Source organism: Natrix helvetica (assembly GCF_964273705.1).
Source record: "Natrix helvetica genome assembly, chromosome: 1".
NCBI classification, from domain to species: Eukaryota; Metazoa; Chordata; class Lepidosauria; order Squamata; family Natricidae; genus Natrix; species Natrix helvetica.
The window spans coordinates 192,691,044-192,763,132 of record NC_138548.1 but is presented as its reverse complement, the minus strand read 5'-3'; the positions used below and the strand labels follow the sequence as shown (position 1 = coordinate 192,763,132).

Below are 72,089 nucleotides of genomic sequence, written 5' to 3'. Positions count from 1 at the left end.
GCCACTCCCCAATCTAGCGCAAAGCCGCAGGAGCCGGGGGGAAGAGGGCAAAGGCACTCACATTGCTTGACGCCTTTGAGATACCGCTAGACTGGTGAGTGGCGCTGTGCCCAGCTGGAGCGAGGGGTTTCCAGGCAGATGCTCTCACGAGCAGCCGCCCAGCAATGCCCCTTTCCAGACGGACAGAGCGTCACTCACCGACCCAGTAATATCCCAAAGGCGCTAAGCCGCGTGGCGCTCTGCCCGGCAGGAAAGAGAGGTTGCGCGAGCACTTGTTTTGCCTCCAGCTCGCGTGTCTCCCAGCCTCACCATGCCCAGTTCTCCCTGTAAAGCTGGGCCAGGGTGCCACCACTGCCGCAACCCCGTTGCCACCGCAACCCCACTGCCACCACCGCCATGCTCCGAGCATAACCAGCTTCCAAACTCTGGAGATCCACTGCCGAGTCTTCCAGGCAGCCGTCTTTGCATGAAGACTGATGCAAAGAATGGGTCGGTGAGTGGCGCACTGCCCGGCTGGAAAGAGGTGTTGCCGGGCAGCTGCTCATGAGCATGGTCACATGGCGGCTTTGTTGGTGACAGCGTGGCTGTTTTGGTGACAGCGCAACACAGCCATTTGCCCCTGAGGCTGTGCCCGGCTCTTCGGGCACCCGCTCGCAAGAGAGCAGCCACCTGGCAACCCCAAACCAATAAGCCCCCCCCCCCCCCGATAATAAGGCCCAAGCAAAATTTGGGGGGGTGTCAAAAGAAAATAAGACCCTGTCTTATTTTCGGGGAAACACGGTAAGTGTTGGCAGATCTGTTTTTTTATTATTATTATCTTTTCCAGTATCTTCCTGGGTATTGATGTTAGGCTAATTGGTCTGTAGTTTCCTGTGTCTGTTTTTTCCCCTTTTTTGAAGATGGGAACCACATTAGCTCTTTTCCAGTCCTCTGGTAGTTCCCTGGTATTCCAGGAGTTTTGAAAGATGCGGTGCAGTGGTTCTGAGATAATATCTGGCAGCTCCTTTAGAAATCTGGGATGTAATCCAGCAGGTCCTGGTGATTTGTATTCATCAAGATCTGACAGGTGTTCTCTTACTGGGTTTTTTCTTATTTTAATTTTTATTTCCAATCTCTTTCTGGTAGGTTGGGCTGTAGTTTCTTTTTGCATGAAGACTGATGCAAAGAATGAGTTAAGCAGCTCTGCTTTTTTTCTGTTGCCTGTTACTTCCTTGCCGTCTTTTCTCTTTAGTAGACTGACTGTTTCCTTGATTTTTTTCTTGTTATTTGTGTGTTGGAAGAAAGTTTTTTTTATTATCTTTGACTTTTGTTGCAAGTCTTAGTTCATTCTGAGCATTTGCTTTTCTGACTTTGTCTTTGCAGATTCTGGCTATCTGCTGATATCCTGCCTTAGTGTGTGTCCCTCTTCCATTTTTTGTACTTGTCCTTTTTGTCTTTCAATTTGTCAGAGAGATCTTTGTGCAGCCATGCTGGTATTATTATGTTCTATTGCTTGTGTTTGCGTTATGTTGAATTATAGTATGACACAGTCACTCTCACCCAAGGTTCCTGCAGTTTCAACTTCCTCTATCACTTCTTCTCTGTTTGTAAGTATTAAGTCCAGTATGGCTAGAGGGATCTCTAGTTCCCTCCTCTACCTTTTGGACAACAAAGTTGTCAGCTAGGTTGGTTAGGAACCTATTTGCACTTGGTGCAGAATTAGTTTTCCAATTGATATCGGGGTAATTGAAGTCCCCCATTACTATTGTAGTGTGTTTCCTACATATGTTTGTTAGTTGGTTGTCAAAAAGGACATCTATTTTTTCTGCTTGATTGGGTGGCCTATAGTATACATCTATGGCCATGTCACTCTTTTTTTCTTTTATGTTGACCCATATGCATTCTAGGAGGTTTTCATCTTTGGTTTCCGAATTATCCTTTTCCTTTAGCTCTAATGTGAGTTTGTCCATTTCTGCACAATCAAATATCTTTTGGATTACTAATCCCTCTGGCGGGATACTATCTTTCTTCCAATATTGCGCAAAAGCAATCCTTGCTGCCGTTATTATGTCTAACATCGAGTACTTTAACTTTCTATTGTATTTAGCCTTAATTATTCCCAGGAGAAACATTTCCAGTTTGAATTCTATTTGACATTTATTTAAATCCTGCAGCCAATTCTGTCTATTCAGCCAATATCTTTTTGCTTCAGGGCATGAACAACATGAGTGAAAGAAGATACCTTGTCCCTGTTTGCATTTCCAGCATTTTGGGTTTAAATTTGAATACATCTTGGCAGTCTCGCTGGCGCCAAATGCCAATGTAAAACATCTTATATTGATTTTCTTGATAAGCTACAGATTTCGTGATTGTATAATTTTTGTTCCAAATTTTTTCCCAATCTTCTATGTCCCAAATTTTTGGCCCAGGCAATCATGGGTTCTTTTATAACCTCCTCTGTCCTATCAAATTTTAGCAGGTAATTATATAATTTGGTTATTAATTTTCCCTCTGGATTTACCAATAGTTTATCTAATTGTTGTGGTTGAATATCAAATCCATATTCTTCTGCATCCTTTTTGTATCTAGATTGTAACTGTAAATATGGCCACCAGTCAATACATATTCCTTGTTCTTTTAGCTCCTGATTGTGTCTGTAAAAATAAAAATGTATTTCTCCTATCCCACAGTAAAACGTGCCACCCCTTTTGTAAATTGTGCCTTTCCAATGTTAAAATTCTTCTATTTTTTAAGTTTACCCAGGCTCTAATCCATACTAATATCACTGCCTTGTAGTAGAGGTCCCATGCCGGGAGTCCAAAGCCACCTCTACTTCTATTATCCTGAAATGAAGCTAGTTTTAAGCCTTTCTACCTGACCAAACAAATTTTTTAGTTATTTTGTTTAAATCCATAAAAAACCTCTTATCCAATTTTATAGGGATTGTTTGAAATAGATGAAGTAGTTTGGGTAAGATATTCATTTTAATAGTCGCTATTCTTCCTAATAAAGATAATTGTAGTGTCCGCCACCTTTCCAAATCCTTCTTTATTTGATGAAATAATTGCATATAATTGTCATCTTTTATTGAGGAGCACTTTGTCATTAACCAGATTCCTAAATATTTAATCTTCTTAGTAATTTGTATTCCTCTTTCATCCGCTAATTCTTTTTTCTGATTCATTGTTAAATTTTTAACTAACATTTTAGTCTTTTCTTTATTAATTTTAAGGCCTGATACTTCTCCATATTTTTCTATTTTTTGTAATAAGATGGGGCCAGTTTCCAATGGCTCCTCGATAAAAAAAATACCAAGTCATCAGCAAGGGCCTGAACTTTATACTCATCCTTTTTGATCCTCGTTCCTTTTATTTCTTGGTTCGCTCTAATTCTAATTAATAGTATTTCTAGTGTCAGGATAAAGAGTAGAGGTGACAATGGACATACCTGGTGTACTCCTTTCGTTATTTGGAATGTTTTTGTAGAGTGTTTTTAATATTATGTTTGCCTTTTGAGTAGTGTAGCTTCTATTTTGAGTAGCTTCTATCTTGAGTAGCTTCTATCATATTTCCAAATTTGTCTCTGAAGTTCATGTTTCTAATTTGTTGGATCATAAATTGCCAATTTAAATTACCAAAGGCCTTTTGGGCATCCAGAAAAACAAGTGCCACTTGTTTTTCTGAATGGGCTTTGTAGTATTCCAATATATTCACTACTATTCTTGTGTTGTCTCTTATTTGCCTCATAGGTAGAAATCCATTCTGATCAGGGTGTATATTTTCGTTTAATAATTTTTTCAACCTCTCTTTTATAATATTCATAAATATTTTGTAGTTGGCATTTAGGAGCGAGATTGGCCTATAGTTCCAAATGTGATTCTTGTCTTGTTTGGTATCAAGGTGATGGAAGCCTCCCTCCACGATTCTGGTAATTTTGCTTCGTTCAATGCTTCATTACATATTTCCAATAGTAACAGTTTCCACATCTGTGAAAACTTTGTTACTGATGATGAAACATCTTTGATCCATTAATCTTTGTTCAGTTAAGTCCCTTTCTGGGTGTTTTTCCTTCCATAATTGCATCATTTTTTTTTGAAATCCCCTAGCTGTTGGTTCTGCCTGTAGTAATATTTGATGATTTCTCGGTTTTCTTCGGTTGTCCAAGTTTTGCGCTTTTGTTCCAGTCACTTTATAGTTGCACACCCTGGTTCCCTAGCAGTAACAACTGAGACCTGTAGCCCCTTTTTTGACAGATGTCCAGGATGATATGGCCCTTACTGACCCGGGAAACAACTGATCTCTTGTGGAATTTTGTTGATTTCTTCTTATCATTAGTGATGGTAGGTGCCTGGGTTGGTTCATGGTAGCTAAGCCACTGCTGATCCAAAGTCGGTAATCCCATAACCGTAGGAACCGCACCGGATAACTGTCCAGGCCCAGCCACGGCAGCCTAACTGCCTGTTTGGTGGCAGAAAGTTGTTGTTGTTATCATCATCATCATAACTGAAGTCAGCCAGATTTTCAGACTGGATTTGGCTTTTTTGTTTTGATAGGCATATCAAGTCCTTGCCAAGGACCGTGGATAGGCAGATCTGCATGTTTGATAGTGTTACAGATAGCATTGCAGAATGAAAGCTGTTCCCAGTAAAGCCAACTTTTGCAATTGATTGATGGCAAACTTGCCACTAACAATGGTGTTTAAATGGTGCTCCAGTTGTTTTGGGATTGGACCCAAGGCACTCATTACTGCTTGCCTTTGCCACAGTCATTCTATTTTTATTTGTAGGTCTTTATATTTTGTTATCTTCTATAGTTCTTTCTCTTTTCTTCTGCTGTCTCCAGGCACTGCCACATCAACTATCCAGATGTTTTGTCTTTCTTAGAGCAAGTTAACATCTTCATTTTCTATGGCTTTCTCTATTTTATGATCACAAGAGTTCTTGCTTTCACACAAATGATATTTCTTGCGGATCTTCCAATCCACCATACTTTGTCATGACATTGTTTGTACTCAGTTTTGTGATCTTGCAGCAGCTTACCAGTAGGTACCATCTATGCAAAGAAGAAGAAACAGTGGACAATCAGTCCATTGTTTCTTCAGCTTTTTTGCATAGATGACGCTCATTGCTGACTTCTCCATTCTGGCTTTTTATGCATTTGTCCTTAAGGCTTCATGTTTCAGACAGAATTGATCACTTTCTTCAACTTTCTTGGTCTTAGCCATTACCAGGTCTTGTTATTATCAGCTTTCCCTGCTATTTTTTTAATAGAATCGAAATAGAAGAAATAATAGAGTAGAGTAGAGTAGAGTAAAGCAGAGCTGGAAGGGACCTTGGAGGTCTTCTACTCCAGCCCCCTGCTCAAGCAGGAGAACTATACCATTTCAGACAAGTGACTGCCTAGTCCAGGAGGCCCTCATTGGCAGGGCCAAGAGAAAGAAGGGGGCAGTGTGGGGAAGTGTTCCCCTCCCCCAGCCGAGTGCTAAGCACCCAAATGTCTAACCCCTGCAGCGACCAGGAGAAGACAATGGTAGGGGTCACAACCAGCTGACACAGGAGGCTGACTGGCAGACAGCTGAAAAAGAGGATCTCATGATGACCCATGTTTTACACCTTCTTCAGGAGGCTTGGGAACAAAACCGCTTCCATGTAAGTCTTGCTGAAAGGGATAGTGGATTAACCGAGCAGGCGGAGTTGGGAGCAGACAACCTGGCTAATCCTGAAACAGTCCTGAGAATGGCTACCAGAGCTGGGCAAGACGGAGTAGCCGCAGCAGCAGCAGCAGCAGTTCGAGCTCCTTCAAGAAGGGAGGTAACCCCACAAAGGCGTCGAATTCCAAAGATTCCTCCTCTTGGAGTGAAGTATGGAGGAGATCCCAAAGAACTGGGGTTTTTTTAGTGCAAGTTTGGGATTACATGCAAGAGTATGGTGAGGATTTCCCATCGGAAGTGGCCAAAGTGAAAAGTGTTACTATGGCTTTGGAAGGCAAAGCGGCTGCCTAGATGGTAGCTTTGCATAATGATGATTCCCCCCTGCTGAGGGATTACAATGTGTTTAAGACGGTCCTGAGGAAACGCTTTGATGACCCCCTCCCAAATTGAAAGGCAAGAAGCAGGATGAAACCCTTAACCCGGGGGGGAGGTCTGTGGCTGAGTACATTCAGGAGTTTCGCAAGCTATCTATGCATATGTGGGGGTGGTCTGAGGATGCACCAAGAGCAGGAAAGGAGGGGCATTGGGGGCCTGACTGCTATGCTAGACTTGGCCCAAAACCGACCTGGCTGCAGGTAAGAAACCTGCTGGCAGCTAGGGAGATGCCGTGAAACAGCCCTGGAAGGCATGGAAGTTGCTGATGTCCTTCCTCTAGATCAGAAGAAGGAACCCTCCTTTTCTTCAGGAGAAAGTGAAACTGACTCAGGTGACGACCACTTGGTAATTCCCTGATCGAGCCCCATGACCATCCCAGTAGAATTAAAAGTATCCTTGACTGGAGCCCAGGGGAAGATGCTGGTCCATTTAGACTCTGGATGCACCTGATATATAATCAGCCAGGAGGTGGTGGAGAAAATGGGTTTAAGACTGAGAACTATGAAAGAACTCATTGCCTTTTGCCAGCTGGATGGGTCAGTTGCTGGGGGGAGGGACAGCCCATTTTGTAACTGAACCAGTGGAGATGTGGATGGGGGACACCAAGAATCCCTGAGCTTCATTGTGGCACCAGGGATAGAACGGTCCCTCATACTGGGATTAACTTGGCTGCGGAAATGGAACCCTCACATGAACTGGCGGAAAGGGTGGCTATGCATTCATTCAGCAAAGCCAATGGAAGGGGAGGGAAAGATTTCCCACCCAACCAGTGGGAAATGAACTTAGCAGTTGTCACGTGTGAGAAAATTGAGGGAGAGGAAAGAACTCTGAAAGAATATTGGGACCTCAAAGAGGTGTTCAGTGAAAGAGTTTCTGACAAGCTCCCCCTGCACCACAGATTGCAGCATAGAGATCCTCCCAGGGGAGAAACTCTGTAAGCCATAGATTTACTCGATGACCCCACGCAAACTGGAGGAATTACACAACTTCGTTGATAAAAACTTAAAGAGGGGGTTCATCCAACCAGCTAGGCCACCCGTGGCCACACGGTTTTATTCTGAGAGAAAAAAGATGGCCCTCTGCACTTAACTGAACTATAAACATTTGAACACCATTTGGGTGGAAAACATATACCCTTTGTCCCTCATGAAGGACATGTTGGTGCACCTAGCAAAGGGGAAATTTTTCACAAAATTAGATTTAAGGGAGGCCCATTACTGGGTCCAAATAAAAGAAGGAGACGAGTGGAAGAGTGCCTTCAACTGCCCTCTGGGGTGTTTCCAGTTCAGACTGCTCCCCTTTGGACTATAGGGGGCGCCAGCCATTTTTATGCAGCTGATTAATGAGGTGCTACATGAACAAGGGGGTGTTAGTTTACCTGCATGACATCCTCATGTACATGTACATACTCTTAGTCCTGAAAAAACTCTGAGCCGCTGAACTTTATGCCAAGTTGTCTAAGTGAGAATTTCACCAGGAGAAAATTGACTATTTGGGGTACCCCATCTCTCGTGAAGGTATCGAGATGGATCCAGAGAAAATCTGGACTGTGACAGAATGGGTGGCCCCTCACACTCGCAAACAGCTACAAAGTTTTTTGGGATTTCCTAACTTTTACCGCCAATTTATCCCCTCATTCACTAGCATTGCACTGCCAATACGAATCTCCTAAAATCTAAGGGAGACGCAAAACCAAGACCTAGTAACCTTTGAAATGGACTATGGAATGTCAAGCGGCCTTCGAGAAGTTGAAACAGCTGTTTGCAGCTGAACCTGTTTTAAAATACTCTGACATGGATGCACCTTTTGTGGTCCAAGCAGATGCAAGTGATATGGCGGTGGGGGCAGTGCTGCTCCAAGCAAACGCAGATGGAAAGTTGCAACCTTGCGCCTACTCCTCCCATAAACTAACAGAAATAGAAAGACGATGGGCAATTTGGGAAAAGGAAGCTTTTGCAGTCCGATGGGGCTTGCTAACTTGGCGGCATTTTCTTCAAGGAGCTAAGCACCCATTTGAGGTATGGACTGATCATAAAAACCTTGAAGTATTGAAAACTCAGCGGAAATTATCACCTAAACAAGTTCACTGGGCACATTCTAACTGGTTTCACTTTACACTAAAATACACACCTGGGGGAAAGAACTTTATGGCTGATGCCTTATCCAGGCTTCCCCAGTACAACAGCACCAAATCGGTGGTGATTCATCCAGTCATTCAATCTAAACAACCAGCTGCCCCTGTGGTTACAAGGAGCCAGGGGAAAGTGGACTTGGAAGTGCCATTTGATTTGACGAAAAGACTGAGGGAAAGCCTTGCATCTGATTAATGGTTCAAGCTGCACTCCCATGAGTGCACCATGCAGGATGGCCTTGCATAGGTTGAGCCAAACTATATGTCCCTGCTAGTCTAAAAAGTGTTGTCCTTCAACAGGCCCATGACTCAAAATTGGCAGGGCGTTTTGCGTTCATAAAGACATTACATTTGATTAAAAGACAATCCTGGTGGCCTTCGTTGAAAAAAGTCATCGAATCTTATATTGCTAGTTGTCCCGTATGTACAGCTGCAAAGAGACCACCAGGAAAACCTCAAGGACTGCTTCAAAGTGTCGCCCGACCTGGTGCCCCGTGGAAGGAGATATTGATGGATTTTATTGTTGAGTTACCAGAAAGCCAAGGAAATACTGCGATCTGGGTGATCATCTATTTGTTATCCAAGCAAGTGCATTTTATGCCCTGTTCCAAGATTCCTTCAGCAAAAACACTGGCTAAACTATTTATTTTGCACATCTATAGGTTACATGGGATTTCTGAACGCATTATTTCACATAGGGGGGTCCAATTCAGAGTTCCTGAAGCTAATAGGCTTCGCCCAGGGTCTAAGCTCCGCCCACCACCCACAGACTAATGGAGCCTGTGAGAGGGCTAACTTGGTTCTAAAGCAGTATCTTAGGTGCTATGTCAATTATCAACAGGATAATTGGGCTGACCTCTTGCCCCATGCAAAGGTGGCTTATAACAATTCGGTACTGGAATGACCCCTTTTAAGGTAGTGTTCGGCCAGGAGTTTGTTCCCATTCCTGAACTGCCTCAGGAGAAACCAAAAATCTTATCTTTATCCGAGTTGAATGATCAGCTTCAAAGTCTCTGGCCTATGACTCACAAAGCATTAGACGCAGCTCACCAAGCACACAAAAGATAAGCTGATAAAAAAAGGTCAAAGCCGAAAGAATAGCAGGTTGGGGATAGGGTATTCTTGTCCACTAAGTTTCTTCAGACTACCCAGAAATCAAAGAAACTTGGTCCTAAATATGTGGGACCTTTCCCTATTCTTAAAATTGTAAATCCTGAGTCAGTACAATTGGACTTGTCAAAAACCCTTAGGCAAATCCATCCCATGTTCCATGTGAACTTATAGAAACCAGAACATACATCTTTAGTGTGCTCACCTCAATCCCCACCCCCTGTTCCCCTCCTTATCAAAGGAGAACAACATTTTGAGGTTAAGGAAATATATATGCTGGTCTTGTTGTATTCGGGTCTTTTCCCGTGTAAGATTGAAATTGTCTTGGCAACGTTTCGGCAAGGTCTCACTCGCCATCCTCAGGCTGGTGTTTTTGGCTTAAAGCGTGGTCGGAGATGTCGTCTTTCTATAAATCTTGGTGGGGGTATGTGGAGTGCTGGCGTTGCTTCAATAAGTGGATTGATTGGCTGTGTGGCTGTATCATGATTGGTAGATTGGTGCTGATTGGTGCTGGCTGTCTTATACATCAAATACAGCATTTTTTGCCTCCCAAAGCAATGTGATTATCAAGGTCATCTTTTGTCTCCGCACCTCGACACCTGACCGGAAGCAGAGGAGTGTAGATGCCAGCATGGAAGATGAAGATTGGGCCATGTGATGGATTATGGGTGTGGGGATAAGATCATGAACTTCCAACTGGGTGGAATCCCAGGAAGCTCTTCAGATTTGGGGTTTCATAGCACAATGCCAACATGTCTGTCTTATTAAATTGGAGTTTTAAAGATAAATCTGCCTTGGACTTTGATTTAATTCTGCATGATATTTGGAACGCTGACATTATCCCAAATCTCCCTTTAAAATAAAAGAGCCAGCAATCCCCCTTGTATGGTGGGGGGGGCTGGAAAGGGGTGCTGAATTCCCAATGCTGACCGGGACAGCGTAAAATATCAGTGAACAATTATGAGTACGTTTTTGGAGATAAGAAGCTGAGATGAGACACTTCTCTGCAAATCTTCAAAGGCAAAGGAATTTCTGCTTCAAGATTTATTGCATCTGGCAAGAGGCACAGCCTGAGGGGGATGGAACGGAGGGGGCTGGAAAGACTTTTTCTACACCCGACTAGAGGATGGCCAGAAGATGAAATGAATGGAGATCCCAGCCACCCTCACACAATCATCTCTGATGGGCTTCCTGGACCATTTCGGACAACAAAACATGAGTGTATGCTCCCCCTCCTTCCACCAGCCAAGGCTTGGGCTTCCCCACTCCTTGGGGGGCACAGGACGCCCCGGAGAGGCATCCTGCCGGAGGAGCGGCTTGGTGGGGGATCCCTGCATCGGCGGCGGCTGGTGGGGGCCCCCCCGCTTCGCTCTAGGCATCCAGGACCAGTATCGGAGGGCACGCAGTGTCTTCGCAACAGGCTGACCGGAGAATGAAAAAATAGAAGGAAGCAGCGGCGGTGTGGTGAGGCGCTTCCCCCCTTCATTCCCTTTCTTGACTTGAAGGATTTTTCAGCTTTTTAAAACTTTTACTTTCAGATTGCTTTGGAGGCGCGGCTGGAGGGAGGGGGATTTCCCCCCCCCCTTGGACAAGCGGCTTGGAACAATTCTGCTCTCAGCCCCAGGGGAAGGAGGAGGGGGGAGAGCCAACCAATGATGCCACACCCTTGCTAAAGTGATTTTTTATTGAACTTAGCTCCATAATTACTGATGATCCGAGGACTTGGGGAACTTTGAAAACTTTGTTATGCCTCTGAGCCCAAAGCTGGCAGGGCAAGATGGCACACTTCCGTTGTCTTTATGAACTGTGAAACCTGACTCCACCTCTAAAAATTCAGGCTTCCGGTCTTTGTCTCCATGCTACCCAGAAGAATCTCTTGTGGATTGTTACTCTTTGAACTCTCTGGGGGGAAAAATTTTACTCTACTGCCAGACTGACTAGAGAAATTCTCTCCTGCTTGGATCCTCTGCCTCCTGGACTCATTTGGCTGCTCTGCTGCTCCAGCTGTCCATTCTCTACACTGACTGAACTCTTTATTCCATAAACTATGTCTCCTAAAAGACCACCTCCTGGAAAACCTGGTGTCAGGCCTGTCATTATATTCTTTTTTGGATCTTTGGCCTGCCACACTTTCTTATAATTTTCTATGCTGTTTCAATAGTGTAGTAGTTGGGAGGGGGGAATAGAAAGGAGTAGGATTGTAGAATGGATTGTTGACATTCTTTTGTAGAAGCCAAGGTCATCTTTTGTCTCAGCACCTCGACACCTGGCTGGAAGAAGATGGGTGTACATGCCAGCGTGGAAGATGATGATTGGAACATGTGATGGATTTGTGGGTGTGGGGAGAGATCATGAACTTTAACTGGGTGAACCCAGAGCATGTACTTCCAGAGTTGGAATTTCCATAGCCGTGCTAAATTGCCTGCGGAATAAATTGGACCTTAAAGGATGTTTTGCCTTGGACAATGATTTATTTCTGCATGGTATTTAGAACCCTAACATTATTCCAACTCTGCACTTTAAAATAATTCACTAGCTCCCTCCCCCTATCCAAGGGAGAAGGGCTGGTGATGGAAGATCTGGTGATGGGGTCTCGGCATTCCCAATGCTGACTGGGACAGCGTAAATATCAGCGAAGAATTAATGAGAAGCTTTTGGTGATAAGAAGCTGAGTGCGGAACTTCAAAGGCAATGGAATGCTGCTTCCAGTTTAATTGCATCAAGAGGAATGCAGGAGGAGACACGACAAGACGAAGGAAGGTCGCAGAATACTTCTTCAGGAAAATTGTGAGTTCATGCTCCCCCTCCTCCCCCCCAGCTTGGAAACAAGGCTTGGGAAAAAAAAAACCTAGAACAGAGGTTTGGGCTCCTTCCAGACGGCAATAAATGAAATGGCTTGTCACCCTGCAATTAGCTGGGAGAAAGATTCCCTTTCAAAATGGGAATTTCAAAGGAGGCAGGAAGAAGGAATTTTTCCAGCATCTGTCACTTGCAAGCCACCACAAATGGGGCTGCAACCAGTAAATGAAGCAAATTTGGCAATAAATTGGGCTTTCCTCCCAGGACTTGGATGGAAGAGATGCTACTTACCAACTCCTTTGCCATCAGCATGGGGAAATGCTCCAAGCCAGCAGGGGGCACCTACTTGGCCCATAACTCATCCAAGCCAGCAAAGGGCACCTACTTGGGCCATAACTCCTCCAAGCCAGCAGGAGGGTCCTTGGCACGTAAAACCCCCTAGCCAGCCATCATTGGTTGAGCTGCAACCTGTGAAGCAGGCAACCCCAGGATGGGTCTTAACCCCAGGTCATGGATGGGAGGGATGCCAGCGGGCACCTGCCCTCCCTCAGCAGATGGCACCATGGCAGAAAGCTGGGCAGTGGCCAACCGAGGGATTGACCTCCCCACCGGTTCCAGTCTCCCCTGCAGGGCCAAAAAGGGTTCTTACCAGACCTTCCTACAGAGAAGAAATCTCCATGGAAGAAGGTATTATCAAAGGGAGGCCTGCGGGATGGATGGCGGGAAAATGTGCGCCTGCAAGGCCCCAAGTGGTTCTTACCCCACCTTCCTACAGAGTAGCAATCACCAACATGGAAGAAGGGATTACCAAAGCCAGGCCTGCAAGATGGGAAGCGGGACAAGGTGCATCTGCAATGCCCCCAAAAGTTCTTACTCCACCTTTCTACAGAGAAGCAATCTCCACCATGGAAGAAGGGTTTTCCAAGGGGGCAGCTGCAAGTTGGAGAGCAAGGCAGTGTGATGAACCGGTTCCTAAGTTTAGAGATGTAACTAGGTTCCATTCCTCGTGGGGGCCAATTAAATGCCACCATTGTTGTCAACTTGGCCACAGAGCATCAGAGTGCTTGGCTCCAGCCCCAATGCCACAAACATGCGCACCAACCACCACGGCGGTAAAGAGAGGGTCCCAGATGCCACAGAAGAGTCCCAGATGCCACAGAAGAGTCATCTGGGCCAACAACCTCTGGAAGAGGATCCCCAACTTAAGGTGAGGAAGTGTCCTACCAAGGGGGAGGCCTCGGAAGAGGAAAAGGGCAGACAATCTCCGGAGGAGGATCCCCAACTTAAGGTGACAAAGAGTCCAACTAAGGGGGAGGCCTCAGAGGGGGAAAAGTCTAAACGACCTCTGGAAGAGGATCCCCAACTTATGGTGACGAAGAGTCCTACCAAGGGGGAGGCCTCGGAGGAGGGAATTGCCGAAGAACAAATGTGTGTACCAATTGCCACGGTGGTTAAGAGAGGGCCCCAGATGCCCGCACAGAAAAGTCATCTGGGCCAACAGCCTCTGGAAGAGGATCCCCAACTTAAAGTGACGAAGTGTCCTACCAAGGGGGAGGCCTTGGAAGAGGAAAAGGGCAAACAATCTCCGGAAGAGGATCCCCAACTGAAGGTGACAAAGAGTCCAACTAAGGGGGAGGCCTCGGAGGGGGAAATGCCCAACCGACCTCTGGAAGAGGACCCCCAACTTCAGGTGATGAAGAGTCATACCAAGGGGGAGGCCTCGGAGGAGGAACAGGGCCAGCCGTGGATGATTGAATCCAAGAGCCCAGAACCTACAGCACCTGCAGCAGAGAGCCCGAAACGGCCATGGGAAGAGGTCGCAATGGACTTCATCATGGAACTCCCAGACAGCCATGGGCATAAAGTAATTTGGACTGTTATTGATTTGTTTTCTAAGCAGGCACACTTCATTGCTTGCTCAGGATTGCCATCCGCAAACGAATTAGTGAAAATGTTTGTGAAACACATTTATCGCCTGCACGGAGTACCCAAGAGGATCATTTCAGACCGCGGAGTCCAGTTCACAACCAAGTTCTGGAGAGAGGTCCTGAGATCCATTGGGTCCACACAAGAACTGAGCTCAGAGGTTCATCCCAGCATGAACGGCGCAGCAGAGGGAGCCAATGCGGTGGTGGAACAATACATCAGGTGTTTTGTGGACTATCAGCACGACAACTGGTCAGACTTGCTACCCTTCGCCGAAGTGGTGTACAACGATGCGGTCCACAGCAGCAGAGGATTAGCGGGTTTCCAGATTACCAGTGGCATGGAAGTTGTTGCCATGCCTGAGTTGCCTAGAGAACCTCCTTCTTTCATGTCTTTGAGTGAATGGATGGACATGCTAAAGAAAGGATGGGAGAATACGAAGAAGGCTCTAGCAGTTGCGGCAGAAGCCTACCAGAAGCAAGATGATCAACATCGCTCGCTCCAAAACCCCTACCGTGTGGGGGACAATGTTTTTGTATCTACCAAATACATAAGATTAGAAATGCTTAGCAAGGAATTGGGTCCAAAATTTCTAGGTCCATTCCCAATAGTGAAGATAGTTAACTCAGTTACAGTTCAACTCAGTCTACCCAGAAGTCTAGGGGAAATTGACCCAGAATTTCATTGTAGCTTGTTGAAACCAGTAATTGGGTCTAACAGAAGAGCATCCACCCAAGCTCAATCTCCTCCTTTAGTGATGGAAGGGGAAACACAATCTGAGGTGGAAAAAACTGTAGATTTCAGGCTGAATAGGGGTTGCTTACAGTACTTAGTGCATTGGAAGGGTTACCCTTGGTCTGAAGCTAATTGGGTAAACAGTGGGAACCTGAAAGTGGAGAGGTTAGTAAAGCAATTCAATGGGAAGTTTCCCGAGAAGTCAAGGGGTTCCCCTGGGTGGAGAAGAGGTGGTTAATTTTGTTATGTTAACTTTTATGTTATTCTCTTTGCAGGAAACGTTTTTCTTTTGAGGAGAGGCTGCCTGTCAGGCCTGTCATTATATTCTTTTTTGGATCTTTGGCCTGCCACACTTTCTTATAATTTTCTATGCTGTTTCAATAGTGTAGTAGTTGGGAGGGGGGAATAGAAAGGAGTAGGATTGTAGAATGGATTGTTGACATTCTTTTGTAGAAGCCAAGATCATCTTTTGTCTCAGCACCTCGACACCTGGCCGGAAGAAGATGGGTGTACATGCCAGCGTGGAAGATGATGATTGGAACATGTGATGGATTTGTGGGTGTGGGGAGAGATCATGAACTTTAACTGGGTGAACCCAGAGCATGTACTTCCAGAGTTGGAATTTCCATAGCCGTGCTAAATTGCCTGCGGAATAAATTGGACCTTAAAGGATGTTTTGCCTTGGACAATGATTTATTTCTGCATGGTATTTAGAACCCTAACACCTGGCTTTGGTACCTCTGCCCCGAAATCAGCATCATCCAGTCCTGCTACACAATCAAAGATTACAGACCTGATGCAACCCAAAAGTACAGAGATGGATCTGCAACAAATGCTTGGGCAACTCATACAGGGCCAAGAGGAAATTAAGAAACAATTAAAGGAAATGAAAGAAGAAATTAAAGAGAACCAAGTCCAAATCTATAAGAACTCACAGAGACTGGACCTTGTGGAGGGTGGGGTGGCGGAGGTGAGGGGGGGGTAGAAGCAGTGCAGAAGGGAAACGAAGAACTTGATACCCAGCAAATGAAAACAGAATTTGAGAGAATGTCCTTTTATCTTAGATTCCAAAATGTGATAGAAGCAGATGAGGAAAACATAAGGGACATCATGACAAACATTTTGGCTGAATATATACACAAAGAAAAACAACAGATGGAATGGGAGATAGACCTGGTTTATAGAGTGAACTCAGCCTATGCCAGAACACACAATGTACCCAGGGAGGTACATATTAAATTTCTTAGAAAAAGCACAAGAGACGAAATTCTGGGTGTACAAAGGGGGCAGGCACTGACATACCACGATAGGGAAATAACCATCTTGAAGCAGATCCCCAAGAAAATTAGGGAAAAAAGGAAAAATTATTCGCAATTGGTGAATAAATTATACCAGAAGGGGGTGTGGTTTAGATGGTTGATGCCTGAAGGTATGTTGATATTCTGGGAGGAGACAAGAATTAGAATTAACACCCCCATAGAGGCACAGGCCTTTATGGAAAAAAATAAAATACACCTAGAAAAAACAGAAGATCCTACAACGGATATGCAAGACACGGGAGGGGCCGGAGCTCTGCCAGCGGGGGGAGAAGGGGCAATACCAAGAAAGCTCAGATCACAAAAATGAATAAGAAAATCTCATTGATATAAACTGACCGAAAGTAGTAATGAAATTAATATGTGGATTATATACTACAATGTACAAACTGATTGAAAGTACCAATAGAATTAACATGCTGATTATATATGACTATGCATTAATGTTTTATATTCAAATGTATACTATGAGTTTGGAGGGAGGGGGCGCCTACCACACTTTGCAACTGCCAAAATTTGTATACCTTTCCATTACCTTTTCCCTTATAAATGTTAAAAAAACCAATAAAACTTCTTTATAAAAAAAAAAACATGGGAAAATGTTCCATTCCTCGTGGGGGCCAATAAAATGCCACCATTGCTGTCAACTTGGCTACAGAGCATCAGAGTGCTTGGCTCCAGCCCCAATGCCACAAACGTGTGCACAAACCGCCACGGCGGTAAAGAGAAGGTCACAGATGCCACCACAGAAGAGTCATCTGGGCCAACTACCTCTGGAAGAGGATCCCCAACTTAAGGTGACGAAGAGTCCTACCAAGGGGGAGGCCTCAGAGGAGGAAAAGAAATGGAACACCCCAAGGCAGAGACAGGTATTAACAATTTAGTGCTTAAGGAGATAGAACAATGGGCGTAACTTGAAGCAAAAGTAAGACATTTAGCAGGTAATAAAAAGGTAAAGCCTGTCTGAATGGGAAGACCTAGGTAATTGGACTTAATTAATTTGATGTAATGTCTGTTAAAATTCTTAGGTGTGCATCTATACTAATAACGTAGAATTGAATGGCATTGAATTGATTGTGATAAGTTTGACCAGCTGGCAAAATAAGTAAGCTTCTCAGCTTGGGCTTGAAGCTGCGGGGAAGGGGAGGGTAGTTAGGATTTAAACTGCTCTCTGAGTTTTCCCATGCTTGGAGAATGTTCCCCAAGGAAAGAAAATTGAAGATTTAAAGGGACAGGACCTCTCCCAGGCCTGAAAGTGTGGTTCCATGGTATTTGTGCATGTATGTGTGCGTGTGATCATTTCCAGACCTAGGGGGAAGTTGAGATCCTTTAATAATAGAAAATAGAGCTCATTGACTTATGTACAGCTCCCTGAAATAATTGTAATAATTGCTTTGCATGAAGAAAGAATGAAATGGGATTTTTGTATGTGAAATTAATTTACACAAGCAGTCTGATTGCAGTGAAAATGTGAGTATGTTGATGGTAAATTTGGTATGAATGTACTTTGATTCCCTTTCATATAAAGAAACAATAAGTTGCAAGGTTGTTTAATGGTATGGTGTGTATGCATGTGTGTTATCATTTCCAAACTTGAAGGGAAGGTGAGATCCTCTAATAAAAAGAAAATGAAGCTTGGTGGCTTGTGAAAAAAGCTTCCTGAAATACTTATTATGATTGGTTGGCATGAGCAAGCATGAAGGTCTGATTGCAGTATGAATGTGAGTGTGTGTCCCCAATGCTCCAGGGAGTGATAAGTGAAGGGATCCAGAGACCTGTGATTGCCTACGTGAATTTCCCCCCCTTCTTCCTTCTGGGTCATTCTTTGGACGGAAGCAGGAAAGGCGGGGAGAACGAGTATCTGCTCATTTTTACCATGAGTGTGTGTATGAAATGCCCCCATTGATACCTGTGAATGCCTCTGTGCATTCCCCCCTTCTTTCCCTCCTTCCTTTTGGGTCATTAAAAGAGGCTGAAGTTTTTCTGCTCACTCATGCCCTCGTCCTTTCTGCTCACTCATGCCCTCGTCCTTTCTCGCCTGGACTACTGCAATGCTCTCTACATGGGGCTGCCCTTGAAGAGCACCCGGAGGCTTCAGCTGGTCCAGAATGCGGCCACGTGGGTTGTCATGGGGGTACCTAGGTGCTCCCATGTCACACCCCTTTTAGGCGGCCTGCACTGGTTGCCGGTTGTTTTCCGGGTGCGATTCAAGGTATTAATTATGACCTTTAAAGCGCTCCATGGCTTAGGCCCAGGGTACCTGCGAGACCACCTACTGCCACCAGTAGCCTCCCACCGTTCAGTACGAGCCCTCAGAGTTGGCCTCCTCAGGGTGCCGTCGGCCAAGCAGTGTCGGCTGGTGACCCCCAGGGGGAAAGCCTTCTCTGTGGGAGCGCCTTCCCTCTGGAATGAGCTGCCCCTGGAGCTCCGCATAATCCCTGACCTCCGGTCCTTCCGACGCACCCTAAAAAGTTGGCTTTTCCAGCAAGCCGGCCTGGCCTGTTAATGTTAATGTTAATTTTAATTTATTTTAAATGTACTGTTTCTTTTTTTAAAAAAAATCGGTTTGGTCTTTTTGGAATTGGGTTTAATCTTTTTTTTAACTTTTGTGATGTGTGTTTTTAATGTTGTATGCCGCCCTGAGTCCTTTGGAGAAGGGCGGCATATAAATCCAAATAAACCTAAACCCAAACCTAAACTTTAACCACTTTTTTCTCTCTCCTGAGAAATTTGGAATAAATGGGTGACCTGCTCCTGTACCTTTATCTTTCACTGTTGTGATCTTTTCATCTGCATATAAAAGTTATGCAGTTACAGTTCCTGGTCTGCTCTGAATACAATTTTGATTTTTTTTTTTCTGGAAATTTTTGAGATTTAAAATGCTTAATTAAATCTATAAAAATGAATTTGAGATATTTTGCTTAGATTTGTAAATGTTTTAACATACTTAATGAGAATTTGCTTCCATCTGAATGGAATCTGATATTTTGGAGTGTTGACTCAAAGTACTTCTTTTTTTTAATTGCGATTTTTTAAAAAGCTGTTCCTCCCTCCCTCTTTTATGCCTGAGTGCATTTTTAAATGCTTATGAGTCAAGGTGCTCTACCCTATATTTTGCTTGTTTGTTTGCAACACAAGTTGTCATCCCTTTTGGAAATTTACTCATCTTACTGCAAAAGTGTTTCAATCATAGAGGCAGTGGGAATGTCATGTTCCATGAAATTTACATCCTCTGCCTTCTGAAATAATGTTTGGATTTCCACACTTGGAGAGAATGGGGGAAATTCCACAACATGAGACTAAAGATATGTCTGTAAAGAACTGTATACTTGGCCTCTCCTCTTCTTCTTCACCTCAGAAACAAAGAACTGCTAGCTCAAACCATAACTCTCGAATTTGCTGCTGGTGATTTCCCCCTTGATAAAACCTGACATGAGGAAAAAACTTAGCCAAGCCTGGGACAGACTACCAAGACTGATTGACCACTCTTACCAGCAAGCCAAACCTAATGCCATCCAGCAGACATGAAAAAGGACCTTGAGATGAAGTAAAGACCAAAAGACTCTTCAATTTCCAGAAGACAGCTGTAAACACTACGGGGGAGGGTGGAAATTGATTGCAAAGTTTTCTTTCTTTGCTTCCTTCACAGAAATGCATTGTAAGGTTTTCTTTCTTGTCTCATTTATATTGTAATCAGTTTAATGTATTCATATAAGAATTGTATTTGAGAATGGTTAGCACAGCAAGTTCTGAACACCTTAGATTTCTATCTAGTGGGAGGGAAATTTTGTTCAAAATGTCTGTATTTTCTGTATTGTAGAAGCAGCTACACACACACACACAGAGAGAGAGAGAGAGAGAGAGAGAGAGAGAGAGACTATTCAGAATTAGACTGAAACTATCTCCTTGATTTACCTCCACAGAAAGCTTCTCTTAGGTTGATTTTTGCCCTGGCACAAAAACCTAAGCAGTGATATCTTCCTTTTAATCCCATGCGGGAGGGTTAATTCCCCTCAGGCAATTCCCCCACTTGAAGAGTAGCAGAAAGGATCTTCAAAACTCAAACCCTGACTGTGACTCAAAAAAATAATGCTGCCCAGTTGCCCAGTAAAGCAGGATATGTTGCACTGGTGGTCTCATGAGTAGGAGTCCCCGGGCTCATTGTGTGTATTTTTAAAAAAATACTAAATAGCTTGGATTGCACACTAGCTAAACTCAATTTGGCCTCACTAAAATAAGAGCTAGGGCAGTTTCAAGAACCATCCCTTGGAAATGGGCAGCCTGTAGTTTTTTAAAAGGCAAAACCATAGCTGTGAAGAATTTTGTGGTTTCTGCTTGCTTGAAACCTGTCTGGAAGCTCACAGAAAGTGATATCTGATATTAATTGGCATGGAAAATTGGATGCAGTAAATTTCTTTCCAGAAATTATGCCCTGGCTGCTAGACCTTCATGGTTGAAAGCTCTCTGGGAGCCACTGAAGGGATCCTTCTGCTGTCCCTCTCAATGCCTTTCCATCAGAAAAATTAAATCTCCCTGATCTGATCAATTTAATTTTTGTCAAGAACATGTGCGTTCCACTCACATGTTTTGAAAAAAAAAAGGAGGGATTGTGGAAAGTTATCACCCAGCTCTCTCCCAGAAAAATAAAATATTCTAGGAAATATTGAAAAGGCAAAATATTACATTTCCCTGGATGTGAAAAGGAAGAAACATGTTTAAAGAGAGAATAGCTCCTTGTAGCTTCCTGCTCCACCCACCTTGTCAATGGGCCATTAAGGTGGCCAAGCCAGTCCCTTTACATAATAAAGACTTCTCCCCTTCAGCTCCAGGGGGATGGGATTAAGGCATGATAATATTGGCCCTTTACCCAACTCACCACATGGCATCTGAGAACTCAACCAAACCTGGATTCAAAACGCAGCCTAGAGAGTTGCCCCTGCATGGCTCCATGGGAGTCTGACAACTAATTAGAAGACAAGCTCAAGATCAAAGGCCAGAGAGGGCATAAAACCAGGGACTCAGCATCTCAGTCCTCCTTCTCTTCTTCTTCCCAACATTGAAGCATGTGATCACCTTTTCTGTTCAGAACTCAAGCCATGTGGTCCTGTCCACCAATAAACCATCTTTCCAAGCAGCCTCCATGTCTCCAGTGTCTTTTTCTCCACTTGGAGCCGAACCCAGAAGGATATTTCTTTCAACATAAGAAACAGGCAAATAAACACTGGCTCTGCAACGGCCATTCCGGGTGGGAAAGAAGGTTTATCTCTCCACAAACTATTTGAGATTAAAACTGCCTAGCAAGAAACTGGGGCCAAAGTTTATGGGACCATTCCCTATAGTAAAGATCATCAACCCAGTCACAGTGCAATTGAAACTGCCTCGATTGCTGGGGAAGATACACCCGGCATTTCATAGTAGCCTCTTAAAACCCGTGATCGGATCCACTCTGAGACCACTACCCCAGGAGCCCCCGAGCCCTGTGATCATAGGGGTCAAACCCATTATGAAGTTCAACAAGTCCTTGATTTGAGGTGACACAGGAGACAACTCGAATACTTAATCAAGTGGAAGGGCTACCCCTTATCAGAGGCATCTTGGGTAAAAAGTAGGAATATTCAGGCTGATCGCCTTATAGCAAAATTCCATGCAGAAAATCCAGGCAAGCCTGGGGGAGGGACGCATCCCTAAATTATATACGTGTACCCAAATTGCTTTTGCTTCACACAGGTCGCTTTCGGGAAGTGAGGGGAGCCGGAGGTCAACTTGTAAAGCGTTTCCATGACTATTATCAAGTTGACATAGAAAAGAGAGAAAAGGGAGGAGAATGCCATGCATACCTTTGGCCAGAGTCAGGTCTCATATTTCTACGGCTGGCATGTGAAATGTGCAAGTTCATAGCCTGCCGCAGCACTCGTTGGTGGATGTGATTTATGACACAGACAGAAGGGAGGGGATGCAGGGGTAAAATTTAGACAGAACTTTAGAACTTTGTCTCGAGGCTTGTAAATTAATTAGGTCATCTTTTGGAAACTTCACAGTAGTTGTGGACGTCTACTCGAAGTGGCTAGAGGTAGTCCTCATGACCGCCACCATGGCAGAGGCAGTCATCAAGGTGCTACAGAGACTTTTCTACATGCACAGCCTGCCTGATGTCCTAGGGATTTGAGACTTATTTAGTAAACCAGGGAATTAGACATGCCCTGGTCACACCCTTACCATTACCAGCTAGTAATGGCCAGGTGGAGAAAATGGTGTGATCTGCAAAAGAAGCCCTATCCATGATGGGGCCGAGAGATTAGCAAACATGGGTAGACCAATTCCTTCTTTATCAGCACATCACACCAAGTGTCACCACTGGCAGAAGCCCCACCGAGCTTCTGATGGGTCACCGGCTAAGATCTCCCTTAGACTGGCTACAGCCAAATTATTCTGTTAAACCACCAATGGATTCGACCAGCAGAATTAAAACATTTAGTGTAGGAGATCATATTTATGCCCCCCAACTATGCTGGATTCCACAGCCCTCTGGATTCCTGCCACAATTGCAGAAAATCACTGGACCTTGTTCTTACAAATTGGAGCTTGAGGATGGAGAATTTGGAGGCAGCACATTGACCAACTCCGAGGCTGCCTAGGTCAATCCAACCTTAGGCAATCAGAGGTAACTGCACGAGTTAGCCAAAGCCCTACCCAAAAGTAGCAAACATTCACTCCTTTCACAGACCACTCAAGCCCAAAGGTACCGGATCTGGTACTTATCTGAAAAGGTTGCAGGACCACAGCGAGTTCCAAGCAAACCGGCTCTAGAAACTCCAGCCACGCCCGGGGAAAGTTCCAGGAACTTCCACCAGGCGAAGCCAGAGAGGCAACGGTCCTACCGACCTGACCAAAGTCCCAGCACCAACTGAACTGCGCAGGTTAGAGAGAGTCTCTAGAAGACCCGCCTACCTGCGTGAGTACATTACTAACCAGATCAGCCCATCTAAGAGGGGAGGGGGTGTTACACACTGACAGCCAGTATGGTAGGTTCCACCAAAATCCTCCAATCCGGTGGGAAAATACTCAAAGGTGATTGGCCAAGCTGTTTGACAGTTTCCTATAGAAGGGCTGCTGTCAGGGTCCGGGTTGCAGCCAGCAGGGAGGGGGCGGCCGGGACCTTCCAATGCTCCATCTGGCATGGGTGGTATCAGCAAGCAGTAAGGGAAGTGAGCCCCAGGCCAGCATCCCTGCCTCTTTCCTTGGAGAGTCACAGCGGCGGGGAAAGCGAGGCTACTTTGCCGACCTGACCGAGCTGGCAAAACAGACATTTTCACCGGTTCTGTGGTGGGGCATGTGACTGAGTGGCATGTGTATGAGTGATGGGGTGATGTGACCTAGCCACCCCCACAGAACTGGTAGTAAAAAAAATTCAAATCCACCCCTGGGGTTGGACTAATTCTGTTATTTTGTTATTGTTTGGTGGGTACATGCCAGAAGTGGGTTCCTACCAGTACGGTATGGTTCGGGCGAATAGGTAGCAACTCCAGCAGACACGTGACTGTACCAGTACTATCCTTGGTGGTGGCACCATCTTGGTTTTCTGTTCTGCACATTCGCAGAACAATCTTCATTGAAAAATGTAATTTCCCCCTTTTTAATGTTGTCGCATGCACAGACCATTTTAAGTGCAAATGCCCTGCCTACCCACCCCACCCAGTCACTCCTCACCTCCTGGGTGACTTCCCTGCGCCCCAACTGGGCTGCCTCTTCCTGCCTACAGGTAAGTCTCTCTAGCACCCTCAACGGAGATTGCTGCACCCCCCACCATCCCCACCAGGCTCGCAACCTTCCCTTCTCCCACCTCTTTCAGGATCCTCACCAGTCCCATTTTGGCTCCCAGCAGGCTTCAGGGAGGCTTACTAGGCCCAAAAGAGAGCGTGGGGCGGGGCAGGGGGGCGCACCCAATTTGGCTCCCAGCAGGTTTCAGGCCTACTAGGCCCAAAATAGAGCATGAGGGGACTAGCAAGCCTCCCTGCAGCCCCCTGGGAGCAAAAGCGGGGGGTGGGCTTCAAGAGAGAAAGAAAGAAATCCTCACCATTTGGGGACCCCCAAGTGCATGGAGCAGAGGTCTGCAAACTTGGCAAATTTAAGACTTGTGGACTTCAACTTCCAGAATTCAGCTCTGCTTCCGGTTTGGCTGTTGGGCCATTTTTCGCCCTCCGGAGCCTTCAGGGAAAGCGGCCCTACGAGCAAACCAGAAGCCCATTCCCCTTCCCTCAAAAGAAGGCCGAAGTCAGCTGGCAAGCGCACGCATGCACGCTGGAGCTGACAGAGCAACGCCTCGCGTGCCCTAACAATTGGCTCCATGTGTCATAGGTTCGCCATCACGGGGCTAAGATAATCAATAGTGGAAGGAAGGAAGGGAGGGAAGGGAGAAAAAGGGAAGGGAAAGTGAATGTGATATGGATGGAGGGAGGGAGGGAGGGAGAAAGAGAAAAAGGAGAGGAAGGACGGACCACAAACCTGGCACTAGATGCAGCTTCAGAGGATGCTTTGAAATAGCATAGCAATCCAAGGCTGGAAGGAACATCAGAGGTCATCTAGTCCACCCCCTGCTGCAGCAGGAGACTTTATATCATCATGAATATTTTAGTGCTTCTAACACAGAGGAGAAATTCCCAGAAATCCCCAGGCATTGCCAACCTCTCCCCCCTAGTAAAAAACTTCATGCAGTATTAAAAAGAATAGAAAAGGGGGCTGCTGTGATTGCTTAATGGATTGCTAAATTGGCAAAATAGAGTGCTAAATTGGCCATGCCCACCCAGTCACATGATCGCCAAACCACTCCCACCCATGACTGCCACGCCACACCCACAAAATAAGCCATGCTCACAGAACCAGTAGTAAAAAAATTTGAAACCCACCACTGGTACATATAATAAATTCCATCTTAATTCTCTAAGCCAAGTGTTGGAAAACTTGATTTGTAAATAGGCAGATTGTACCCCGCCTCAGCCTCCATGGCCTGAAGGTCCGAAGACCAAGGAGTACAGCAGAGATTAGACCAGTGGTGGGATTCAGCCAGTTCGCACCACTTCAAGAGAACTGGTTGTTAACTTTCTGAGCAGTTTGATGAGCTGGTTATTGGAAAAAACCATTATATTATTTGAATCCCACCACTGCATTAGACATCATCAGCCCAAGGACCCTGCTAATACACTGCTAATAGACTTGCAATAAGCATGGTTTAAACTAGTGTGGTTGATTTATTGTGTTACTCTCTCTATGAAAACATTGCAAAAATGTTAGAGGATGGTGTCAGTATTTTAAAAGAATGTTAAGTACTTTTGTAGGTTTTTACTTCACTTTTGTAGGTTTTCTCTGAAAAGGAGGGCAAAGTAAGCAACACTTCTCTTAGACATTGCCCTATCTCTTCCTCCTTTTCAGAACTTTAAAGGTATCACCATGTTCCTATCCAGATGCAGGCTTTGCCAACTGTGGTGCTCTTGTTTTGTTCCATCTTTCTTTCTCTTGTTCTGAGAATTGAAAGAGAGCATCTTGAAACTTTGGCTCTGCAGCAGAAACTTCAAAGTATCCCAGAATTGGAATGGAAAGATATGCTTGAGAAGCCAAAGAAAAGCAGTTCTTTGGATCTGTAATCTCTTCAACCTTCAACAGCTACATCTCCCTTGGAAATTGTTTACTCTAAAAAAATTATGTTCCTTCTTAATAAGCCAAATAAATATCAGGAAAGGAATTCTTTTTTAGTTTTGCTGGTGGTAATGAAGCCTGCAGGTTTTGTTTCAAAACAGGCCATCAGATATACATGGGGCAATGAGAACTCAGTCTTTCATTGCCCCATGTATACCTCTCATTTCCATGGCCTGCCTTTTTCTCTCTGGTATCCACCCACTCTTTGAATTTTGGCTTCAAAGTCTTTTGGAAAAGGAGAATTCCATCCACAAAGATATTATCAAGATTTCCTGGACACCTACAACAACCTCACTCTAAAAACTCTAATGGGCATGAAATGGATAAACAAGTTCTGTCCCAATGCTATCTATGTGATGAGGCAGATAATGACATCTTTCTCAATGTGAACTACATGGTGTCACAGCTATACAATTCCACTTAGCCCTTATATGACATATTTATCGGAACATAAAGGCGATAAATAATAATAAAGCATATAAATCAGGTATCAAACTCAAGGCCTGCAGGCCAGACATGGTTGGATGAGGCCCGCAGGGCCATCCTGCAAAAATGTAAGGGGATGGCCCGCGTTGCTTCAATCCGGTCTACCCGCATTGCTTCAGCCCAGTCTACCTAATGTGAAGAGGAAATATTGGACCAGTGTGGCTTCAGCCCGGTCTACCCAATGTGAAGAGGAAACATGCCAGCAGTTTGGGGAGTGGTGTCAAGCTAGCCACGCTCACCCAGTCAGCCACACCCAGTGGTGTCAAGTTGGCCATGCCCACCCAGCTGGCCATGCCCACTTAGTTGACCACGCCCCCTGAGGTCAACCAAAGCTCTGATGCGGCCCTCAATGAAATTGAGTTTGATACCCCTGATATAAATGTTATGTGTCTTGGGACATATATTGCAATGCACTTACCCACCCAATGCTGGGCCTGAATATGTATTTTCTGGAGATCTGTCCCAGATCTACCATGTTGCTCATACTGTTAGGGTAATTAATATGGAAGATTACTTCATGGGAATCTGTTTATATGAACTGGGTATCAGTGTGACCATCCCTGGGGCCTCTTCAACATGTATGATTGTGCATCACTTTGGGCCAGAGGAGTTGCTACAGAATTAAATACACAAATAACTGAAAAGCGAAGATCTTTGGGAAGCTTCTGAGTTGTCAGAAGGGGGATAATTTTTATTCTACCATCTTTGTAATCTCAAAAATAAATTTCTCCAGTTAATATGAGTTTACAGGTACTACCCCTTACAACAGTTCCTTTAGTGACTGTTCGAAGTTACAACAGCACTCAAAACATGAGTTATGACTGTTTTTCATACTTATGACCATTGCAGCATCCTCATGATCTTGTGATGAAAATTTGGATGCTCGGCAACTGACTCAGGTCTTGGGGTCATGTGATCACAAACAGTGATCAAAGTCTATGGGGAAGCCAGATTCACTTAACAACAGGGATGGGATAGACCTCACATACACTAGAAATGAAATATTTGGCATGCACACGCACACAGTCTCTTAAGGACAGTGTATGCTACATAAAATTAAAATAAATACAAAGGGGAAGTTCTGAGCAAAAGACTAGGCCTAGAAAGCAAACACAGGAGGCCACTCACTGGACATTTCAACAGATACTAGGAGGTGGTACTTGAAATCGATCTCTTAATTTCTTAAGTCAGGAAAACAAATGTTATGGTATGGGTCACTAAAACCTGTTGGTATGACATTCATAATACACAGTACTAGAAGAATGCAATTAATTCAGAAAAAACACACACAATGGAAGGAGTGAGGATGTTGCACTATATATAAATTATGTATAGAGTATACAGTATAAACTAATTTTTATAGCTACATAGAAATTATATATACATATACAGTACATGTATATACACATTCCTTGTCCTCTCCTGCCTGGATGACCTATGTAGTTGTCCTCAAACCAGTTCAGAACAGGCTGCAGTTCTCCTGGTAAGTATTCTTCTAGAGCAGCAAGATATTCTTCCAGGTCTGGGAGAGGCAAAAATGCCAAGGCCACAGCCATTTTTGCCTTCACGGCGAACTCCACATCATGTTGAAGTCGTGGGCTGCTCCACTTCTTACTAAATGCTTCCTCATGTTCTGTACAAGGTGAAAGAAACAGCCTTTTAAAGTGTCTTCTGGGAAGCATTCTCTGATGGCATTCAGGACAGCCATTTCAAAATCATAGTAAATGGACTGGGCCACCAGGTTTTTCATGAAGTGGAATACAGTTAGTCCTCAACTTCCAACAGTTCATTTAGTTACAATGGCATTGAAAAAGGTTGTGACCATTTTTCACACTTATGACAATTGCAGCATCCCCCATCGTCATGTGAATAACATTCAGATATTTGGCAATTAGCACATGACAGTTGCAGTGTCCCAGTCATGCAATTACCTTTTATGTCATTCTGACAAGCAAAGTCAATGGGAAACCCAGATTTACTTAATAACCCTATTACTAACTTAACTGCAATGATTCACTTAACAACTGTAGAAAGAAAGGTCATAAAAAGGGGCAAAATTCACTTAACAAATGTTCTGCTTAGTAACAGCAATGTTGGGCTCAATTATGGTCATGAGTTGAGGACTACCTGCAGTCCTCAATGTAATTGAGGCAACTTATGTAATATGCTGTTACTTTGGCTGAAGTATGTACAAAATAAAGTGCAGTTCTTCGTACTTCTTTGCTAGGATGACATAAACCTCAGCAAAAAGATTGGGAGCAAAAGTCCCAACCACAAACCAGGTGTCAGATGACTGCAGAATGTAAAGTCAAGCACTTCTGCTGAATATAAGGATCCTCCTAGGTCCATCTCCAAAATTGGCCAGTAAGAATGGCTCTTCTATGCCCAGTTCTGGTGAGAAGATCTTGTATTCTTCAGGTAACACAAGGTAATCAGGGGGCGGAGGGGGGGGAGAGAAAACAATTGGAATCCGTATAAAGGTATTCCTTCAAAAGAAAAACTAGCAAAGGGAAAAATAATCTTTTTTTTTCTTTGGGAATATAATATTAATACCACTGATAATAAATGGGGTTTGCTAAAAGGCGGAAATACACCACGTAAAATAGAGAATGGAAGGAAGATAAAAAGAGGGAAAGAGAAAGAAAGGAGACAGGAGAGAGGGAAGTAGAAGGGAGGGAGGGAGTAGGAGAGAGGGAAGTGAAAGAGAGGAAAGGGAGAGAGCAAGGGGAAGTAGTGAAGAGAGAGAGGGCAGAGGGAAGAAAGAAGGGAGAGAGGGAGGGAGAGGAGAGGAGAAGAGTGGAAGATGAAATAGGCTATAATATGGTGTATGGAAAGCAGAAGAGCAAATAAAAATTGAAGAGGCTTAATGGCAAGAGGAATTGATATATTATTGAATATTCAAAAATGTTTGTTAAGATGTAATGGTATACTTTGGATTATATTATATGTATGTTAAAAAATAAAAAAACTTTTGGCAAAAAAAGGTTGCCTGGGTCTGAAGGTGCTGCTTGGTTTCTCTGTCTCCGGATACTGTTTTACAATTATGAAGTTTCAAATATTGCAATGTTGGTCTTACCTGAACAATAGTTCTCTGTGTGCTGCAGGAGAATCCAAGCATGTGTTAACTTCTGTCTATCTGCCCAGAGACTGAGTTTGAAAAACGTTGGCCACACCTCCTTGGCTCGCCTGCTTCCAGTTTCTCAATGAAAGTGTAGACCAGAAGACTTGTAATAACATGGAGATCAATCACATTTGGATGCTGGACTCAGGCCCTTCAGGTGGGTTTGTATTCTCCTGCAGCACACAGAGAACTACTGTTCAGGTAAGACCAATGGCCTTTCTCCCAAGATATACCCAAGCTTAGTATCTCAAGGGCAGGTGACAGGCTGGTCCAGGGTCCTCTCCGCCGAAGTCTGAAGGACTTGTCATCCAAACGATGCCAAGGCCGAGGCGAATGAGTCCAGCTTGTAATGCCTGACAAAAGGCAATGATGAAGCCTAGGTTGCAGCCCTACAAATTTCCTCAATTGATGCCGGCGTAGCTCAAGCGGTAGTCACTGTGCTAGTTGAATGAGCTGTAATATGACCTGGTACTTGTCTGGCTTGATGTTTGTAGGCCACAGCTATGCAGGCTTTCAATCAGTGACCATTTGTGGACAGAGTCATTTTCTTGCCCATGGATGCGGGCTGGAAGGAAATAAAGAGCGTTTCTGTCCATCGGAAGGATACCAACCTTTTAATGTAGCTACGAATCACCCTTCTGACATCCAATTTATGCCATCATTTTTCCATAGGGTGGCTGACTCCTGGACAAAAATCTGATAAAATGGAGATGTCCACTTCCCCCAGTGAGGCCCTCTGTACTTTAGCAAACTGTTTTTCCAGCACCCTTTGACATCTACTTGATTCCCTGTTAGAGGCTGTCACTGCATTTATTTGGTTTGCCAGCTGTGCCTACATTCTGAGTTTTACGGCAGAATGAACTGTTTCTTATCAGCAATGATTTACTGCGCATGTCATACATTCCATTCCTTCATCTTTACTTTTTTCTTCTGTCCGTCTGCTACGGCAGACAGGAACTCTGCCAAGATGTGATTATTAGCTTAGTAAGTTTGTATTTTTACTTTCTTTACAATAAAATGTTTTTCTTAGAATATGCCTCAGGATTTATTTTGCTTATTTCAAAAGTATGCTTCAAGGATTTGCCACGATCTCATATCTCATAAATCCAGGGCTCAATTTACCCCTAACAAATGGTAGCAAGAAGATGGTTGATTTATGGCTTTTCCTTGCTTGTTATTTTTGAAGATAAACACCTAGACTAATTAAGACAGAATGATTTATCTCATGACCGAGCAACGCTGATTTAAATCGCTTCTAAGATGCCTAAGAAGAAAAAGAAATTAAGAGAACTTTCTGCAAGTGTTACAGATGACTCTGATCTCTCCGATGAGGAAGCAAAAAGTATTTTAAACAGGTCCGGGTGAAGAATCTGCTGTGGAAGAAATGTTCTTACACAGATCTCAAGAAGATAAAGCTGCTTCTGAAGGTGACGCGTTCTGACTGAGGTCAGTAACAAATCCTCCTAATTATGAATGCTCCCAAACACTTCTTAGAAATTTTGAAACGCTTGGTGCCAGGCCAAAGCTTTCACAGCCGGAGCAATTTCACTCCCACACAGAGGGAGAAATGTATAATTCTCCCCGAACCTCTGAGCAAGCTATGAAAAGCTATCGTGATTACATAGAATTCTTTGAACGTAAGCTATTCCAGGCCAAAAAGGTTTATTCCATGCTCAAGGCAGATAAGAGGGATTCTCATGCTCTTCAAATTTCTGAAAACGCCATCTTGCCTTCTTCTCCAAAGCCTAAGACAAACCCCCTGGAGGATATCGTGTCAGACAAATCACAAGAGAGCTGTGCACGCGTCACAATTGTCACGTGATCTCCTTTGTTCTCCAATTGCACATGCCACGCAGGCAGAAATATTACAGCCAAAAGCTGAAACCACAGCACCATCTACTGGCAGAAATAATTTACTACAGAGAGCTGATATGCATATTAAAATTCAGGAGCAATTTCAGACATTGCAACAGACTCTTTCACACATGCCATTAGATTACTCAGATATTCAGGCTGCAATGCAACAAGTGCCCCCACAGGCCCAATTTTCACCCCCTGGAGGTGCCGGAGCCTTCTCAGATGGAGCACAACAGTACTTAATGCAGCAAAGGCAGATGGCTGCGCCTCCAACAAGCCAGGTTCATATTACTGCTCAAGCACTGCCCCAAGCTGTAGTACATCAACCATAGGTTAGATTACAGTGACCACAGGTGCAACAACAAGTATTTTTACCTGCACAGCAAGCTTTTCAAATGCACATTCCTCAACAGGCATTTTCTGTCGCTCCATTGACTAGTGAGTCAAAATTAAAAATGTCAGGACAGAATTATAAGGCCTGGGTCAGTGAGGTTTCACTTTTGCTTCGCAGAGAAGGTACCCATTGTATGGTGTTTAATCCTCCTGCCCAGCCATGGACTCCTGCAATAAGGGACTTAGAGACTAAGGCTTGCACAACATTATTGATGTCCATGGATACTGAACTGCAGGTTATTTTTCCGCCTGATGCAACAGCCCAACATATTTGGGCCCAATTGGAAAATTGCTACAGGCCTGTTTCAATCGAATCTTCATGTTTGCTCATGTCTGAGTTCCATGGTTCGAGATTGAAACCTGGTGAACAAATTGGTGGACATTTGACCAAACTGAAAGGAATGAAAAAAGAATTGAGAGAAAGAGGCTATTTTATTGATGATGTTCAAATAATCAGCATTATCAACTCATTGAATTATGAATGGAAAGGTGCCATTGCAAAGATTAACCATGTGCCTATTGCTCAACGCACAGTCAACAATATTTGCAGGCTCTTAAATGAGGAAGCTTTAATTTTAGCCATGCCGCATTTGCGACCGCCCGCATCAAAAGCTCCAGTGAGACGTCCCTTCCGAGGAAGTGCCTACGCTCCAAGGATGCCAAGATGCTACATCTGTAACCATATGGGACATGACACCCGGGATTGTCCCCAATGAGTTCCAGCTCCTGTCACATACCAGCCCAGAGGAACAGACTCCAGAGGCAGAGATAGAGGCAGAAGACAAGGTCGTCGTGGTCCAAGGCATGATCCACAAGTTCCACTCGCCACATTGGCCTTAACCAACGATCCACAACATAATCCAGAGTACGACAGATGATTTCTGTGGACTTTGGACAGTGGTGCAGGGTTGCATGTTATCTACAGAAAGGAACTGTTCACAGAGATGCATGAGCCTGAACCTGATCTATGTGAACTTTATTCTTTCTCCAATCATCCTTGTAAGGTCATGGGAAAAGGAACTGTTTATGTTGAAGAGTTTGATGCATTCATCCCTGATGTTTATTACATACCTACAGCAACTAGTAATTTGCTTGGTCAAAGTCACTTGTCTAGAGTGTTAAAAGTTCCAGATTCACCACCTCGAAAAAGCAAGTTACATAGTTAAAAATGGAGATATTGTTGCTGAAACCATGCTAATTGGTGGTGTTTATTACATAAAACCAAAGCCTAAACTGCAAGCACAGGCAAATATACAAACTCCAAAAGAGGAGAACACAGGCCCAGAGAGAGATGTTCCAGTGAGATCCTGTAGCTACTCCAAAGGCTCCTAAAGCCAACAAACAGAAAATGAAGCAGGTTGCTCAGAGCAAGGCTGAGGTTCCTCATGAAACTGTTAATGTTGAGAATTCACTAACTGGTAAACCTTTGCATTCCAGGTGTATCCACAAGTGGCATAGAAGATTGGGGCACGCCAGTTTCTGTGTTCTTAGAAAAATGCCGGAGTTCGCAAAAGGTTTGGATCTAAAGGGGTGTAAGGTGTTTTTGGATTGTGCTGTCTGCAAGAAAGCCAAATCCAAAGCAGCAGCCGTTCCCAAACATGCTACACACCTGTCAACACGCATTTTTGATTTGGTACACACTGACATAGTGGGTCCTTTTCCACCAACAATTGGTGGTAAAAAATATTTTCTAACAATTGTTGATAATTACTCTAGATATGGATTTGTATATCCTATGAAAGAGAAATCTGAGACCTTTCAGATCTTTAAAGACTTTGCAGCACTTGTTTCTACCCAATACCAAGTTCGCATCGCCAGAATCCAGAGTGACTGTGGTGCCGAATTCATGTCTCAGGGTTTCCAGGACTAGATGCGTAAGAATGGAATTCTTCATCAGATATCTGCTCCTTACACACCGGCTAATAACAGAGTCGCAGAACGAAGACAAGGGGTCCTACAAACCATGACGTGTTGTCTCCTAGAAGACGCCAACCTAAGTAACATATACTGGGGTGAAGCTATCAAATATGCAAATTACATTGTCAACCGTACTTGGAGCAGTGTAATAAATCAGACTCCTTTCTTCATGATGCATGGCTACACGCGCGATCTCAAGAACCTCCATATTTATACGCTATGGTGAACATTCCCTTAGCTCAAAGAAGAAAAGGAGGTCCAGCAGCAGAGAGATTGAGATTTATGGGTATTGATGATAATTCAAAATGGAGCAAATTTATTGACTCTAAATATGTAATTGTGATTTCCCAATCTGCTAATTTTGAGGAAGATATTGACTGGTCCAGGATTCATTCCAATGATCCTGGAGTTTATTTTTCTAGAGATGGTGTTGTAGATGCCATACAGCCTGATGACCAAGATTCACAGGCAGATATTCCATCTACTAGCTCTTCTCAACCTGATGTTCCGTCTTTGCAAGCCGCGGATGCTGATGCTAGTGACTTATGTGAGGATGAGGATGAAGCAGAGGAAGAATGGACTGTTGTTCCGAGATGTTCCAAGAGGGTGACAAAAGGAATCCCTCCACAGCGATATTCGTGGCAACTGACAAAAACACCCTTGCCCTTGATTTGCAATGTTATACTTCCTCCTCTTACGTTCACACAAATGAAGCAGCTTCCTGATTCAGAGCAAGAGAAGTGGTATGAGGCAATGCAGGATGAAATGGACAGTTTAAAGAAACAATGTATTTACACCTGCAAAACTTCCAGCAAACAAAAAAGTCATTGGCACTCGATGGGTCTACAGAATCAAGAAGAAACCAAATGGTGAGTCATTGTACAAAGCCAGACTTGTAGCTCAGGGCTTCGCTCAATGTTATCCTGAGGACTACACAAACACCTACTTACCGACAGTCAGAACTGAGAGTGTAAAAATTGCTTTAGCTAATGCAACTATCCTTGGTTTAGAAGTTTTCCAGTTCGATGTTGACACGGCTTATCTACATGCTGACCTAGATGAAGAGATCTACGTGAGAGGCCCTCCAGGATTCCGACAGCAAGAAGGGGATACCTGGGTTCTAAACAAAAGTCTTTATGGTCTGAAACAGTCAGGTTTAATGTGGTATTTATGTCTTACTGACAAACTAAATTCAATGGGCTTTATTAAGTCCGAAACTGATGAGTGCGTGTTCACAAAAAGATCTAACAATGCATGAGATAATTCTTGTTTATGTTGATGATATTGTTTATATTGGTCCAAATAAGAAAATGAGTGAGATTTTTGCTAAAGCTTTGCAGAGATACTTTACATTAAAATCTTTAGGTCATATCAGCACTTATTTAGGTGTTCAGATTGACAAAACACAGAAGGGGTTTAGTCTTTCACAAGAGGATAAAACTGAACAAATTTTCCATCATTGCAATATGAAGGATGCTAACACAACAAAGACACCCATGCAAACAGATTTTCACAACTTGACACATGAATCAAGTCCTGAGTTTGAGGATCAAACACTTTATCGTTCAGTCATTGGGTCACTGTTGTACATTAGTAGTTGGACCAGACCCAACATTGCACTTAGTGTTAATCTCTTGTCTCGACACGTAGATAAGGCAAAACAGTTTCATTGGACATGCGTTAAGAAGTTATTGAAATATCTGAAACACACTAAACACATGAAGTTATTGTTAGAACTAACACATACTGATTATGCAGAATTATGTTGTTATACAGATTCTGATTGGGCAAGTGATAATAAATCACATAAAAGTACTTCAGGTTATATGATGTTCCTAAATGGATGTCCTGTTTACTGGCAAGTGAGAAAACAGAATTTTGTTTCTTGTTCATCTACTGAAGCTGAATATGCTTGTGTTTCAGATGCATGTAATTCTCTAACATGGTTTGATGCTTTGATCACAGATATCTGGACACGTCCGATTCGACCGATCACCTTGATGGAAGATAATGAATCGGTGGTTTGTATTTCTGAGTCACATTTCACAGGTTCTAAGTCCAGACACATTGACATTCGTTATAAAAACACAAAGCAATTAGTTAAACAAGGTTTTGTTGAATTGCAATATGTATCTACACATGATCAAATTGCTAACATGCTCCACAAACCGCTTCCAGCAGCTCAACACGAGTATCTGCGGAAGATGATGTGCCTTATTTGATGATATCCGCTCAACTGGCAAAAGAAGGGATGTCACTGCGTTTATTTGGTTTGCCAGCTGTGCCTACATTCTGAGTTATACAGCAGAATGAACTGTTTCTTATCAGCAATGATTTACTGCGCATGTCATACATTCCATTCCTTCATCTTCACTTTTTTCTTTTGTCCGTCTGCCAAGGCAGACGGGAACTCTGCCAAGATGTGATTATTAGCTTAGTAAGTTTGTATTTTTCCTTGCTTTATAATAAAATGTTTTTCTTAGAAATGCCGAGTTTATTTTTGCTTATTTCAAAAGTATGCTTCAAGGATTTGCCACGATCTCATATCTCGTAAATCCAGGGCTCAATTCACACCCTGACAGAGGCAGCCAATGACTTTTTGGATTATAGGCCTTGAGATCTAGCACTCCTTGAAGACCCTTTGGTGGTAGATCTGCCCTCCCTGATTACAGGTCAGGACAAAGCCAGTCCAGGCACACTTCTGCACTGTGCGATGATCTGCCATCTTTAAAGACGGCTCGCCATGTGTCAAATAGGGAAGGCGCAATAACTCACCACCTCCTACAAGGCAATGAGGTGCGAACTGTTGCAGTGGCTCTGAAGTGCCTGCAAGACTGTTTCAGAATCCCCAGAGTGTGACTGAGTGGACAGTGATTCTGGAATTAGTCGTGGTGCCCTCTGTGCGCTGGGAGCCTTCATTGGCAATCGGGGGCTGGTGCTCTCCCTGTGGCACCCCCAGCGTCGGGACGATGGCGGTGATCGAGCTGAAGGTCTTTGAAGCACGAAGCCTGCAAGCCGGTTGTGGCACTTCAGATCCTCACCGCAGTCCCCGGGTGTTCTAGCTGTTAAGGGTGACCCCCGATGGTGGAAATGGTGGCCGAGGCAGAAGAGGTTTTGGCGCAAAGCTGGCAAGCTGATCATTAAGCATTCCTCCTCACTGTGGTTCACTCCCTACCGAAGACGTGCTCGGGGTGCTGGCTGGAGCCGCAGTACTTCGGGGGTTTGGCTCCTCAGAGCTCAAGGGAAAGGGCCCCTCAGCTGACAAGAAGCTATGTGATCTGGAAGGAGCACAGCGAGCTGTAAGGCAGCTAATTGCCCTTCACTCGCCTATTCTCTGACCTCTCAAGGTGCTACTGAAGAATCAGAGAAAAAAAGGATGGAAAATTTCTGCCCAGTTGACTAAGAGAAGAATTAGTCATGTCCCTTTGGGCTCAGGCTGAGTTGAAAAACTGGAAGCAGTCGAGCCAAGAAGTTTTTCAAAGTCAGTCTCTGGGCAGATAGACAGAAATTAACCCACGCTTGGATTCCCCAAGCAGTGCACAGGAGAATGCTGGGTTCACATTGGCCAGACAGGTGTTACTGTGTTTCCCTGAAAATAACACCCCCCCTCCCAAAAAAAGTATTTAAACGCATGTGCAGTCGGTCTTGCCATTTCCTCTGGTAGTTTGCCACGCAGACAACACAGAGGCGAGGCTGGATGGGGAAGGGAGGGGGGAACATGCCCCACACATCCCACATGCTCTTACCTAATGGCCGCTCCTGCAACCCTAGCCACTGTGCCTCTTTTGTCATGTTAATGGCCGCCACAAAAAGAACAGCAGGCCCAGTGATGTGCCTCACAGCTCACTCCTTACCTACTCCCTCCTCCAGCAACCATGGTTACTTTTGCAGCTGCAAAAGCGGCAGGAGGCTCCCACGCACCCCCCACACTCTTATCTAAAGAAAGAGGGAGAGGAAAGAGAGAAACAAATGAGAATGGGGAAAAGGAAAGAGGGAGGAGAGAAAAAAGAAAAAATGAGGGTGAAAATGGAGAGAAAGAAAAGAAAAAGGGAGGGAGAGGAAGAAATGAGAGGAAAAAGAGGAACAAATGAGAATGGTGAAAGAAGAGAAAGAGAGAGGGAGGGAGAGACCCACTGGCTATTCGACTGGATGGCAGCAAAATCCCACCTCTAATAATCAGCCAAGGGCAAGAAGAAAAAAATTGAAAGTGTTTCAAGGATTTACGTCCTTGAAACCAAAAAGGCCTGGTGCACCCAAGGAACTATCAGGAAATGAGTGGAGCTAATGCTCCCACTTGTTATGCGAGGTAGCCAAATGGTGGTCTAGGATTCATCCAGCACTCACCGTGCCAAGAATATGAAAAAAATTCTTGCCCAACGCAGAATTGATCAAATTATATTTGTGGAATTACAGGATACTTGCAGACACTGGACATTGCAATTAACAAACCACTCAAGGACCACCTACCTATTGAAATAAATGACTATATTGAAAACAGAATTGCAAGAAATGAACATGGGAACTTGGTGAAGCCTAGCCCACTAGAGCTTGTGACTTGGGTCAAGAAGGCATGGGACAAAATCAGTTGACACTTGTGTTGCAAATGCAATACGAGCAGGCTATATGGACAGGAGGTACTCTTTTAAGGAGACCTCTATTGCTAAACATCAGCGATTGGGACCAATGGTTTTAAACAAAATGGGCTCACAAGAAACTCAGACTGGAATTCAGGGGGTGGAGAGTTTTGACAATGTTCCAGAAGAAAATATGACTGTATTTGAATAAATTGATGAATTTGAATAAATTGATTGTTGTACCATATGCATTGTGGTTTCCGTGTGTGGGAAATGGGTCTCTTTCCCTCCATCTCATTTGTTTCTTTTTCCTCATCCTTTGCTTCCATCATTTTCTCATTTTTTTCTTTCCCTTTCTCATTTCTCAACCTCATTTTTTTCCCTCTCCTTTTTTCCCCTCCCCATTCTCATTTCTTTCCTCTCCCTCCCTTTTTCTTCCCATTCTCTCATTTTTCCTCTCCTTTCCCTCCCTCATTTTCCTTACCGCCCTTTTCTATCTCTCATTTCTCTCCCTCCCTCATTTTTTCCTCCCTCCCTTCTTTCTCCCCATTCTCATTTTTTTCTTCTCATCCTCTCCCTCATTTTCTCATTTCTTTTTCTCCCCCTCCTTCCCTTTTCATTTGTTTTTCTTTCCCTCTCCCTCCCTCTTTTCTTTCTTGCTCTTTTCTTTCTCCCTCTCCATTCTCGCTCATTTGTTTTGAGTCTCACAAAGGCTCATTTCCGGCATCTTCTGTGACTTTACATGTGCAACCTGTTGCTTTTTGCGCCGCACCGCCACCCAGCAACCGGGGCAACCAAAGGTGGGAATCTCCCTGGAGTTCTTGCAAAGAACGAAGAGGGGCGAAGCCAAGGGTTGGTGCCTAAATATCCCATTCCAAACAAGGAAACCTCGTATCAACCTTGAGCTACAAATATTCTGTTATTAGAGAAGGGGGTGGAGAAAACAGAGGAAGATGGGAAGGGGAGGAGGAATTGCCCTCCCAAGGCTTCGTGATATGTTAATGGTATGAAATACAAATGTGTTGTTTTTATGACCCGAAGAACTGGAGGAAATACCTGTCTTATCTCCAATATCAGTTGGAAATTTTCTTTGTAATGCATATGATTCTTGTACTTGCCCTCCTTTGCTATAGGAAATATAGGCATAGGTATGTAATTTCATGCCCTCTAATTTGGTTTGGCTCCAGAAATAGATCCATAGGATAGGCTGAGGAATGGGGGAGTAGGGAAAAAGGAGATAATTAAAAGTCAGAAGTGCCCAAATTTTCCATTGTAAAAATACAATGATTAAGTTTTCTCCAGTTTTCAACTTTGTTCATTTTATGTATCTTAACCAATTTTCTATTTCTTCCTATTGCATTTGAAGGGACTTTGGGGAGACCTTCTAGTTCAACTGTCTGCTCAAGTAATAACATTCCAGACAAATGTCTGTCCAGTCTTTTTTTTGTAAACATTTTTTTGTATTGTGGTAACCAGAATTGGGTGCAGTATTACTAGTGCAGTATAAAGCAGTAATACTACTTTAAAACTTTCCCTATTCATGCAGCCTAGTACTGCATTAGTTTTTTTGAGAGATGCGGAATAGTGCTGGCTCATACTTCAATTAGACAATGTAGACATTTTATTTAGTAGTTTGGCTATGGATCAGTAAAATTTAAATTCAGAATTCCAGAGCTACAATACTTAGAAATTAATCAATCATTCACACACACTTTTTAAATTTTAAAAAAACTGTAACCTTTAGGGATCCAAATAACTCTTAGTTCTAAAAGTTAAGTTCTATTTAAGCATTTTTGAATTGTAGTTTCTTTAATACTTGAGAAATATTTTTCCAACTTGGATAGCAGATTTAAATCACTTATCTTTTTCAAAAAATGTATTTTTCTTCAAATTTTTCAAAACAATTGCTTTACATTTTTTGATAATGTCTTATCAACAGGCTTATTTGTCATCAGTTTGATATACCCAGTTTCTAAAGTTTCATGACAAATGTTACAAACTTTAAAGATGTTTGCTTTTGAGATTTCTAAGCGATAATACCAAAAAGTTTACATGCCAAATTTTGAGGTACACAATATAATTTTCTTTGTTGGTATCAACCTACCGTGTTTTCCCAAAAATAAGACCTGGTCTTATTTTCTTTTGACCCTTGAAAAAATGGCTAGGGCTTGTTTTCAAGGGGTCTTAATTGTTTTGAGGTGCAGGACGGACATCCCAGGATTGCAATACTGAAGACTTGGATGGGTTGGTGATCGGCAGGAAAATGGGGAGGCCGATTTTTCTGCCTATCATCTTTTGCCCAAGCCCAGCAAAGACGCACATCCCAGAATTGCAACTCTAAAGGCTTGGGATGGAGCCTTTTGGAGATATACATCTGCTGGGCTTGAGAAAAGAGCGATAGGTGACTCGACTGGAAGTTCCTCAGCGAGATGGATGGAAAAATTGTGAGCTCTGAAGAGCCTCATATAAGTTCTGTCTGACAAACCAATGCCACGATCCTTTTGGATCAGAACTTCCTGGGGGGGGGGAGTGAAGAAGGTGCTGTGTCTCACTAGACCTAGAGGAATGTAACAGTTTCCTCGTAAGTCAGACATTAGCTCTTTGAATCGTCGTCAGGGGAGGCAGCATGGCAACATGGCTGCCGTCAAAGCTGCAGACTTCTGGCCAAAGCATTTGAGCAGGAGCGGTGCAGGAAATGGAATGTAAAACCTGGTAAGAATATTTCATTAACTAACTGACATAAATCAGAAAGAACCTTGTGAGTATAAATATTTTGGCAGAAAGAGGAAAAATGGTGGTTTAAATCATTAAGCCCCAAAAGAACTGTTTGTTTTAAACAACTTGGAGACAAAGGAGGAAACAGAGAATTGACTAACTCATTCAAACACAAACTTTGAATTTGGATTTGAAAAGATTGTCTTTAAAAGAGATTGACAATTTGGAATTCTACGAAGGAATAGAAGGAGGGGTGAAACGTTAAAAATATACCAAGGAGACTTGCTTTGTTCAAGTTTGTTCTAACTAACATATCTTAAGTAATTCTAATTAATGAGAGGTGGAATGTAACAAGGAAAAAAAACAAGAAAAAAGCACTATTTTCTCACTTATAATCCAACCTTGTCTGAGCAATGAATGGAATGTAAAAACTTGGCAAGATGATTTAATTAACCAACTGACATAAATCAGAATTTGGAAAACGTAGGAGGCAAGGAGAAATGAAAGTTAAAAACATACCAAGGGGACTTGCTTTGTTCGAGTTTGTTCTAATTATTTTAAGCAACTCTAACCAACGAGAGGTGGAATGTAACAAGGAAAAAAAAGGAAGAGCTGAAAAAATACAGAGTTACTTGACAGAGGGAAGAACAAAAAACAAAGAAAGCGAAGTGGTCAAGATGTCTCCCCCTTCTCTTCGTCTCCATTTTAACTGAATCGGAATTTAAGTTAAAACTTATTATAAACACCATCAACACAAAACGGAGCTTGCTCAGAGGCTGAAATACACCAAGTAAATGAGATGAAGAGTGTGGAGTAGAGATGAGAGGTAAGGGAAGAAGAGAGGGTTAGGAGAGAGAAAGAAGGTGTGCAAAGGGGAGAGAGAAGAGACAGAGGGAACAAAGGAGGTAGGGGAGAGGAGAGAGGGAGAAGAAAATGATGGATAGGGTACAAATATGATGTATGGAGAGCAGAAGAGCCAATAATGGTTTTTGGAGTTGAAGGTTAGACAAATTGATGCAAATATTTAATAATATAAAATAATGTTGGTTATGTAACAGTATACATGTGATTATTTTTATGAAAATGGAAAAATAAAAAACTTTAAAAAAAAGAGTGATAGGCAAGAAAATCCCCCTTTCTATTTTCCTGCCGATCACCCTTTTCTCAAGTGACATTTGGCCGCTTGAAATGGACAGACTGCGCTTTGCTTCTATCATAAGCACACACTTCCCACAATCTTCCAGAATTGCCTGCAATTCCCATTATTGTGAGAGGCTGCACAGTGTTTCTGGGTGGGGGCAGCTCAGTCCCCTTACCCAGCTGCCCCAGTTTCTCATAAAATGTATGTGTGTGTGAGAGAGAGGGAGAGATGGCAGAGAGGAAACGCTTTCAAACAGCATTGCTTGCAATTCTTGTTATTCCTCTCTGCTGTTTCTCTCTCTTCTTCTCCCTCCCTCTTTCTTTCTCACACACACTTATGCTTCTACCATAAGCACACACTTCCCACAATCTTCCAGACTTGCCTGGTGATCACCCCTTTCTCAAGAAGCAGCAGTAGGTTAGAGAGGGTGGGGAGCTGATTCTGACTGGCCGCATGGCTTTCTGCCTCATCATAGCAGCAGCCTGAGCAACACCAGAGCTCCAGGCCCTGTGGAGCATATAATATAGAATCCAGGAAGCCACCACAGCAGAAAAAGCATGCACAATCAAGGAACCCCATAATCCCACACTGCCTCATTTCTTACTAATCCTTTCAGAGAAATTAGATTTAAAATAATTTCAGTTAATAAAAAGCTTTAAACTCCAAAAAGAAAAAAAAATCAAATGCACATTATTGGCATAATATTTAGGGTAAGAATAAGGTAAGTGTATTTTAATAAAATTAATGCAAATATAACATACTAGCATTTCTTTTAAAATTTAAAAAAATATTATTGGTGTTCTTTTACTGTTTTAAGAAATAATTTTGGGGCAGAATAACATTCTAGACAGACACATGAAGAGTTTATGTTTATTTGTCTACATTCAGTATAATCCAGGAACTGTCTGAATGACCCAGACATACAAACCCACTCTTTCCCACAAATTTAAAAATAAATCACTTATAAAACTGAAAAACACTAAAGCATTAAAATACAGAAAGCTTTTTAAACTCACTTCACAAAAGCAGAAGACATCCCTTATCCATTTAAAGCAATCCTGTATGTTAATATCTGAATTTAATTTAAACAAAAGAGGGATGTTGAACTCAAATTCTATTTAGACAAAAAAACTGAAATGGCAAACTAACAAACCATTAAATACACCATTAAATGTCCAAAATACAGCTAATTATGGAATCACAATGTACTCAACCATTAGTGACTGATATCACGAAGAGCACTGCAACATGGAAACAGGGTTTACATGTTTACTGTGATGCAATAAAACTTCATATTCAAAGGTTATGCAAATTTAGGAGAAGCAAAGATACAGACCCATCAAAAACAAACTAGTTTATCTATACTGATAGTTCATGCTGTGGTCATTTCTGCCATATCCAGCTTGTGGAGATTGGTAGGAATTGGGAGGTCCACTGTAATTCTGATTTGAAGCTGGAGAATTATAATTTGACTGAGAATAGCCACCTAGAAAAATAGAAAGTTACTTTAATATACCACTGTAAATGCTACTTCAGTTATTTCCAATTATTATGCATAAGAATATTTAGACACAGAACTAAACATAACAGGCATATGCATTGCAACATGTAGGCTTTATTTCAGATCACTTAAGAATATTTTACTATCACTCCTTGATTAAATGCTCTGGCATATATGTACATTTGGAGAACAGGACCTCAGCTTCAAGCTTTGATGTTTTCAAAGCATCCCATTCCTCTTCCCTCTTTTTCTAATGCCTAGAGCTGAAAAAAATATCTTTCCTCTTGAGTTTTATTCATTACATTCATAGATTACATTCATCAAGAGTTAGGGATGCAAAGAGTATTGACACTGACCACAGATAACAGTTGGCCATTGAGCCAATGCAACATCTATGGGGAAATTTTGTCTCACTAACAAAAGTATTTGCATGCCTAACTCTATACTGACCTTGCTTACCTTGGTAAGATGCTCCTCCTCCACCAGCACCTCCCCCATAACCACCAGCATTGTAGGAAGCACCTCCTGAACCATAGCTGTTTGCACCTCCTCCTCCACGTCCACTACCATAATCTGCAATCAAAGAAAGCATATTAAGTCCCCTATATAAACTACTTTGAACATATGATTGGCTGTCTCCACTTTCTATATATAAGATGCTCACCACTTCTCTCTGTGCGACTGCTTTTTAGAGTTTTAGGACTCTAAAACATAGTAGCTTCAACAAAAAAAACTATTCTGCACCTAGATGCCAGAAACTGCAATGCATGAATACTTTTCTATTATAGGTATTTCTTGATGAATGACTAGCATGGAGCCCAGAATTTCCATCATAACATGATGGTTGTATGTTGCGGTATCAAACTCACTGATCTGATTTAACATTTTTGTGGTGGCTGTAAAGCAAATGCGGTAGTCATAAAACAAACATGGCAGGCATTAAATTAACCCATTGTCTGCATGGGTGGATTTTTTTGCGGAAACAGGAAATGAACACTGATTTCCAGCAGAAAATAATAAATTGCTGTCATGTGATGATATGACTGCACAGCCCCCCCCCCCCAAATTGGAACTTCAAATCTGGATCGTAAGTACCCTGTGGGGATCTGTCATAAGTCAAGAACTACTTCTATTCTGTTTAGGCCATCTTCTGCCTTTCTCCAAATGGTGCTATCTAGATTTTGTTGATCTTTATTCCAGCAATTTTGAGATTTAAGAGTGAACCAGTTTAAGGAAGACTATCGCCTTGCCACATTTGTCAAATTGTTTAAAATAAACTTTCAAAATATTATTCTAAATCACTTCATCTAGTTCTCAGCTCAATATCAGCTATTTCACAAGTTTAAATTGCTCTTTATCCGATCATTGCAATATTAGACAACTTCCAAAATTACAGGAAGTCCTCAACTTACAAGTTAGTTACAAAAACATTAAAAAGTGACCTCACCATTTTTCAAACTTATGGCTGTTGCAGCAGCCCCATGGTCATGTGATCAAAACTCAAGTTTGCAACTGGCTCATATTTATAACAGTTCCCAGGGTCATGTGATCACCTTTTAAAACCTTCTGACGAGCAAAGTCAATAGGAAAGCCAGATTTACTTAACAACCATGTTATTAACTTAACAAGTGCAGTGATTCACTCAACTAATGTGGCAAGAAAGATAGTAAAATGGGGCTAAATTCATTTAACAAATGTCTCACAAAGGAACAAAAATTTTGGGCTCAATTGTAGTTGTCAGTTGAGGACTACCTGTGTACACAACCATTCCCCCAAAAATAAGACCTAGAGGGCGTGGCCAGCACAGGAGGCAGCGAGTGCATGCAAGCCAACAGTGTCCGGCAGCAGGCACAGCCTGCACAGCACAATTGATTCCCTGTCCAAACAGCAACCAGAGGAGGGAGGGAAGCACATGATCTGGATGTGCCCCACAGGCCACGGAAAAACCAAGTCCAGAGAGGATGGTTGCGGCTTTCCCATGGCCCATCCAGATCACATGCCTCCTTCCCTCTCCGCCTGTTGTTTGGACAGGGAATCAACTCACCTGCACTGCATGGGCTGCCTATGGACCAGTGGGCTGCTGCTGCCACCGGCAAATACCATTGGTCTCTGTGTGCTTGCCACTTCTTATGTATGCGCCAGGCCGGGGGCACCCAGCCATGATCACCCTGAAATCGTGCTTCCTCAAAAATAAGCCCTAGTGGTTATTTTGGAACCCAAAAAATACAAGACCGGGTCTTTTATTTTCGGGGAAACACAGTAGGGGTGCTTAAACCAGTAATTACTTTTTGAACTATTCCCATCTTTTCTGTTATGCCTTTAAGCATATTTATTTGCTATAAACCAGAACTAAGCTTATGCAATATCTATTTGAATATTTCTTAACTCCCACCATCCACAAGAAACTCACTGAATTTACTTTCATAATTGTAGTCTGATCCTCCGCCACTGCCACCAGGTGAGCTGTAGGAATTTGAGTAAGAAGCATAGTTGCCTTGGTTATAACCCTTCTGCTTGCCTTGTGGTGGACCATAATTGCCATATTGGTTTTGGTTGTATGATTGTTGCTGTTGGCCTTGATGGGACTGATACCCTGAGCCATAAGAAGGTTTCTGCTGTCCACCATGTTGTTGTTTTTTCCCAGCATGCTTAGGAGGAGCAGGAGTGCTGTAGTCACCACCTTGATAATAGGAACCATAGCCAGAAGCACCACCTCCTCCTGTATTGCCCGAATGGCCACCATTACTGTAAAACTGGCCTAAAGAGAAGAGAGCAGGGTCAACAACAAAGGCAATACTCATGTTCAATATACCATATCATGAATATGACAGTGTGAAATTGTTCTGTACTGATCTCTTTTCAATTAAGGAACATTAATTAGGCTTCTGCAAAATAAAACAAAAAACAAAAATGTCCTAATTCCTGTTGACAATTGTAAAGACAGTATATAGTTCTGCCATGAAATGCAACGAAATAGTGCACTATGTGCACTATTAGGCAAGGCTTTTTTTTTGAGGATTATTTTTATTATTGAACGACTACAGTGCTCTCAGTCACTCCAAAATGTTAATAAATCTCAAACTTCAATATTTAAGATGTTTTGGCTTTCTTAGGGGAATATCTATGTGTGCACAATTATTGGGAAACTATTAGTGTGCAGATTATGCAAGTAAATGAAAAATGAAAATTGTTTCCTCTCACTTGTTTATTTTCATCTGCTAAAGTGAGAATAATAAACAACTCAAAAAGTGACAAACATTTCTGACATTTTTTTTAAAAAGTGACCAATATAGCCATCCTTCTTTTCAATAACAGTCATAAGTCTTCCATTCATGGAGTCTGTTTCTTGACCTGTTGACAAATCAACTTTTTGTCCAGCAGCAACTACAGCCTGCCAGACACTCTTCAGAGGGTTGAACTGTTTTCCTTCACTGTAAATCTCCCTTTTAAGAAGGGCCCACAAGTTCTCTATAGGGTCACGTGAGGAAGGGGGCCATGTCATTCTTTCGTCTTTAAGGACTTTATTGGCTAACCACACACAGTGGAGTACTTCGATGCATGCGATGGGAGAATTGTCCTGCACAAAAATCATTGTCTTTTTGAAAGATGCACACTTCTTCCTGTACCACTGCTGGAAGAAAGTGTATTTTAAAAACTGGCAGTACGTTTGGAAACTGATTTTGAGTCCATCTTCAACCCGAAAAGGTCCAACTAGCTCATTTTTTATAATACCAGCCCATACCAGGACCTCATCTCCACCTTGCTCGTGTCTAAGTTGAAGTGGAGCTCTGTGCCCGTTACTGATCTAGCCACGGGTCCATTCATCTGTTCCACCAAGAATCACTCTCATCTCATCAATCAGTCCATTAAAACCTTTGAAAAATCTGTCTTCAGATATTTCATGGTCCAGTCTTGAATTTCAACTAATGTGATCTTATTCTGATTCTTCTCAAACCTTTGGCAGTTAATGTGTGTCTGTTGTTCTCAACATGTTTCTTGCAACCCTGTTAACTATTTGCAACAAAACGTTTGATGGTTCTGTGATCATGCCCCAATATCTTAGCAATTTCAAATTGCATCCCTCTGAAAGACTTTGTACAATTTTTGACTTTTCATACTCAGTTAAATCTCTTTTTTGACCTATTTTGCCCGAGAAGAAGCTGCCTAATACTTATGGACACCTTAATATAGGGTGTTGATTTCTTAGACCACACCCTCCCTCATTACAGAAATAAACATCACCTGATATCCTTATATCCAATAAGCATTCAAGTTTATACAGTTTAGAGGTGGAAAATATACATTAAAATGATATGGTCAGAATACTCACTTGCCTAATAATTTTGCAATGTATCATTTATACATTACATTAATTAGCCCCACCATATTGAGCTGCATGTAATTCAAAATAATCTAATATAGCATTTTGCACAATGTCAGTCTTTTGTAAATAGCAATTTCCCACGTTAGAATTAAAAATTATTCCAAATATTAGATTAAATAGTTACCGCATTTTTTGAGTATAAGACGCATCTTAGTTTTGGGGGAGGAAAATAGGGGGAGTGGGGAATTCTGCCTACCAAGTATTCATCTAGCTAGCGTCCTTAGTTTGCCGGTTTTGAGCCTGCGTATGTGCACTTTTTATCCCCTAGTTGGGGATAAAAAACAGCTTCTAAAGCACAGCTGAGAGAGAAGCAATGAGAAAAGCAGGCAAAGCATTCAAAAGATTGTTTCACTCTTTAGCGCCTCATTAGTGCTGAAAAAAATATTTGAAAAAACTACATTTGAAATATATGACGCACCCAACTTTTCAGCCTCTTTTTAAGGGGGGGGGGGAGTGCATCTTATACTCCGAAAAATACAGGATATGTTTCAGTTGGTGATAGAATGCAGAATAGAGATGACAGCTGGAAACAAAATCAAAGTACTTACAACAATGTGCACAGTATATATACTCTGCACAAAACGTTCTCTGCATTGTACAGGCAGAAACACATGCATTCTTGGTGTGTGGCGAGAGCAAAGCAAAGTCAAAGCCACTAATGGGAAGTAATACACAAGGAGAAATATACAAAAGTAACGGAAAGGAATGAACAGAATGATTGGTAGGTGGGCTTAGAGCACAAGCTATATAGAGGAAAGGACTTGGATGTTCCAGCCTTTCCCATAAGATTCCTCTAGATCAGAACTGTCAAATGGGCAGCCTGCAGGTCAGATGCACAAACCACACCCACCCCAACTCCGTGAATGGGAAAAACAATGTGAAATGACAGCAACGTGACAGTGAGTTTGACATTGGTGCTCTAGATTGTGCCCTGATCAAAACCCGAAAAAAATTAAAAATGTCCATTTCTGAGCCATTGCATGCTCATTTTGTCCATGGGGAAAATTTCATTTAATTTCATTAAAATTTCATTTTAAAGGATTTGGCTCTCTACTTAGAATTCAATTTGAAGTTTATGTCTCAAGTCATGTATAACCAGATTTTTTTTTGTTAAATGAACATAAAACACTATCTCAATTCTGACCCATAATTAGCATACAAGTTATCAATTATTATTCTTTATAAAAACACAAAGTTACATGCTTAAAAAGTGGGGAAAATTATAAGTGAACTCACAGTTGTGGTTCAGCAAGAGGTCATGTACAAAGAAACATAAACCTGGTTACTTCGAGTAATTTTACTTCTTAATCCAAATTATTCCTAACACACATTAAGAACAACTGCTTCTTCTAGAATAACAGCATTTAAGTATGATTTTTTTAAACTTAGTTTTGCTTTTAAATTGATACCAAATGTCATTTTTATGTTTAGAGCCTTTTTTCAAATTCATATCTCCACTGCATTTCCACTTATTTAATTACTAATTTAGTACGTTTAACATTGTTAAACAATAACAACAATCAGACTGAGCACATTTAATATGACTACTAAAGCAAAGAGAACTAAACAATCCATTTATTAAAAACATTAGTAACTACTTTATTCCCTGTGCCTTTCAATGTTCAGTAGTTTTCATGTCTTATAGATACTACATTTATCTTCTAGGGACATGTATCGGAGAACAAGAAAAAAGAGCCACATCTTATAAAAACTGCAAAAAACCCACTGCAGTTAACCAAGCCACTGACATGTTAAAGATAATACAACCCAATAAGTCTCAGACTTTCATTAATGCAAGAAACCAATGGATGTAGAGATTAAAATCAGCACAATATAAGTCAAGAATATGCATGCTCAAAATTTAGGCTGCTTAGTTTAAGAATTATTAAAAGGAATTTTGCCTTATTACAAGCATTTACCCACTTTTTGGGACTAAAATCTGTACAAAATCTCCTGAAAATTTAAGACAAAAAGGTAACATATTTTTGCAAGTTCTGTTAAACTAAAATGCCTTCCATAAAAAGCAAAACAAAGGCCTTTTGCTTGTAAGCAGAACAGAGTTGGCTCTTATTGTGCACAATGCACAGACATTCCTTGAACCTTTGTTCCCCAATAGTGTACATCGATATGATCAAAGGCAAGTCACAATTAAAACTGCCACTGTTTGTAGGCTAAGTTTCAGAAAGCTGCGGTGAAAAGCCACTGTTGAGAAACCCAATGAAGCACAGGGACACAGCACGAACACATTGGTTTTGGAGTTTGAGAAAATTGGAGTAAAAAGTTGTTTTATGTGCAATACTTTTAGATGATCTAGGAAGACCCAAAATCATGATAGCCGTAGCAGTCTGTGAAAAAGTCACCTACAAAAGGGGGAGACAGAGCAGAGGAAAAAAAATTAGAATTTTTGAAAATGGCAAAATGTGCCACATTTTAAAAAATTATTTTTTATTTCTCTGCTCCCGTCATCCTCCCTCCCCATCAAAGGCTTTTCAAAGCAAAATTGTGTATTTTAGGGAGAACTGTTTTTTTTAAAAATGGTGTATTGCTTTATTGCTTCACTTGGTTTAAAGCAGAGAAATTTAAAATCAACTTTAAAGAGATATTAGGTCATTTCATTATGCAAAATAATACTGTTTGTTATCCTAGAGTGTTGTCTATTTCCCCCCATTAAACACTTACTATAGCCTGCTGTTGCAGAGTTGCCACCATAGCCATAACTTCCATATCCAGCCCCTAGAAAAATACCAACATCATTATACAACTGGAAGTATGTTAAATGAATTAAGTTGTTATGCTTGCACACTATCTAAATATTTTGAAGCACACAAAGTGGATTCTAGAGAACGTAGTCTAGCCAATATTTCTCAAACCCAGCAACATTTCACCCACTCCAAATGGAGTAGCCAAATTCCAAATGTTACAAATAGAATAAGCTCAAACTTAAGATATAACATTTCAAAGGTAAATTAAGGCAACATAATATTGTTTCTAAATGTCATAGTGGTAAATAAAAGGAATGCAACTCACCAGCATTTATATAACCTCCATGATTGGCACTACCAAATCCACCTCGGCCCCGGCCCCGGCCCCGGATATTTCCTCCTCTGCCCCGGCCCCTCATGTTTGGAGGAGGAGGAGGAGGTACTTCAGCATGCATAGGTCCTGCCATACCATAGCCTGGATTATGCTGTTGAAATCAGAAAAATGTAAGAAAATGTTTATTCCTGGCTCTGGCCACTTAAAACAACCGAAAACTGCATATTCAAGTGTGCTTTAAAATATCTATCAAATTTTGAAGCCACAGTTTTTAAAGAAATGCAAGGGTTATTTCCAATATAATCATAAAATGTACTGCATATGCCTACCTTTACAGGAAACTTGGGTCCACCTCGTGCTGGCATAGGGGCTCTTTTCTTCTTCTGCTCCATTGGAAGGGGGGCATCTGGAAAAAGCTTTTCTAATGCAGCCAGTGCAGCATAAGCTTTTGCCACCTTTTTATTTGAACCAGCTCCTTGGAACTTCTGGCCATCAACCTCAACCTTCGAAATGAGAAATGATTTCAGGAATAGAACTACAACTTTGACAAAACATAACAGCAATTATGAATACAGTTCTGTGAACCAAGTCATCTCACCTCCATCACAAACCGTTTGTCATGACTGCCACCAGTTTCTGAAATCAGCTCATATTTTAAGCCACGCCGTTTCTCATTGAGTTCCATAACTGGATTTTTCCCATGCTTGGTCAGTATGGGCCCCTGCTGTTTCACATTCTAAGTAAAAACATCACAATGAAAATATGTCTAATTAAATGTTAAAAAGCACTAATATTTCCTCCAATATTTAAATAATATAACTTGCAAGTTAAAGAAAGGTAAGTGCACACCAAACCAATTACTTACATTATTCTAGCCCAAAATTTATGAAGTATCTAAATAAGCCAGCAAAGTCCTATTGGCTTTTCAGCCAGTTTGTTAGAAATATCTTCAATGCATGGCAACATGTTCTGGACAGAAACTAACAGGCGCAGTGTTATCACTAAGATTTGAACAGTGATAACATAGTTTAGCAATTATTTCCTTAAACAGACCATAGAACACTTCACAGAAAGGTGTTTTCTAGAAAATAAGATTCTATGGGGAACATCCTTAGAAATGTTAGTGATAGGAGAGCTAAGTGTAATGAAGCAAAGCATATAAAAAGATAATAGTTTTAAAATTTATAAAAGGAAGTAGATACGTAACGCTTAGATATGAAGCACCTAACAGCATACTAAGTCATGTTCACCTCTGTTTGCTCTGAAGGAGAAGCAGCATTAGGAGTACAAATAATTTCCACTACAGGAGGAACAGCAATTGCAACTGGTTTCTGATCAGTTTCTTCTGCTGATTCATCGCCTCTCTCTTTGCCTTCCACACCTGTAGGCAGTCCCATGTCTTGCAGAACCTAAAACAAGAAATTAACTATAATTGTTCTATTATACGGCTTATCAACTTTAAACAATCCTATTGCCTATCTTGAAAGAACAGCCCACACTCACTTACAAACAGATGTAATCCATCTTTCATTTGTTGGCTGTTCAGCACTTGACTTTAAGAGTTGAAGGACCCCAGCCATATTTAGTGGCAAATTGATGTTGAAGGGAACAAATAAAAAAGTCTGATTTAATTTATATTTAAATTTTACTGAAAGTAAATTAAATCAGGGGTTCCCAACCCCTGGGTTACGGCACAGTAACTATGGCCCATTCAGAACCAAGCTGCGGAAATGGCTGGGAAGTGCACATGTGCAGCTCCACTTGTGCGAGCAGCAGGCAAATGCGTGCTTGTGAAGCTTCACTTGTGCAAGGGCAAAGCGCATGTGTTTGCTGCTCATGTAAATGGAGCTGCAGGGGCTTGTGCAGAGCCCCCCCTCCCCGCGTAGGTCCGCAAAACCAGAAATATTGGCGACCACTGAATTAAATGCTTAGTATACAGATAGTCCTCGACTTATGACCACAACTGAGCCCAAAGTTTCAGGGAGTAACATTAAGTGAATTTGGCTTCCCCATTGACTTTGCTTGTCAAAGTTAGGTGGTAACCTGACCCCTGGCCACTGCAAACATCATAAATATGAGTCAATTGTATCGTGTTTCCCCGAAAATACGACAGGGTCTTATTTTCTTTTTACTTACAAAATATGGCCTTGGGCTTATTATAGGGGAGGGCTTATTGTTTTGGGGTTGCCGGGCAGTTGCTCCCTTGCGAACTGGCTCCCGAAGAGCCGGGCACAGCCTCAGGGGCGAAGCAGCCATGAGGTGACCGAACTCATGAGCAACCGCCCAGCAAACCCTCTCTCCAGCCGGGCAGAGCGCCATTCACTGACCTAGGGGGTATCCCTAAAGCGCCAAGGCACGTGCCGCTCTGCCCGCTCCCCAGCTCCCGCGGCTTGGCACATTCGGGATACTGGAGAAGGGGGTTGCGTGAGCGCCTGTTCCGCCCCCAGCAGGCATGAATCCTAGCCTCAAAATGTCTGGGCCCAGCTCTTCCTGTAGCCGCTGCCGCTGCGGGGCTCCAAGCATAATGTCTTCTCCGGTTCCAAACTCCCAAACTCGGCGGCCGCTCTAGGAGTGTGCTCTGTGGTTGTGGGCTGGCTGCTGGAAGTTTTCCAGCAGCCAGAGCTGGGCCTGGACATGTTGAGGCAAGGGAGCAGCCGCCTTGCAACTCCCCACTCCAGCAAGGCAGAACGCCACTCCCAAACCTAACGGTATCCCGAAGGCGCCAAGCAATGTAAGCGCCTCTCCCCAGCTCCTGCGGCTTGGCTTCAGGATACCGCTATGTCGGTGAGCGGAGCTCTGCCTGGCTGGAGGGGGGGGGGTTGTCCAGGGGGTTTATTTTCGGGGGTGGGCTTATATTTTTGCCCAAGCGAAAAATGCGGCAAGGCTTTAGTTTCAGGACAGGTTGTATTTTCGGGGAAACACGGTATCTGAATTTTGATTGTGACCAAGAGGACGTTACAACGCTTGTGTGAAAAATGTTGTGAGTCACTTTTTTAGTGATGTAACTTCAAACAGTCACTAATTGAACATAAATCGAGGACTACTGTAATCACTTCCAATAAAATTAATTCAATTTAATAGCAAAAGTTACAGGGATTCTAAAAAGGCTCCTTTTACAGAATACACAACAGGCAAGACCCAAATTGGAACCAGTTTGTTAATTCAGCTAATGCCAAATCATAGTAAACACAATCATATACTGGATACACAGACAGACACACAAAACACGTTTTTAATTTTGGCTTCTTAGAAAATTTGTTATGTTTTTTGTGATCTTTGAGAGCCAGAATGATCAAGTGGCTAAGTTGCTCTGCTAGAACAAGGAGACTATGTCCTCCCTTAGACATAAAAGCTGACTGGGTGATATGGAGCAATCACTTTTTCCTACTCCAAAGAAAACGGGAACAGGAAATATGTAAAGTATGTATGCACCCAAGTTGCCAAAAATAAAGCTGGGATAAGAAATCAAACAAATAAGCAGATAGCAGTTCATTTTCTGAGAATAAATTAAGCGATGTTTAAAAGCAAAGGCACTTATTACAATTACTCTTTACCTTGACTGCAACATGCAATTTGGCTGTTTTTTTGGAAGGTCCTGAAGCTTCATAAGTAATGCCATCAACTTCCACAGACATAGTAAATATAGGAGCATGAACTGGACCTGTCTGAGATACTAGTTTATATTGAAGTCCAGGTTTTAGCTGATTCAGCTTCATAAGAGCATTCATAGCTTGTGGAGGATCTGACTTTTCCTCTGAAGAAAAGAAATTATTTTTAGATTATATCTTCATATGAGTGCCTATGCATTATTATTGCCAACTGCTAAATGCAGTCTTTATTGCTATCAAGCAAAAGCATAAAGCCCGTCAATTTGAGAACTTTTTACTATTCATCTAGTTGCATATAATGCTGCAACCAAAATAACCATCTTAGTGAACACCTAAATACTAAGCAAACCTACCTCTTGCCAACTCAATACCTTTTTTCTGAATCTTCTTTTTCTTTTTGCTTGGAGATTTCTCCTCTCCATCTTCTTCCATAGGACGTTTTAAAGGAGCAATGGCATATGTTGTGCTCGGGGGGATCTGGACTGGTAATTACAATAAAAATTTCAAAATTTCAGTACACTGGCCAATAAAATCTCTGAGAAATAAAGTTCGCAAGTTTCAAAACATACCAGTATAGTCAACTGGATTTTCGTTTTTGGGTTTCTTGGGCATCTTTGATGGCAAAGGATCCATCCCCAAGACTTTGTGAAGCTGGCCAAAAGCAGCAAGCCTTAGAGCATGCTAGAAAGATATAATGGATGTTATGGAGAAGTCTCTCTATTACAGCATCTATTAAAACAACACCCAGTCCCAGTATTTCATATAAACATCTTCTAAAAAAATCATAATGAAGTACTCTAGAATTTAAAGAGTTAAAAACCTGATACCTTATTTCTGGCAATCAATAAAAGCCTCCTATATTAGTGAAATAGGACCCTTTTCTAATAAAGTCAGCCTCATGGAAGTTACTAGCTACCAGTAAGAACTCATTGCGGTTTTGTAACATCTGTAATCAAAACTATACCTGAGCACTCTGTGTGATATCTTCCCTTTGTTGTCTGTCTAGATGCCCAATAGCATCAGTGGCTTCTTTTTCACAAGGATCATAAATACCAGAACCATCTGAAGGCAGGAAACAAGGAAGATATGCAGAGAATTATCCTAGGATCTCTATGTAAACCTGAATATTCCCTTAGTATTACCTAACACTCAATACTGTAAGTATGGTTGATAATCTGATCTACTCTAAATTGCAGACCATTAAGCCCAACGATGTGGCAAGCTTGCTGATGTATAAAAATGTTCCAAAATGGAATCGGAAATAGTGGGTCCAAAGAACATCTACTCAATATATCATTACATCCTAAATACAGAATTTTAAATGAAACAGATGACCAACTCTAACTTGTACTAGTTAAGAGAACAAATATCCATTGAAATTCTCAACAGCCAAGGACCATCTAACCTGGCATAACTATTCCGGATGCAAGGCATTCAAGAACTCTTCTCAGTGCCTCACCAGCTCCCATGGGCCGATTGGCTGTTCCAATTGATTTCTCACAAAGCAATTCTAGAGGCTGAAAAGAAATTTCCGAAACAATGAAAATAGCAGAACAATTATTAAAATCTTTAATACAAATACATATCTTTTTGATCATAGCATTCTGTTTTCTATGATAGGCAGTTGCAGAATATATAGGCAGTCCTCATTCAACAGTTGCCTTGTTTAGCTATGGTTTGCAGTTACAACAGTTATGAAAAATTAACTTTGAAATCTGTCCTTGCACTTATTTATTTCCTATAAAGTCTGTAAAGCAAAGGAAAGCTGAAGTTCATTAGCACAGGTGTGATATTACTTAGCAATTACTCTGCATAATGACCAAGTTGCCAGTGCTAATTGTGGTTGCTTAAACTACTTCTAATTTAAAGTTAGGAAATGAATCTTACTCAGACTTTTCCCCTACTATTAAATGCTATTTTCTTCTCTGCTAATATTGCAAGCTTTTATCTGGGGATAAGAACCCATGCCATTTAGAACAAAAAATTGATATTGACTTAATATATTCATTTTTCATTTCACATTAAGTAAAAAAGTTTCAGATTTCCCCACAATCAGGCTTAAATTAGAAAGGATTAGAAAGGAAGATTTGTTACTCAGGGGTTCTCCTGGATTCACAGTTCTTGCTACATCTAGCTGTAACTAGAGGACCCTATGCCTAGCTTCAGCTGACATACTAACTGTGGCTGTACCTTTGGCAAGGGTACTTAGCTACAGTACTCATGCCATGATCACCATCTGCCTTGACTATTGTGCTTCAAGGGCTGTCCTTAATGTCTACTTGGAAACGGCAAATGTTCAAAAATGTGGTGGTCTACGTGTTTGCTACAGCCAGTTTAGTGTGGTGGTTAAAGCACCAGAGTAGAAACTGGAGGACTTTGTGCCACCTTATACCAGCTGAGTGGCCTTGGTCCAGTCACTTTTTCAACTCCAGGAAGGCGGCAATGACAAACCACTTTTAAAAAATCTTGCCAAGAAAACTGCAGGGATTTAAAAGAATGTGTTTGCTAGTGCTCACATCAGAGCTCATTTAATAGTAATTGTATTGCACTTATACTGATTAAATTCTAGGTAAAACTTAAGGTGTTGATACTGATCCATGACTTATCATGTGGATATGGGTTATCATGTAGCTATCTTCAGAACTGTCTGATTCAACCAGTAAGAGTTAAGAATAGCTAGGGAGAAACTTCCTATAATTCCATATTTCCAAAAGGCTTGGAAGGCTGAGGCTAAACGGTGCTGCTTTTCTATGGCAATGTTTTGTTTTTATTTATATACTTAAGAAATACAGAAAACATCTGATTGCAGATAGAAACAAAGTAAAATAATTCTATCAGGATCTTCTCTTAAACCAGCATTGCTATTTAAGTACTGCTAAAATGTTGACCGATTATAGATTAGGAAAGAAACAAAATGTTGTCAGATATGTAAAATGTATGTCAATAGTATTTCTATTTCCAAATATGTTCTTTGAAATAATATTCAGATAGGGACGTATGAATGCAATATCTAATGTTGTTTAAATTCTATTCATAAGTACCAAAATAATTTAGTTTTCCCATGATTGCAAGCTACTTTTAAAAAGCCTAAATTTTACCATAATAAAAGTTGAGACATTTATCAAAAAAAATCCGAGAACTGCAGAACTGCAAACCATTGCAGAGTTTACTATTATGTCTTAGACCGCTTTGCCTATCACTGACAGGTATGTGAGTTTTATTCAATCTCTTTGACCACCATTTTCCTTACAACTGCAAGGAAATAGCAAAAAAGGATTGACAGTTAGTATTAAGAGGTGATCCGTGAGTGCATGGTCTTTAAATTAAACTCATTTTGTTGCAAACAACATTAGGATTTAAGTTATTACTTGTGAATATATTTGGCAGCAACAGACCAGCTTGCTTGTAGATAAGCAATGTGTATGTGAATGGAAGGGGGGAAAAGTTTAACAACATCCACTATCATTATGTACAGTATCAAATAAAATCACATTCATTCAACGCTTTTATTAAGAAATAAAAAACATTCTACAATAGTTTATTATTGACTGTTCACTTCTAAAAGCATAGGATTTCAGGTTTAGCACTTATTAGAAGCTTAATAGACAGGTTCAATAATATTTGAGACTGATTAAGTTAAGCAACGTATTTCTGAACACTCAAGACAAAATCTAGAAACAAATTCTTAATTTCCATCATCTTGTGCAGCTTGCACTGCACAAGAACTTGTTGAGAAAGACCACATTAGTCAATTCACATGAACTCTGGTTCTTTTATTATTTAAAAAATTAGAAGTCTGCCACTAAATATGGAACACTTTTAACATTTATAAACTGTAAAGGAGATTACCCATCCTCTAAGTGGAGCCCAAGTAGGAACACGGGTACAGAGATCTCTCAGCACTCTGATGACTATGACACATGATTTCAAGCCATTTGCTCTGGCCTAGAACAAAATTAATAAGCAAGAAGGGGTCAGTAATGAATGTGAAAATCAATCTGAGACAAAACATACATTTTTGTAGTGCTACTTTGTCAAGGGTAAACTATGTATACATTTCCATAGCTTTTTATTTCTATAATTTTTTGTTACTGTGTTTGAAAACTTACTCTTAGCACAAAGCAGCAACTAGGAACTATGCCATTTCTGAAAATCTAAATTCATCAAGTGCTTCTTTAGCAACTGTGCATTTAACAGATGCTAAGTTCTGCACATCTACAACTCACATTAAAACATTTTAATTTAGGCAATTACAACTTACAAGTTTTCTACTTAAAGACAAATATAAGAACAAAATGCAAACCTGAAACCACTTGGCGTGTCGGAGTGACGCCAAGGCAGCAAGGCATTTCTGCCTGTCCAGAACGTCCGGTGAGTCGTTGACTGATAGCGTTTCTATTCGTGGGTGGAATAAGAAGACAAGGTACAGTTTGACCAAGGGGGTTCTGTCGGGTGGAGAGGGGATGAGGCAGTTTCCTAAAGGGCAGCTGAGGCTCCCCAAACTCTGATTTAAAGCCCTGACCCTGAAAGTATAGCCTCAATACATTATTTTTTTTTCATCCTTATGAAGTGACAACTAAGTAAGGAGAACAATGTGAGGCATTAACTCATTTTTATACAGGGAAAGAAACTTTACAGAAAAGGATAGCTTTTAGACTATTGCAACCAGGCTATAGAACTAGATTAACCAACAAAATGGAAGGTTAAAATTAGATTCCCACTCTAAATGCAGTAGTAGTACTTAACTAAGAGCTTTTCTACAAGGAACCCTCTCCGCCCACAAGGCTTGACTGCCCTGGCCCCAGCCCATGACAGAATGCGTCCTGTTGGTCAAAGGTCCAGCGTCCCTAAAATTGACAAACTAGAAGGCTTGGTAGATGTGTCAGATATCAAACCATAAACATTCAGGGAACAAATAACAGGTCTGTGCTGCAGCAAAACTGTAGGGGAGAAGCCTGGGTTTTAGATAAGGCAAGTTCAATCATTTAAAAGATTGTAATGTTTTAGCATACTACTCTTCTGGCTCTTGAAAAATTACTGTTAAATTACACATCAAAATGCCAATGTGAATTCCATCTCATATGATCCAGCAATTAAATTGTGTGAAAGCCATGTATGAGAATAGCAATTACATAATATGCTAGACATATTGTAGTATCAAATACTAAATGTGAACTGCTTTCTGTGACTCAGCTGTAAATTGGTTATAATTATATATGTATGTGAATTAGCCCCTATTAAAATAAAACAAAAAATATAGTAACTTTATTCAAAACTCTGCATTGTATTCTAAAATTCAATTGAATATTCCAAAATTAAGGAGAAAAAACATAGAAAGACAATCATTTTGCTGCAACACAAACTGCTTTATGTAATACACTCAATTTCAAGAACATGCAAAAGTTTTTTTTTTAAATGTCAATATTTTAAGAGATTTTGATTTGCACATGTATCATCTAACATTCACATTTAATTAAAAAACAGTAGTATGCACAAGTGAAATAACACACTTGTAGAAAGGCTAGAGCAAAAGGCCTAAATGTTTAAAAAGGGCATTTCATTTGGAAATATCACTCAAATTCTAGAAGCCTGTGACAGGTGATCCATAATCAAGAAACTGTACATCATTGTAACACAAATTCACTTGCATGAAATTGTTCTGCCTAATCAAGAAACTGTACACCATAATAATTAGTAAAGTCAGTCTGGAAACTCATTCTGGGACTGCTAGCAATTTTCAGTCTTCCATACCTCCAGCTAACATTTTTTCCATTTCTTCTCTGACAACAGGGGATGTCAAGTGAATAGTAAGTGTCAGTGGAGGTTCTTTTGTATTCTTAATTGTAATTGCAGCATCACTGACAGATTGAATAATTTCATATTTGTCTTCAGTAATAGCCTGAAACACAAGAAAATACTTTATATTTTTAGCTTTTTGGTTCTTCCAAACATTCAATTTAAGGTTCAGGAACAAAAACAGTCCTTTCAGACTAATTAATATAATCAATAGTAATTTAGGATCAATTATACTTCAGGGTTGTCCACCTTCTATAGCAGTCAAATCTCCAAAGTAGTATACTCTTTGTGACTTTACCACCTTAGCAGGGGTGAAATGCTCTGAAGTTTGCTATCAGTTCGCACGCGCGCGCATGCGCACCAAGCTTTTTTTTAAAAAAAAAAAGTTCCGATTGTGGCACAGCTGATTGTCAGAACTTTTTAAATAACTTTTGAAAGCATTTTTTAACTACTGGTTCGGGTGAACCGGCCCAAACCTATAGCATTTCACCCCTGCATCTTAGTAAGAAAAGGCCTGTCCCCCCTGGGAGGGAGGGAGAAACCTGTTGGTTTTAAGGACAGTTCAATATTGAAAATCTCACCAAAAGATTTTATCCTGGTTTTTAAGTATCTTCCAGATGTGAAATGAATACTGAAGAGGAGGTACTTGGAAAAACTGTTATCATTGCTGATTTACATTATATTTATATTCACAGTAGTAAATCAACCATTATTGAGAACCGTGACAGAATAGTTATCAAGCAAAACTATTTTGCAGTATGTATTGTTCTACAACAATGTTAACAGTGTTATTTATGCAGACACAGAAGCCCCCTATTGAGTCCGAGTAACTTAAATGATCTGATTTAAATATCCAAATAGCACAAACACATATATACACATTTTGCATACATATTATAAATAAATGCATTTGTTTAGTATAACGTGGCATCACATCTGCGTAATTATCAGGAGAAACAACACAAGAGGACAATTTCTTAAACAGTATATAGGTAGTCCTAGACTTACAACAGTTCATTTAGTGACTGTCCAAAGTTCCTGGACGGTCACTGAAAAAGGTGACTTATGAGTTTTTCACACTTATGACCATTGTAGCCTCCACGTGGTCACATGATCAAAATTCAGATGCTTGGCATATTTATCATGATTGCAATGTCAACAGGTCATGTGATTCCCTTCTGCGAACTTCTGACAAGTGAAGTCAAAGGGGAAGCCAGTTTCACTTAACTGTGTTACTAATTTACCAACTGCAGTGATTCACTTAACAACTGGTAAGAAAGGTGCAAACTGGGACAAAATTCACTTAACAAATGTTTTAGTTAGCAAGAGAAATTTTGGGCTCAATTGTGGTCATAAGTTGAGGACTACCTATATTTAAAAAGCAGATGGTAAATTGTTCATTGCCTAGAAAGTTTTAATCATGAAGACATTACAACACTACTAGGAGTACTCTAAATAGCTGTAGGAGGTATCACAACACCTTGAAGATGTTGTAATTTATGAACATCTACATGAACACTGCAAGCTTGCTGGAATACCAAACTTCAAAATTAATCCAGTAACATAGAACCATCAGTTCATTATATACACATTAAAAATATTGGGATAGTACACATTAGCCTATTTTTATACTCACAGCAAGCTGTGTGCTGAGATTATCGGCTACTTTTTCCAAAAGACCAATGGTAGGTTTCTCTTTACATAACAAAACCAATTCAAGATCCAAGTCTCCCTTCAGCAGGAGGCCTTTTGCTACAAGACCAACACGCATCACTCCACGAAGTGTCCTAGTCAAGTGCTCTGTAGTCTTCTGCTCACTATAAAACATAATATATATATATACACATACACACAGAGAGACATATCTTTGCCAAAATAAACCAACTCTTCATTTAAAGATTTTTACCCCTTTTTGGGGGGTAAAAAGGTGTGTCTTATACTCTGAAAAATAGGGTAACCACCCACAATCCAGGTCAGATTGTTTAATTGCTGTCAGAAAATGTCTCCTTACTTCTAAGTTGGATCTCTCTTTGACAAGCTTCAATCCATTACTTGTCCTGCCCTTTGGTACCCTAGAATAAGCCAATCCCCTCGTGACAGCCCCTCAAATACTGGAAGACAGTTATCATGCCCCGCCCCCCATTCCTTCTGTTTGACAGGCCACATACAGAGCTCCATCAACTGTTCATTATATAATTTAGCCTCCACATCTTTTATCATCTTTGTTGCTCTTCTCTGCACACTTTCCAGGGTCTCAATGTCTTTTTTCTGATAGTGACTAGAACTCAACGCAATATTCTAAGTGTGGCCTCACCACTGTGCTATAAAGTGTGCACTGCACACTTCATGTGATCTTGAAACTATTCCTGTTCATGCAACCTAGAACTGTATTACCTTTTTTGACAGTTGCATCACACTGCTGGTTCATACGTAAATGGTGATCCATTAGGACAGGGGTGGCGAACAAGTTCGACAAAAGAGCCAAAATTTTAAACTGTGAGAGTCAGAGAGCCACACCACGCGCTCCCTTTCGGCGCTAAACCCGGAAGTACGGTCTGGTCTTGCCTCGCCCCTGGCGACGCGACGACGCTTGCCTGCGCTCCACCAGCTCGGCTGGGAACGGAGACATTTCCTCAGCGGAGCGGAGCGCCTGAAAGGGACGCAGGCTCAGCCTGCCAGGCTGCCACCACTCCACTGAAGACATTGCTGAGCAGAGAAACGTCTCCGTTCCCAGCCGAGCTGGTGGAGCGCAGGCAAGCGTCGTCGCGTCGCCAGGGGCGGGGCAAGACCGTACTTCCGGGTTTAGCGCCGAAAGGGAGCGCGCGATCCGGGTTTAGCGCCGAAAGGGACAAAATCCAAACTTGGCAAAGAGCCACAGTATACAAAATAATGATAAGAGGCAAAGAGCCGCATTCATTTTGGCCAGGAGCCGCATGCGGCTCGAGAGCCGCGGGTTCGCCACCCCTGCATTAGGACATCTAGATCCAGAGATATTGTTGAGCCAGGTACTACCTATTATATAATTATGCATTTGGTTTTTCCTGCCTAAGTGTAGGATCTTACTTTTCTCATCACTGAACTGGATCTTGTTGGATAGAAAGCACAATGGCATGTGGTACAAATATTTAAATCAACTGAAGAGAGAAATATGACAAAAATATGAATACCCACCTTCTGCCTTGCCAGACCTTGCACCAGCAGGCTTTTGGACATTTTAGAGGTTCCAACATTAGATCTCTCTGGAATAACAGAGAGGATTTCCTGCCTAACTAGTAAATTTAAGTTTGTATGTAGAAATACATTTATTTTAGTTTTCCAGAAGGTTGGTGCTCTTTCCAGCTTCAACATTTACTAAGCAACTGTGTTGACATTATTAGCACAGGGGTGGTTAATTTTTTTTGTCATCAAGATACACTTTCCCATGTTATTTTGTACAGCTAAGAATGAATGACACTGTTGTGTGATGTCAGGGATCAAAGGTGGGAAATCTTATTTATCTATCTGAATTGGGGCAAACACTTCTACAATGGTGGAGAGTTATCTTTGGATTTCAGTATTTTATTTTTCATTTCCCTAAAGATTGCAGCTGCCAATGGATGGGATAGTTCCTAAAATGCTTAGCTTGTTTTTTTTCTTGAAATGTTAAGAAGCAAACTAGTCCATCAAGCAAAATATAATGGAGAATTATTACATCCATCTAATAAAAAACCATAAAAATATATTATTAAATATGGGTTCTTTCAAACAGGTGGAAGGGCAGTGCATATGCAGTCTACTGAATGCCCCCCACCCCATCTCTGGGGTGCATCTCTGTCTTGTTATGTCGAGTCAGAAATTATACTACTATTTCTCACTCGTGTTATTAGTGTGATTTCTGGGTATCATCAAAGCAAAAGGGATAGTGGTCAGTCCTAGAAACAGATTAGCAGATATATTCCACTTGTGAAAGTTCAATTCTGGTAAAATGGACTGCCTCCCTTTTAACTCCCACCATTTACTCATCTACAACCTTTTAGCCACCCTGTACTCCCCTGCCAGATCTGGGTTCTATTGGCCATGGCCAGTAGACCTTTGCCACCTCCTTTCCATTACTGAAGAAGTCCACCCAGCCTGATTCCTCAACAAGGCAGCTGCTGGCCACCCCAAATCTTCTTCCCCAAGGCCATATTGTCAGGTCCACCATCGTGTCCTGCCATTCTGTTGGAAGGGGCAGAGGCATTATTAGCTTGCTTTTTTCTCTTGCTATAACTGCTTGGGAATTGGAGGCAGGGGGGGGGGGATCTTCAGAGACAGAGCGTACTCTCTCCCAGCTGGTTTCAGCCTGACTCCAAGGCCGTATTGTCCTGAGAGTGAACTGTTATCTCGAAGCACCTCAGAGATTCTCAAAATAACCTTTCGGCATCACATTGGCTGCCGGTGGACTGGTCGGCGGTGGGTGGGTTTGGGGAACTGAAAATAATATGTTTGCTTTGCGCAGGTTTTTCAAATTTCACCTTTGATTTAAAAATTTGAAATAAACATCTAAAACTTAAATAAGATTTTGATCCAAAAAAATTATAAACAAAGGGTTCAGATGAATTTGGAATATTGACTTTGTACTAAGATTTTGGAATTAACTATAAAAGTTAAGCTTTTCTTAGAAAACAGATTTATTATCTGGTTACTGCCAAGTCCTAAGATGATATGTGATAATTTTAGAAACTGGACTTTAGGGGATATTGAAGTTTTGAAAGCAGGAAAAAAGAATACAAGTGTGGTCAGTTAATATTCGACTTATAAAATGGCACAAAATATTATGTAATATCTTTTTTAAATTAAGGAAGATATTTTAAGAATGGAGCCAGAGTTTAGTAATAACACTATCAGTAATTATGTGTACTTCTATGTACATACTATGTCCAGAAGATGTTAATGAAGGAATGACTATCTGATAACGTAAAGTACCAAAAGTGGAACTTTAAATGACAGGCCAAAATAACAATTTAGGAAAGGATGCTTTATTGGATACATAAATGAGACTTGAAGTTTTCAAAAGTAAAAAAATACAAATAATAAACCAATTGAGAAATGTTTATTAGATTTTAGAACTGGAAAATATTTTTATTAGATTTCTCAAAACAGCCTTGTTAAAACCTTGAAGAAACCTGTGAGATAGATTAAGAAGAAGTGAAGAGAAATCCATTTCTATGACAACAGTCTTAATCTTTAATTCAATCAAAGATTAAGACTTAAAAGTAAAAGGAATGAATACAAAGTTTTGTTTTATTTATTATGGTTGAAATGAGACTTCCCCTCCAATGTTCTAGCAACGCTTTTTGGATTTTTGTTGACACCAGTATTGAAAAAATGTTTTTTATGGATTTTGGCATATTATGGATTGTTTATAGATAAGGGATGGAATATGGATGTTTAATCCTATAGGGAGTGAAGTTATTACATCTGGTTATTTTGGATGGAAATTACTTCTACTTGCATTTTTCTCATTTCTTTGCACTTTTTATTCTTTTTTTTTTGTTCTCTAAGTTTTGTTTGAATTAGTTCTTACTAACGTGTTTCTCTAAGACGACCCACCTTGAGAAGAAGTCCTATCATGTTTTTGAGCACATACGATCAAATTAAGCCCCACCCACAAAATTAGCCCTAATTAAGACCCTGCAGGAGGTGGGGCAAGGCACACAGATAAATAATACGCTATGGTGGGGATAGTGGAGCTGCCTACTTACCAGGCCTCATACAGCAACACCTGCCTCGCCTTTTTCTGTGGTTGCTTGCTGCCATTCACATGCATCGCCCTGGCCTTTGTTTTGCCTTCAGATGCCTTCTAGCAGGCATCTCAAAGTGAAACTGAGGCCAGGGCAATGCGTGTGAATGCCGGCCAGGAGCCTCAGAAGAAGTGGGCCAGCAGCAGGCTCCTCCTGGGCGGGGCTGTCGGTGCCACCACCATGAGCCAATAATTAGAACCCTCCAAAAAGACCTAGCCGCTTTTTCAGGGGTCAAAAGAAAGTAAGACCCAGCCTTCTTTTTGGAGAAGCATGGTATTGTGATTAAAATGCTTAATAAAAATCATTTTTTAAAAAAATTAAAGTGAGCTGCCAAACATCCAATTTTTGATCATATGACAAGGACTTGCAATGACTGCAACTTCAAAGACAGGGTATAACTACAATTCATTCAGTGCCATAACTTTGAATTGTTGTTAAACAAATTGTCATTAAGAAAGGACTACCTGCAGTTACAACATGATAGAAAGATGTCTGGATTTATCTAAGCCAGTGGTTCTCAACCTATGGGTCGCGACTCCTTTTGGGGTCGAATGACCTTTTCACAGGGGTCACTGAGGAGCCTCCTGTGGAGAGACTGGTGAGAAGCTGGCCTGAAGGGAAGGAGTGGCTCGGGTTCCCCACACGGAGGAAGGAGGTGTGTGTGTGGGGGAGTAGGAGCTGGAATGGAGGCGAGAAGGGGGAAAAGAGAGACGCGTGCAGCACAGAGGATGCTGGGAAAGCAGCTCGCTCCGAGTGACGGAGGTTGATGGGCAGAGCTACGGAAGCCAAGAGGTACCATTTCTGAGGCGTAAAACAAGGTAGGGAAAATAAAATAAAGGAACGTGGGATGCACGTATGCTGAGATTCCCTATTAAGACTGTTACCCATGCTTAGCATGGGTAACAGTCTTAACAGTCTTTGGCCCCTTTCCTGCGGCTCCCTGCTGACCCAATCGCACAATCTGCTCTCCGCCCCAAGAAGGCATGAGCCTCTTGCCTGCTTTTGCGATTCCGCATTCTTCGCAAGCAACTCAGTGTCGGTAAGAGCTCCAGCCCTTTTCTCGTGCTCATCTCTTGTGAGCGTGCACGCAAGCAAAATAGCCTACTGGGCCAGGATCAAGGAGGAGGGGACGACGACTCTCCTCCCACTGTCGCCACTGCGCAATGAGGTGAGTAACTGGTTATGCAGCGTAGGAGACTCCTCAGCGCCAGACTCAGGTCAGCATGAGCTGCAGTCCCCTTCATGTTGGCTCAGGAAGGAGGAGAATGGGGAGCAGCAACAGCAGCTGGTTGGGTGCAGGGAGGGAAGAGCTCCAGTTCTCCTGCGCTGCACAGGGCTCTCCTTGCGCAAGGCTCTGGAACTCTTCCCTCTCTGCATCCAGAGACGGCTGCTCTGGCTCTTTACTGAGTCAACACGAAGGGGACCGGTCTGAGTCTGGCGCTGAGTCTCCTGTCCAGCGCAGCCAGTTACTCACTTCTCAGTAGCGGCAGCAGAAGGAGTCGCTGTCCCCGCCACCGTGATTCTGGCCCAGGAGGGTATTTTGCTTGCACGTGCAAGAAAGAGATGAAAGAGAAAAGGGGAGAAAGAGAGAGAGAGAGAAATGAAAGAGCTGGAAGGAGAGAATTGAAGGGAGGGAAAATAGAGGGAAACAAATTAGAGGGAGAAGGGGAAGAGGAAGAAAGAAATGAAAGAGAGCTGAAGGGAGAGAATGAGAGAGAGGGAAAAGGGAGGGAAACAAATCAGGGGGAAAGAAGGGAAGAGAGAAGAAAGAAAGAAAGAAAGAAAGAAAGAAAGAAAGAAAGAAAGAAAGAAAGAAAGAAAGAAACTAACTTTCTCAGACCTATGACAAAAGCAATGGCAAGCTAGATCTCTTGCCAAGAAAACTGCAGTTTGCCAGAAGGCACAAATTGGAAGCAAGTCTGATTTTTTAAAAAGAAAATAACAGAGATGGCAAAAAAAAAAGTAAGAGAATATCTATTCACTCTGGACAAGTACAAATCACCTGGACCAGATGGTTTGCATCCCAGTTCTGAAGGAGCTCCTGAAACACAAGGAAACTACCAGAGCGCTGGAAAAAAGCTGATATAGTACCGGTACTAATTTACAAAAAGGGGGAAATGGATCCAGGAACTTATAGATCAATCACCTTGCAATCAATATCTGAGAAAATCCTGGAAAAGATAATCAAATGGAGGAGTTATGATCACCTAGAAACGAACAAGGTGATTACTAGCCAGCGTGTTTTTTTAAAAAATAAATGCCTGAGAAATCTTATATTCTGGTAAAATGATTAAATTAGTGAACCTGCAAAATGTGTGGATGTAATATACTTGGACTTCAGTAAGACATTACTATTAAACTGACTATGGGCCAGTTTATGGATCATGCTTTTAGTATAGTTAAAGGTAAATGTTCTCCTCACACATATGTGCTAGCCGTTCCCGATAGTTAGACCATGTATAACTGACAGACTGGATTTTATCATAGATTTTAGCTGTTATTTATTATTTTATATTAGAATTTTTAATTATATATTTATTGAGTGTTTTTATTTGTTCTGGTCTATGACTGTAGTAAATTGAATTGAATTGGTAAAACATTTGACAAAATAGATTACAATCTACTTTTTGTTAAGTTAGAAAAAATTGGGATAGATCACTACCAGAAGGATTTAGAATTGGCTGACTAACCACACCCAGCATCTAGTTCTTAAGGAAACTACATCTAGGAGGGAAGCATACCTCAAGATTTTTCCTTAGGCCTAGTAATCTTCAACAGCTTCATAAATCATCTAGACCAGCAGTCCCCAACCTTTCTGGCATAAGGTACGGGTTTCATGGAAGACAATTTTTCCATAGTTCGGGGAATGGTTTTGCATGCAACTTAGATCCTGCATATGTGCAGATGAAGCTTCACTCGCCTGCCTCTTGTGTGGCCCGGTTCCTGACAGACCATGGATTGGTACCAATCTGCAGCCTAGGGGTTAGGGAACCGGCTCTAGATGAGATGGTAGAAAGGGAACTCATCTAATTTGCAGATGACACCAAACTGAAGGGAATTGCTAACACTTTGAAAAATAAACTCAAGATTCAGAAGTATCTTGACAGATTTGAGCACTGAGCCCTATTCAGTAAGATGCAGTTAAGTGATGAGAAAAATAAAGACCAGGCAATGGTACTGAATATATTAAAGGAGATGAGCACTCAGATTTGATTTCAAAACACAAAATGGAACAAAATAACATTGAATGTATTGAAGGATATTTATGAACAAGGGATTTTAATTTTAAGAGTATCTGCCATTATATATATGGAAAACCAAATAAGACTGATTTAAAAGTGGATCTAAAAATGATGGGCTATGGGAATGTGAAAGAGACGCACTGTATATCCATACTGTATATCCATACATAGCTGATGTCTTAACAAAGCAAAAGAGGTCTCTTAAGGCTTGCAAGAATTTTACGAGAAAGGACAAAGGAAAAAATAAAGAAATCATGTTCTAGAACATTATTTGAGGTGATTAAAGATTGCTAAACTAAAACTGAATGTTAAGGCTTAAAAGATTTATTTCTAGACGTGAGATGAAATATGGAAAGAAATAATATGTTGTATTTTAAATGAAGTTGATCAGCCATTAAAATTGTTTATATGGAGTTGACTTTTTAATATTTCTTTTCTTTATATTTTTCTTTTTCCCTTTCTTCACTTTTTAGACTCCTACGTTTATTAGTCTTTATTTTCTTAATTGTAATGTTCAATAAAATTATTTTAAACAATTAATGTAAACTGGTCATTGGCATCTCAAGCAGGAGAAAATTCTTTTCAGAAGTTCTGAACTTAAGAGCAAGTTATGAATAGTTACATACCTTCCTTCTTTGTTCTCTTCTTCAGCTACAGTCTCCATGGTGTCAGGTTCTGGCTGCTCGTTATTACCTTTCTCCTGCTCATTAATCCAGTCAGACACAGCTTTGAGAGCACGTTCAGTGTGAGAGACCATGTTTTGAACTGCTGTCAGTTCTTCTTGAGTTGGATAAACTGCAGAATGCTTTGCCATGACATGGCGGTCATCATTTACAAAAATGCGCATTGGCCGCTGAAATTGAAAATATAAAATAAGTAAAACAAAAGTACATAGCATTTCATTTAATTTCATTTATGCATGGCAAATTCTTACCATTTTGCTTCAGATCCTTGATGAATTTTCTCCAAAGAAAATGTTTCTTCTAAGTTGTACCAGCACTGTGTTCAGGTACTCTGAAACGATTTTTTTTTTAAAAAACACCAACTTCATTAAACAAGGTTTGGTAGAGAATCAAACATTTATATTCCTTAAAGATATGACTGCACATCATCAACCTAAGAATAGAGTAGTTTCTAACAGAACTCTTGACAAGTAGCACATTAGAACAATTTAAAATATGGAGTTTACTAATAAGGATTGCATACTCAAACAATAGTTGAATCTCTACCACACAACTCAATATACACTTACTACAACAAGACACATAGAATTTATGAAGATTAAACATACTACATCCTGCCTTAGGTCTCAACTGTACACCCTGGAGTATACAATTTGTAAACTAAGAAATCTGGTCAAGGTTAAAACAGAAGTGGAATGCTAGCTGAGAAAATAATTATATTAAATAAATCCAACCCTGTCGTTGCCCCACGAAGGAGCTGGGGGGGGGGGGGGTTTACTGGCAAAACCTTCCGATCTGAAAAGATTATTCCTGCCAGCCATTATACATCCGTCAAGGCCTAGACAACGTGTCCTCAAGAGAAGAGGTAACAAGTTCATGCCGCAATTTTTCACCACGCGTTTGGAGCCTTAAGTCTTTAAATGTGGCTTCCCACAAGGAGGGTGGCAAAGGACACACATGGGAACTTAAGGGATACGGAGACGAGAAAATACTCTCCACAGAAAGGCAAAGGCTTTCGGGGAAGGCGAGAAGCAACAAACCCAGAAGAGCAAACATACAAAACTGGAGGGTCGAATAAATCATCAGGTATCCCACTCTTTCCAGATACCTAAACCAACTCTTTTGCTTCAGAGGAAACTTGAGGGCAAAAGCAGCATCCCGGAGAAAGATGACTGGGGGGGGGGGGGAGGAGTGCGGTAATGAGGAGTAAAGGCGTCATTGTGAGATGCCACTCCATCACCGATTCAAGTTTTGGAAAACCAGAGACCAAATAAGCGCGCCCAGTTCCAAATATTCCCCGCTTCCCGTTAAGTCGCTCACGCGCCATTACTATCCTCCCCGTTCGCTCACCACCCCTTGTCTCCTGGCCCATCCGCCGCCATTTTGTTTCCTCTACACAATGGAGCGCGCGCGCGAGTGCCGAACCAGAGCGGGAGGCAGTTCTCCGCGACCCGTAGACCCATCCATCCATCCGCTACGCCACCCCATTGACACGCGTGTTTCACGCCTGGTCCGACCAACCTATTCTCCTGAGGAAATCCTCGGATTTAGCGCTGTCTCCCTAATCTATGCGGTCGGCTACTTACCGACCGGGCAGGGCCCGTCGAGGGTGACCAGTAGTATCTCCACGCGTCGATCAGCCGTTCGGCGACAGCAGAAGCGGCGACACCGTCGACTTTGTTCGGCTCTAACTGCAGCGCGGGGGGAGGGGTAGCACGAAGGCGAAAGTGAGATCGCTCGCCCACGTGATCCGGAGATAGTCTTCTCCTCCAATCAGATCGGAGAGAGGAGGCGTCAACTATCCCTCGCACGCTAGAGGGTTAAGAGAGCTCCTCTCTCCATTTTTCTCCGCCCTCTTTTCTGCCTCCATTTTATTTCCCATTTTGAAGCGTGATAGTACTGCTGTGGGACTGCGCTGATTGCAAGCATTCCGTGCTGAATGCTGGGTGGTCTTTTCCCGGGGTTGTTTTTGATGCAAAGAGAAAAGGGCACAAAGGGAGTAAAAAGACCAGATATGACGCGTTCGTCGCGAGGTTGTGCGCGTTAACTGGGAAATAAGTTACACTCTAATAATTGGAGTGCCTTCAAAGTTAAAAGCATTAA

The 72,089-nt window shown here is 41.8% G+C and overlaps 1 protein-coding gene and 1 pseudogene across 12 annotated transcripts; one reads left to right on the top strand and one right to left on the bottom strand.

The window, feature by feature from the left end:
* The first annotated feature begins 25,938 nt into the window (after positions 1–25,938).
* Positions 25,939–36,606, top strand: LOC309394497 (beta-1,3-galactosyltransferase 5-like; annotated as a pseudogene). Its single transcript has 3 exons — positions 25,939–26,167; positions 26,669–26,834; positions 36,504–36,606. The product of its transcript is annotated as a beta-1,3-galactosyltransferase 5-like (transcript).
* Positions 36,607–42,830: 6,224 nt separating this feature from the next.
* ILF3 (interleukin enhancer binding factor 3) lies at positions 42,831–71,759 on the bottom strand. Of its 11 annotated transcripts, none has more exons than XM_081947027.1 (20): positions 71,573–71,759; positions 70,238–70,317; positions 69,930–70,156; positions 61,936–62,116; positions 60,255–60,402; positions 58,807–58,898; positions 58,353–58,448; positions 55,909–56,020; positions 55,468–55,565; positions 55,073–55,184; positions 54,857–54,985; positions 54,450–54,649; positions 52,146–52,304; positions 51,494–51,631; positions 51,225–51,398; positions 50,887–51,046; positions 50,539–50,592; positions 45,895–46,233; positions 43,926–44,048; positions 42,831–43,460 (listed from the first exon to the last, which is right to left on the bottom strand). In XM_081947027.1, the coding sequence occupies exons 2-20, from the start codon at positions 70,238–70,240 to the stop codon at positions 43,330–43,332; spliced, it is 2,676 nt and encodes an 891-aa protein (XP_081803153.1). In that variant the 5' UTR covers positions 70,241–70,317; positions 71,573–71,759; the 3' UTR covers positions 42,831–43,329. The 11 variants fall into 11 exon arrangements, with proteins under 11 accessions (XP_081803153.1, XP_081803157.1, XP_081803148.1 ...); XM_081947031.1 differs by having other exon boundaries at positions 45,994–46,233; XM_081947022.1 differs by having other exon boundaries at positions 45,886–46,233; positions 71,573–71,757.
* Between the last annotated feature and the right edge of the window lie 330 nt (positions 71,760–72,089).

What these genes read in the sequence shown, in the direction of transcription:
- ILF3 (XM_081947022.1), bottom strand. An exon ending in CTCCTTCAGAGCAAACAGAG is followed by an intron (nt 51,632 to 52,145) that starts GTGAACATGACT and finishes GTTTTTACTTAG; the next exon opens with AATGTGAAACAGCAGGGGCC. An exon ending in CAATTATGAAAGTAAATTCA is followed by an intron (nt 44,049 to 45,885) that starts GTGAGTTTCTTG and finishes CTTTGATTGCAG; the next exon opens with ATTATGGTAGTGGACGTGGA.